Below are 72,089 nucleotides of genomic sequence, written 5' to 3' on the forward strand. Positions count from 1 at the left end.
GACGCTGCCTGTCTAGAGTTACGACGCGAGTCTCCTCGAGAGTCCACCGGTGAAATCTGAGCCTGTCCCATTTCTCGTAAGAAAAAGGAGGAGAGGCAACGCGCGGGCGGATTAAAAGGGGAAGAAAAGAAAGAAAGGAAGAAAAGTGGAGGGGAAAAATGGAAAAAAGGACTCTGAACGTGGAGGAGCTCGGGTGAGGAGGCTGTCTCGAGGGCTTCCTCGAGATATCAAACGGAAAGGGAAAGATGAATACTAGTTGGAAATTGTTGAAAAGGAAGAAAATGTTACGCGTTTTATTATTCAAAATGTATTAGACCTTGGTTATGAAACGTGAATTGTTGAGCTTGGCTAATTTTCTGTGATATTTATGACTAAGGCTGTGGTTAGAATGAATGTGTTCTACAGACCAAAAGCGAGTTCTAACAAGCATTTCAGAATAATGAAATATATAAGTCACAAGCCAAACTGATCAACTCCACTTATTGTCTTTATCTTCGCTTATTATTTCCATCTTCAATTATTATTTCTATCTCTACCTATTATCTAAATGTAATAAAAAAGAATAAGAAAAATAGAATTTGGTATAATAATTAAAGCGACTAACTGGTCAGATAATAAAGTTAAACATTACATCATCGAGAAGATATTCAACGAAAACGTATTCTGTGCATATTTCGTCTCTGACGAACGTCCATTATCTTCCAAACGATAAGTCAAATGAAATCGAGCGTGCCGTATAAGATGAAAGAGCAGAGTCATCTTTCATGGAAAACAAATTCGAAATATTCGAAGATAGATCCTGGAGGCCTTCGAATCGACTCCTTTATCTCAACGCCCGAATCTCCGTCGTCCTCATCGTTCCTAAAACAAATGAATCCACTCGAGGCGAACCGGACGAACAGGTAAGCGATGTCGAGAGCCTGTCGACCGCTCGAGGTCTGCCTCTCGATGCCAAGTTGCTTCGGCTTGCTAATAGTGCTTAATGGAATCGATAAGTTGTAGGACAAATCTGTGGCATAAAAGTCGCTCTGGTCGTAAATTCGAAAGGAGACGCAGGTTCGTCTCGAATCTCATCCTTTAGAATCCTTGCGTTATGTAAGGGCGGAAGAGATAGCGTCCTCCGCCTAGAGTAGACTCCCTTCTTGTTTTCTTCGTCGTTTTCTCATTTTCTTTTTTTTTTTTTTATTTTTACGGCTACCGTCTCGTTCTTTACGATCGCTTCAAACGTTGTTTTTATGGGTAATAAGATTATTTTCGTTCGAATGGGACCGTTTTTCGACACTAAAAGCACGAAAACGCGTTACGACATTGCCTCGTTTCGATTTGTGGTCGTTAAGCGTCGCTGTGATTTCTACTTATCCCGCTCGAGTAATCGAATGAAGTATTTCTGTTTAGTTTCACTTTCGAGGAATATCTTGAGTAACTAATTTTTTATAGTCCTACATCCATATTAACTGCCAATTCGAAACTTTTAGAAACATTCTTCCTTCTCTGAACTTTAACGAGAAACGAACAATTTCCTCGAAACTATTCAAAATCAAACCGTTTGCGTTTTTCTCCAAAATTGAAAAATTAAACGTAGAATCTTCGAAGCAAATGTTTGGTTGGCAATTAAGGATGTGTGACAGTATTTGCTGTAGCCATTGTATGTAATTCGAGACAATCGAGTTGATCGTACACACACAGAACAAAAATCCCATGAATCTCGCGAGATATGTTGGTTTCTTCTCAAATTCGTGTAGGTCGGTCGTGATTCCATTAGGGGTAGGTATCTTTGGTTGATCCGCCGGCATCCTGTCGGTCCTGGCGATTCCCTCCCGCACAAGATTCGCCAAACTCGGGAGCACTCTTTTAAGCGCCTCGTATTTCCCGTGGGAACACGACAGGCTACGACAAAAGCATGAAAAACGTTTAATAAATAAATTGATCGGGTTTCTCCTTTCTGTCTTTCTTTTATTCGTGTTCTTTCTCTGCTCCGTCCCCTTTGCTTTCGTAACCGCGTTCCCCGGGCTTCCGTCCGAAAGGTAGTCGTCCCCTCCCGTCTTCCGGAAACGCGACACCAGACGCTAGGCTCCAACTCACGTTTCATTAGCTCGCTAATACCCTGGCGACGTTTCTGCCTCCGGGAAATTATTTTTATTATATTGTTGTCGCATTGCACACAATGGAAAGCTACCGTTGGTAGCTCGGTTTACCCATATGGCTCGTTTCGAATGCCTGCAGCGCGTTGAATTTTCGAGTACCGCCGTTTCAACTCCCCGTTACTCGCTGCTGATTGTACTCCGGTTTTCGGGCACAGGATCTGGGTCGAGTCCCGGTCGAGTTTCGCCGTTTCGACCAGCGTGGCGATCGAAATCCGCATTGCGCGTGCAGAATTTTCTAAGCTGACCTGAAAACGAACAATTGCATATTTGTGTGTGAATAAGAGGAGACCCACTAAGGAAGATTGCAGTTGAAGTCGAATGAACGAAATATTCGGTTGTATGGTGAAAGAAAATCCATTAAAACGTTAGTTCTAAAGATAGAACATTTCTATGGTAAAATGAATCAGAATTTAGAAATGTATAGCACTCGTCGTCATTGGATTTTCCCCAAAATCAACCAAAACCAAATCAGTCCGTTTATACCATTGAACATTTTCCTTAGAAACTGTACTAAAATTCGCTTTATTCGATTCCACATTATACCATTCTGGATAAAGACAAACGCATCGATAGTCAGCGGGTAGGACTCGTTATTCCTGTTCGGTGGAATCGCGTTGAATAGCCGCGCGGGCAAAGCCTTCGGCCTATTGAAATGCGGAGGAACGTGTTCGCGGGGTTGCGGCGCATTCACGATTGCATAAGTGGCGCAACGGGCGCATAAAGCCTGTTGCACGGCCGCGTATCCCGCAGCGGGAGAGAGCGGAGATCGCAGAGTGCCTACTCGAGTTACTCGCCACTCGTTCACAATTGTGTCACCCCGCTGCCAGCTCTGTGTCGCGAGCAACGATTCGCAAACGGCCGTGTAATGAACGCGGCGACCGGCTATTTTTCTCTCTTTTTCTTTCTAATTTTTTTTTCTTTTCTTCGAAATCGACCGGCTGTACGGTACACCCTAATTTTCCCCGGCAGTTATTGTGCTCGATACGATTCGACTCTGTCGATCGCCGCGGGGAAACCGTGTGTACCCGGCGATGGTTTAGAATTTTTCAGCGCGACGAGTGGAGCGAGCATATGGCGTGTCGCTGTTCGAGAGGAGAATCGAATCGGTTAGTTTGCGAACTGGTCGCTGTGGTTTGTGAAACGCGACAGTCTGGAAGGTGCTTTGGTATATACGGAGAGGTATCGTGGAGAGGGAAAGGCTGCTGAGAGCGTCTGTTCCATTCTTTTAATCCTCTCGATATGGAACCATTGAAAAGATCTTTGATACGTCGGTTCAAATTGATTTTGTTGACATGGAAACATATGCGGAACAATATTTATATATTTCGTGCAATTAATTTATGACGTGATTCGTATGAATGCAAATGGAAATAATTCTGTGTTATAAAGAACATATGCACTATGCTTGTAGAAACATACTACTAGAAAATGACGACTCGATGTTTGATATCTATTATACTGTGTATGTATATTAGTAGAAATCGTAGAAGGTTCCTTGAATAAATTATTGTCCATCGTAGGTAATCTTCAGTAACTTTAAACGATTTTTAGTCATAGATCATTTAAAAATAAGGACAGATAGAAGAATCATACTATTCCACTTAAGAAAAACGTTCACCTTCGTGTCTCTTCTGTATCTCTACTTCTAAGAAAACCATTAATACTAGATCTTAAAATCCCACGAAACCAGAATACGTCAGCCTCGAAGCCAAAGAAGAGATATGGTCAATTCACTGATAAAAATTCGTAGAAATATGATTCGAACGAAGTAGGATTTATTTGGCTATCTACTTAGGAATTGCATTTAAAACCACTGGACGATTAGTAATAATATTTGACTCGTTGTTTGAATGTCTCTCGTGTTTAATATAAAACCTCATTCTCTATTTATAACAGTCTTAAGATATTCATCCCTTTGCGCTTCGACATTTACCGATATATTTTTTTCACTCTACTATGTATCCTTGGAAACACGAGATCCTAAGTGAGAATGAAAAAAGAGACGGTTCAGAGCCTAGAAAGAGACTAGTCGATTCTTCTGCTCCGAGGAGACAGCGGTTCGCCATTAGCGCAATCTAATCGGCAGGGTCCCTTAATAACAGGTTGCTTCTCGACGTTCTGACCGGGGGAAGAAAGAAAATGAGGAACGCGGTCGTGAAAGAGAGAGCTTGGTTCGGGGGTGAAAGAAAGAAGGGAATAGGCGGGGACACACTGCGGGCAGAAATTCATTCGGTTTCTCGGATATATACCATCTCTGTAGACGAAGGATTCTTTCTCTGTAATCTCACGGGCCGGGCTCAATTAATGCCTAACGACAAAACCGCGGATAGGAGAAGATGGGAAAGACCTTGAGGGGTTGCCGCGTGGGACCCAGGTCCGTAGCAAGAATGCGCTGCGCGCCATTCAGTAGATACCGCTAATTGTGAAGGCGTCCTCCAGCCGCAAAATTGCCGGGCACGCGCTCCGAGAATGCGCGTCGAATCGCCGCCACGACGTTTCCTTCCTTCCTTTCTTTTCTTCGTTCTGACTTGCGGCTGCTTGCCGCCAACTGTTCACTTTCCTGGCAGAGCTAGTCTTTCTTCTGAGAAGTCGAAAGCAACTCTTCTTCCTTCTCTTGACTCTTTCGACAGGGAAGAAAGGATTTCTTTTTTATTGCGGAGAGGGGGGGGGGAGATGGATTGGAGTTTTCAGTAGTTAGAGGACTCTGGTATTCCTTTTCCTCGTTCAGACGGAGTGTCTTCATCATCTTGGCTGTGATATCTGGATAGAGAGGAGGCTAGATATATGAGTTGTTCAGCAACCACATTGATCAACTATGTGGATTGAAAGGCAGAAAGAAGCGATGATGTTGCAAACACTATTTGTGAAATTTGCCGTTATTCTTCTTTTTGTAATAAAAGTAATTGTGACAAAATTGGAGTTGACGAATGAAATTGACAAAAAACCGGAGTTGATTAGTTTGTCATCCTGATAGATATAAAATCGTACGTGTCTCATTCTTTGACCGATCGTCGCAATAAACGTAATCTGTTTCCCGTTCCCGGAAACCCACGAAACTCTGTCATTATTTCGATAGTCAGAAGGACCTCCCTGCTAAACGAAGACACCAATATCCTCGGTGGAAATCGAGGAGAGAAACGTCTGGTTTCGGAATTACAAGCGCCGCAAAAGTGGCAGTGGGAAAAGGTGGAGTTCTAACTGTTCGTTCCATCGAATACCGTATACAGATTATGAGAAGATAGAAAGAGAAGGAACGAGAAGGATAATTCGCCTTCTAGGCGGGATGCAATCTGGCAGATTGTGGGGCACCAAAATTGCCGGGTTAGAGCAGTGCCTAGGTGGACTCGTCGCCTGCTTTCAGAAAACCAACGTGCCATTAGAGGTCGAAGAAGAGCGGCATGTTCTCCCTTCGCATCAATACTCGTCTCGACTGGATATAATATCGAGTCACCGGCGAATAATGCAGCGGCACACATCGCCAGGGTGTGCCCTCGTGAGACAAAGGGAAGGATACTGCCTCCTTTTGTTTCTATGGCCACTATGGAACGCGAACGCCATCATACTTCCTTGATCTTTGCCCGTACCCTCCTTTTCTCCTCTTCGTGTGTCACACAGGGACAACCTGTGTACGCTTTGAGGGATTAAAAGCGCAGCGAATGACGACGTCGCTTTGAGAGATTTAGTTGACCGATCTTGAGAACAGCTAGAGGATACTAATATTCCGAAAATAACCATTGGTTATAATAGATACACGTATAATGTATTATGTTCGCGTTGACTAGAATTGTTTACGAAAAATTCACGAGTTACCTTCGTACCGACTGCGAATGAATGTGCCATTGTATCTATCCTGAATATTAAGAATAACTCGCGAGTAGGAAAATAAGCAGGCTCACTGTGAATCGTTGACTTCATCCTAATTTTTTGTTTTGATCTTCATTTGATTTGTATTCCTATGTGTGAAACCTTGAGGCTTGGCTTTGTGGCATCGTCTGTGGCTTGAAATATTACCAACATAGATATATATGATAAAATTATGTGATCTCGATCGATCTATGTAATGAATAATTGAAATACAAGTGAATTGTTAACATTATGTGAAAGAAACGCTATTCCACGATGCTATAAACCAATCAAATCTGAATCGATCATTTCTTCAGCTAACTTTCTTCACCACTGCTTCATAAGCGAATAGTATTCGCCATTCGTTAACAATTTCATTGCTCATTACTCGGAAAAGTATCCGCACGATCTAAGAATACCCCGTGACCAATTTGTGATTTGCTTAAAAACGCCAATGTGAACGCAGCTTTACGATCTTCGACGAAATCCGCGATTTCTTCATTTCCTCAATAAAATACTTAACATTCTCTCGCGAGCCTGCGTTAACTGCCGCGCGTGTTGCGAAGACACGCATAAACACCTTTCGAGACAGTTACGTATGTTCTTACCGTGGCTGTTATAACCCGGACTCATCCCAAGAAATTTCCGAGCATAAAATGTGTCGAGGCGGCGATTGAATCGGTTTGGGGGCGCAAAATAAGAGGACACCCAGGTATGCGTCGTGTAGCACGCGTGTTCCACGTCCTGGCGACGCGTTATCTGCTCGTGAAGGGGCTGCAGTCGTAACTAACGAAACTCATTTAGCACGTTCCGCTCGTCGAACGGTCTCATCGGCCTGGTAATTAACATAATTAATATTCCGGCGACGAGTGGCTCCCATGGTCGAAAACAAGTCGCGTAACCTTTCGGCGGCGCAGCGTGTGGCTCTACCTGAAAAATACCTGCACGAACTGTACCGTGGAAAGAACGACGTTGAACGTGTCGTGGATACCCTCCCACTGCGAACAGTCGTGATCGATAACGGCCACAAAAGATCTGATTAATAGACAGATGGGGTTGCTTTCTCCATTTCGTTCTCGGCAAGATGCTTCCACGAGAGCGAAGAGATGAAGAAAGGATAGAAAAGCTGACGATGACCATTCAACTTTCTTGGCTTGCAAGCTTTCCGACATGACGCCCGTTGTTCCAATTTGGTAGGGTTTGGCAGAGATAGCTAGACTCGAAAGCGTAGAAAGATTGAACGATTCTCTTGATCTTAATGTTGATCTTAATCCAAGTACCGAATGGCTCGAATCTTTTCTTGGATAGCATGGTTTTAATTGTAATCTGGAGGATGAAAGGAAAGAAGGAAGAATTTTTATATCGTTTACGATTACGAAAATAAAGTCTCAATCTCCTACACCTTCTCAATTTTGAAGTGCGTATACCATGAAATAACTGGAAGATGTAAAAAACTAAAATAATACGGGTAATTTTTACTTCGTTCGAGTATCATGGAAACGAGGAATAAAAATCTACCAACGTTAAAAATTATACGCGTGTCGATGAAAGTTGATGAAACAAATTAAATTTCAGTTGTATCCAATTTACAACGAACGATACCAATAAACGAAAAACGAAGCAATGTATAGAAGTTACATCATCCAAACAATTTCATAATTTAAGACTACATATTCAAGATTGCATATAAATATCTTTGTTATACGATATTTTAAGCTTTTCAATATCCAATGCCTTTCTACATAAACTTGGGAGCCATTCACAAATCCATAGGTAGCGATGGACCGATACAAAGGAGGGTTTCAGGAGACGCCCATCGATACTGGATGTCCCTACGGCTCACCCACGGTTACAAGGGACGTGGCTGGACCTGTGTGTTCGTTCCACAGGTGCGGATTTCGTCGATTTCGCGCATCGGCGAAGACCGCTCTATCAGGCAGCTGCAGGCCACTGGACTCCCATGTTTCACCCTCTTCCTTTCTTCCACGAACGTCTCTGTCCCTCGTTCCTTGTCCTGTCCACCTTGACGTCTTCCACGATCCACACGGTCCAGAGTAACGAACGATTCCGTGCCACCGGTTTTTTACTTCTGTCCACTTCTTTTTTTCTGACTGGAGAGGGTCAGGGACTTGCTCTCTTGACAGCCTCGTGGTTTCTCGTGTATTAGAACGTAGGGCTATTGCACAATGCGTTCAACAACACCGGGCCCTTTGTGCAATACCGACGATAGCTTCCCTTTTTTTCTTCCTCCTCTTTTTCTTCAAAGACGTGTCCGTCTTCTCTTTCGCGCTTGTTTCCTTGCTCTCGTTTCGCAAGAGTGGAAAGATCTATCCGACCTTAATTCGTTCGCCAGTTCACAATGGCTGTCCGTTTTCCAGCTCGTCGGAGACGATGGAAAGCGTTGCTTTACGCCCGGATTTTCTTCTCGTCCGCCTTCTGTCATCGACCTTTTGTCTCTACTTTTCTTTTCTTCTCGAACCTTGTGCCATCCGTTTGCTTCTTGTTTGCGTGTCCCGTTTCTCGATTTACATTCGCAGTGGATTAGGTCTTTCTGCTTGGACTTTGAAATCTGATACTAACAGTGAGTTATTTCGGTTGTATCTTGCTTCTACATCTATCAAAGAGTCTCTAATGTATCTATTAGGGAAAAATGATACATCTGCAGAAATTGTGAATTAGAACAACAAATGCCGGCACCCTTAGATGTAATTACGTCGAGAACCAAATGTATTTTGAAAGGGTATTTTAGTATATAGAGATAATTAAACGAATTTAGAACCAACAAATTCATAAGTAAGTTATTTACTATCAAGGTAATATCGTCAATTCTTAACTCCAAATCGAATCGGAGTTTTTATTTCAATAGTAGACAATTTTAACAGCTTCGACGTTATAATAAATCTTATGAAACAAATTATAATTTCTCACAGTTTCATCTGCATGAAACATCGTCTAATAAACAGAATAGTTACATTAAACTAATTCTTAAAACACAGTGATTAGCGAAACTACACGTCTGTGGCAATATTAAAGTTACGAACATCTGTAGTTAAGGGTTAATGCTCGTTATCTCGGTACTAAATCCTGAATCATCATTAGAACTTGTCTTCTTCGATTTCAATTTGTCAGTGGTAAAAACTGTAAAGGAATCGAGAAACACGCATAGATACACTGTTAATCACTGGATTCCTACCTGACCGGTCGGAAGACATGGTGTTTGCGTTCGCCATCGGGCCATCCATCGCGGACGCCGAGATTCATGTAGCAAGAGAAGATTCCGCAAACACGGGGCAATTAATATCCAGCCGGAGGATCTTCTTGTTGCGGCTCATCTTTCATCGTGCGGCATGTACGAGAGACGGGTCACGATCAACCAGCACTTTTTCATCCATCAATTCTAATTGATGCCGCTCGATTTACCTCTCGACGAAGCGGTTTTTGCGCGCGGATGATCCTACGATATTCCCCATAATTCACCTTGCATCATCCCCCTTGCTAGTTGAAAATCTTGGCAATCATCGTAATGGATCCTCGCGCACGAGAAAAATCGAACGACATCTCACGAATCCGCCGTTTCTACTTAATTTGCCATCGAGTCTCGTCTATCTTCCTTCCATGAGTTGCTGACGAAACTCTATCTCAGTGAAATCCCGTTTCTCAGTGAAATATTAATTTCAATTCGTTCGGTATTCGTGGAACGTTGAATTGGAAACGTGATCGATTAAGTTTTGATATGTGTGTAAGCGTTGGATGTTTAAGCATTAAAACAGTGATCACACGGTTTAATTTGCACATGATTATTATGAATCGAGAAGGATAATTACGATAAAAAATTTTATTTTGCAGCTTTGGGTAGCATTCTTCGTAGAGGTTGCTCGAGGTAATAAATTAGTAACACGGAAACTTGATCGATATATTTTATATGGCGCAACTTGATTGACTCTTTTTCGATAGTCATTTTCAACTCACGTAGGAAATAAAATGGGTTAAGTTTAGAAACGTTACTATGAAATAAATTAAGATAGATAGATCTCGGAAAATAAAGCCAAGTGAAGGTAATATGTATCGGGAAAGATTGTTCGGATGTTGATCTTGACGACATGTTTGAAGGTCTCTGAAATCGGTGAGGTCGTCCGCTTTGTAAATAATTACCAATTTGTTTTACTAGCGAACTTGTTCTTGTCACAGAGAATTTATTTGCACTAGTAACTTACAACTTGCGATTTGTAATATTTATTCAGTAACATTAATTCAATTCTGCAAGAAGCCCTGATAGAAAGTTGATACAACCGGTAATAATTCTCGAATATACTAAGATAAAGTACGATATCAATTTTGAGAGAAAAAGTGCAGGAAACGACCCTCGTGATGCGGTGGAAGATGCGGCGTCGCGTGAAGACGTTGCGGGAAATTGAATCGAGCAAGCGTGATCCATGATAGTCATTATCGATCGTAGCCGCGGTCTCGGTCCTGATGAATGGAAACTGGTCACGTTAACGTTAACCGTAATTTCGCGATTGATGGCGGCTGCAGTTTCTGTTATATCGCGCAATGGAAGCCAATGATTCTTTCCAACTTTTTCGTTGTTAATGATCCCAACGATGAGTCTACGTTATATGCAACAAACACACGTACACACAGCAAAACACCAACACAATCAACCATAATGAAATTACTAAAATAACGAAGGAGATTGCACATTAATTACCATGCAGACATTACGTGCCGCGTTCGTTAATTCTCGCAAGTTACAATGTAACGTTCTAAGAGAAACTTTCTCGAATAAATCAACTAGAATAAATCGAAGACCTCGCTCGTGACACGACGATGAAAGAATAAAGAGAAAAACTCAACGCGATCATCGATAATTCGGTAACATCGATCGTCTCCGGATTTCACCTTATCCATGGTACATTGGACCAAAGACCAGCGGAGATACGCGGAATTAATGGAAGCCCGCCTGTGGAAAATTAATGATTTAATGGAATTTAATTGAACGTCCGGCTTTTCGTCGGGCGACACCCGGCTACGTTGATTTATTCGAAAGCGTGACGGTGTCGATCGTGACGTAATCGCTTATCTTAATCCGCGCCCGCGAGAGGATGCTTCTGCAGCGAAGGTAAATGACGTTTCTCCTTAATGACCGGGGAAACGATAATCGAGTCAGCCGCTCGACTTAACGTCGATCACTCTCTTCCTGCTATCCTTTCTTTCTTTCTTTTCGCGTACAATGGCTCACGAAAGTATTCGAACGCTTATACAAAACTTCTATGCATATATGTTATATTATGAATAAATTGTATCTTTACTTTCTACAGGAAAGCAGTTTTCAAATTCGAAACCAGTGCAATTTAAATAAAATTCTCTTTTTATTTGATATTGGAATTAAACGTAAGTTTCTTTGGATACTTCACAGATATCGATCAGAATAGTTAACATAATAGGTAAGTTATTTTATTCACGTTCTTGATTTTTCACGAAACATTGTGAATTAAGTACAAAATGTTTCAATTTACGGAGTCAGTATGGCTTTTCAAATCGGTTTCAAATTTTATCGATATAATCCTGATTGTTGTATCCCGATATAGCTTTAATAAAATTTTAAAAAGCTTCCTTGGTTTCACGCGATTTATTCATAGAAATTTTCTATGGTAAATACTTTCATGCGCTACTGTACACATCTTCCCTGTCCAATTTATCCATCTCTATCCCATATTCCGGCTCATTCAGCACCGATCTTGCTTTCTCGACACGCTTTTATTTTGAGAACGCTCTCAACTATAAATCAGATCATTTTTCTTTTTTTTACTCCATAGTGGGATTTTTTTTCGATGAAACGAGCGTGATCTCAGTCGCGCGCGCGCTCGCGCTAGCACACGTAGCCTGATTAAAACGGGTTATTAATTACGGCCTGGCGTCGACGTGAATGAATGCGATGCCATCGATAGCCACGAACACGGTGGATAGAGGTAGGACGAGGGGGTGGCTCTTTTATTTTCGTGAAAATTTCGCATCGGTACGTCGCTGAAATATGCATCGAACACACTCGCGTGCCTCGGAATCGCGGAAGGCTCCGTTGGATATCGGCGAAATTTGTGGCGTTTGAGCACTGTGTATTTAATTATCCAACGCCAACGTGTGTAATTAATATCGGCTTCTTCTTTTAAGCCGATCAATTTTAATTATAAGCACATAAAGAGCCAACGAGAGAGAGTAAGAGAGAGAGAGAGAGAGAGAGAAAAAGAGAGAGAGAAAGAGGGGGGAGGGAGAGAGAGAGAGAGAGAGAGAGAGAGAGGGATAGAGAGGCTGCCGAGAACGATGGGGATTAATGAAAAATTCATGCCGTGATCCACACTGATAATTCATGCGAATCCGCGATGTATCTCTCTGTTACGTTTATTTGGACAGAATTTTGGTTTCGCCGATCTCGGCAATATGCGTTACGTGATGTCGTATCAATGTCTCTAGAATTCATATAATTTTAAACACGATTTTAAAAAGGATCCTTGTATTAACTTTAGTAAATCGATTTTAAAAGACCTTCAAATAATTTTGTAATGATCTTTAATAGCTTTCATATCGCTTTGGAATAACCTTGACACGATACGAAACAGCCTTGGAAGATCTTTACGTGACGTTCAGTGAACCTTCGCACACCTTGACCTAACCTTAAGCATCCTCACGTGACTCTTGACAAGTACGTGTGGCTTTAACACTACCTTGAACGATCTCGACTAACCCTGAATGATCTTCAAATTTCCTTGAGAGATAGCTATGTCATGATTCCAATTTCAATGAGCCTTTGGTGTCTCTTACATGATCTACATCGATCTTCGGATCCTCTTACATAAGTTCGATTTAGTTTCAAATGATTGTACAGTAGTCTTGTTCCGCCATTCAAATAACATTTGTGGCATTAACAAAATCTAGCGTTCCAATGAATTTTCCCACATAGTAACAATATTTATCCAGCGATTCTTGGTCTAACTAATGGTTCCGAAGCATCCGTTTTATAAAAGTGGCACGGATTACTCTAGAAAACACGATTGTCCCAAGCAATCAGGGCACAGAGAAGAAGAGAAACGGTGCCTTGTCGATGAACAGAGAGACATTTTCAATAGAGAAACCGTCGTTTGAATGCTGTACAGTGACGTTTGTGTCGGGTGATGGAACGACTTCATTAATCCAAATCAGACGTCGTTGAGACCGATGTGGTTGGCCTGGCTTTATACTTATTTCGAGCTCTATAACTTCACTCGTTCCCGCTTATTACTGTTCGATCGACGGCAAAAGGTAGCACGAGCGGTTAATTGACTTTTTGAACTTTCCATCCGGTGAATGAGCCAAAGGGGACAGCTTTAAAGTTTCTGTGGAGTCGCGAAAGGGCGAAAGTCGCGATTGCACTGGTCTCCTTTTCCTCATTTCGAGAGACCACCACTCGACGTCCAAGGAGATACTCTTCTTTACGGACGAACAGAGACAAAGATACAGACGTTCATAGGTACACCGTGCTTCTATCGAGAGGCAATTAACCACAGACACTCTTGTATCAGTTTCATCCCGGCAAAGGAAATTGGCTGTTTGAAATGCGTTTTTTTATTTTGTATTGAACATTGAATGGTGATTTGCGTGTTTAATTTTTGGATAAATTATCGGCTTATGCGGAATTCTAGATGTTGAGGAGATGTTGCAGTATGGTCCAATGAGGTTATAGATTGAAAATGGATAGACTGTTCTATAAGTATTTTAAAAATTAATTGGTATGAAATTTTCCGTACAAATTCTACGTATAATAAAATAGTGTTTTAAGAACCAATGGCGATGTTAGTTGTAATATTGTTCAAATAAATACAATTTTAATAAGAAAATTTAATTTGAAGGTAATTTAATATAAATCCAGGTATTCGTTACCACTATCGAGGAATTTCACTCTCTTCGCATTTCAATCACCTTTTCACGTGCTTATCAACTTTAATGTACATTATTAACATTTTAGGAGTGGCTGGGATTTCAAAGTCTTCTTTAATCTTCACGGAAACTTCGATTACTTATTAAATCCGAATATTTTCCGCGTCTACCACTCTGGAAGATATAAGAACTCCTTTAATAACCCAGATTCGAAGTTCTCGAAACGAAATCTTCAATCCTGACCACACGGCAAGGCATAAAATATTCTATTCGATATATTTAAAATCCTCTTAAATCGCGAAACTTGCGGGGGCCGCGACGTCGATTTAAATGTCCTATCTCGATAGAACTTTTTCAAGTATCTCGCATAAAGAAATAAGAACATTTCACGATGAAAAGGAGCGACCAAGAAGTTATTCTTTTCTCGCGAGGAAATAAAGTTTCAGATCATAGCTATATATTTTCAATCAAAAAGATTCTGAACTTTTTTCCCAGAGTAATTTTACGAAGTTGCCAATCTTATTGTCCCCGATGGCAACAATCAACTCCTTCCTATCCAAGAAGCGTGCGCTCCAGCTTCGATAAATGCTTCCACAGAGGTGTTTCAACCATGTTATTGGGTCTCGATAGCACCGACCGCTCGCACGTGCAGAAACGAAACGATTCCGCGGCCGTATCACGACGTTTATGTAGTACGCCCGCGAAGTTACACTTAAGCACGTTTGTTCTGCGATGAAGTCGAGATACTACAAGTTCCTGCTACAAATCACTTGGTCTGCAAACGTATACAGGAAGTGCCGTGATAGAAAGTAGATAGGAAGCTTTGGAGAAATACTCTGAAAATTGATAACACGGAGAGGCTTCAGAATTTTTACGAGGTTTAGTTTCGTCGATAAGAGAAAAGTGAAAATTAATGATTCAATCTGTGGATGATCTAATTTTTCTATTTTTAACACAGCTGCTTATGTTCCTTCTATCTCGTTGTTGTTTCAAGAAACAGAAATACCATTAACGTTATAAGAAAGATTTTAATATAAAATTAACAGAAAAGATGCAACTTTGAAAGTTTTTAACGATAGGAAGATTCGTTCATAGATAATTAGGACCTTTTATTTCTTTTCTTTTTTTTGTTAGATAATGTTCGAATTTTTACGTTCCAATTTCACCCTTCTTTTGAACAAGAAGAAACTTTTAACATTTTTAAGAAAAACTTCAGCGTAGTATTGAAACGAGGGATGAAACTTAAGAAATTGTTTAATGTTTGTAGAAAAGCGTGATTGTGGATGAAAAATGGAGATTGTTTCGTTTGAAAGGAGTAGCGGAATTAATATTCGCCACTTATAGTAGTATTATGCAAATGTCTTGGAACTTCATAAATCAAAAGGGAGATTTCTAACCAACGATCTATTAGCAACTGATCCCGGATCTCCAGACTCGGAACTTGGTAAGCTTTTCGCATTACCTAAGGAATAAGGTATAAGGAAAGCCCGCGAAGCTCTGACAAAAGGGAGATATTCCAACAAAATAAATTAAATTTCCTTGAATTTTGTTCGTCGTTCAGCTAAGACACCTTTAATACAGATTCATCAGCAAACAACCGTAGTAGCCATTCAAACTTTCGGAGTTTCAGCTGGAAACGAGAATGGAGTACAGATATTTTTTCTTCGTGAACTAAACTGGCAGTTTCTAGAGAATAATAGCAGCCATTTCGCGTATAACCTTGCTGAGTCGATTCACTCGAGCGATCTTTCTCCCGAGAATCGCCTTCTCGTAGTTTAGATGGAATATGAACGAATAGAATGAATCAACGATACTGGAAGATTTCCTGATCGGTGAGTCACTTGTAGATAACCTTTAATCTTGAAGACCGACCTAATTGAAGTGGCTCTTCGTCGACTTTAGAACTGGAGTGAAAATGGGTTATTGATGATCTAAAAATACACATCTTATTGCATCAACTGGATGGACAGCATCCGCAGGGAAACGATAGTTCGTGGAACCTGATAACTTCTAAATAAGTCAACATAGACCACATCGAACCTCAGTTTAAATGTTGCTTCAATGAATTGTGCGAAATCTAATTTATTCAATTCTAGAGAAAGACAGTAAGAATTTCAATACAAAATTTATCGTCCTTTTGAATTACTGAACACGTAAAATTTCCACAGCTATTAAAATGTACAAAGAAACATATTTTACACTTTTTCTTCAATATAAATATAACTTTATTTAAATTAACTTTCACAACAACGTACATGATCTTCAGAACTTCAGATTTGTAACTTGTTCAAGCCTGACAAATATCACTTTGCCATGCAACAATAGTATTTCAACTATTGTAATTTCGACCTTGAACTTGACAAGTTTACAATTATTACTCCACCTAGAAAGTTCATAACAATAAAAAGACAGTTGTTGATTCCACTATATTCCGATACTACAGTGACTCATGGCGGATAACCTTTACCCTTTCGCGCATCTGGAGCAGTTCCACGTTTCCGTATCGCGACTGGAAGGTTGGAAGGTGGCGCGAAGGAGCGGCGGAATGGCGTGCAAAATCCGGCAAATTATCGTCGCACGGCTACTTACGTCTCGAGGCGTAGCTAGGAAACTGGAAACACGCGATAAAGAATTTTTCCACGTGCACGTAGGTCCAGGCACACGATGGGAAACACAAGTTTAGCGTAGCATGTGATTTCGTATCGGCTATGGAATATTGCGAAACCGGTTGCCCTCGTTGATAAAAGCGGAAAGAGAGAAAAGCAACCGATATTCCGTGCACGTTCGATTTCGAGGTATCGCACGTGCGATACTCGCCGATTGCGTAACGCGAGTCCTCGAGAAAACTCGAAAGAATCTTACGGACAAATCGCGGATCCGTTCCAATTTTGCATTTATTCAATCGTTTCGATTCCACGCGTCTATTCCACGAAGACTCGGCTCGATAAATTGTAATGGTCTCCTTGTAATCGGCATTTCAGGGCGCAACTTGGAATCCCGTCAACGATATTCCGTTTCCTCTTCGTTTCTTCTATTTTCTTTTTTCTTTTTCTTTTTTCTTTCTTTTCCCGGATGGGCTGGCTTCCAGTTGATTCCAAGTCGCGTTACAGCGCGCGTGCTTCGACTTCGTGGTGTTTTTCCTCGCGGCGAGGCATGCGCGACAGAAACTGGACGTCCTGCTTTTATTTACTGTGGACGAGGACCGCGGCTACGTCCAGTCAATTAACTCGTCCCCAGGAAAAACGACGGGCACAGGGCGCTATAGCGCGACCGCTCCCGCGGATTCCGCGCGAGATACGCGCGATTGTGGGAGGAATACGTAATAGGGACAACGAGCTTCGCGTGATGAAGATTCTTCCTGCTTGGTTACAATGAGGGAGTCTGTGATAATTAAACTGTGCATTTTTATGCAATTTCATATTTTCATTAATATAGCTAAGGAAATGAGACTTGCATAAAAATTTATTTCATTTGTTAAATATTATAACACGTAAATATCAAATAAAAGAATGGCGGATCAAATAAAGTTTATTTCATCTGTTGAATATTAGAAACAAGATCACTTTGGATGTTGTTTGTATCTTTTTATGTTATACGTATTTAATACATTTAAGCTCTATCATTTTCTTTGTACCGTCTTTGTTTTTCAGCCTGGCCTTTTCAAATTGATTTATAATATAACGAATAGTATTTTTAACAGAACCAAACGCAGCAGCTTTGATGTGAATCAGAGAACTGTGAGTGTAATTGAAATTGAAGAATTATTAAACATGGAGTTGATGTCATGCTAATGTATCTTAGGCTAAAATAAAAATGATCATTTAACAGGATTGTAACTGTTTCTATTATGAACTATCGCAGTTATTGATCATGAAGAATGAAGAGATCTTCATACGCGTACGCAACGATATAATTAAAAAAGATACTAATAATCGTATGTATTTCTTTGATTAAACACAAAAATGTAACCACGCGAATACAAGTTTTTTTATACAAATTCATTCAACGAATGACCGTGTAATCGGATAACCGCACAGATAAATCTCTTATTAGCCGCTTACTACTCGCCATCGTTATTCAAACATCACGATTCGAATCCGCCTAAAAATTCCATCCAAGTGATTACAGAAGAACACAGATGTAAACTTGTGCACAATACACGAAAGAATAGCCGTGTTCACTTAATGAAACTTGCACTAGCATATCGGAACCAGTGTATTCATAACTAAAACCCTTTGGATATTCATCAACGATCCATCAACACGCAGAATAGCCAACACGAAAAATAGAGCTCACGCAATTAAACGATTAACCCTAGGCAGGAACGGCGAATGAATCTCGTAATCGACACGAGTCCCATTGTACCGTTGCGTTCCATTCAACAAAAGCGGCTCTCGTATTCAACGACGAGCTAAAACGCGTCTAGCTGAACAAGGTCGGAAAAAGCCATGGAAGGCGAGGGATATTCGAATTCGTTATTGCGTTCCACGAACAGGACCGTAAGAGTAAAAAGGACGGAGAACTCGAATGATGAAGGAAAAACGAGAAAGGGTAGCACGAAGAGAGAAGAGCGTACACGCGAGAAAACCGGGGCGTCGTCGCGGTGCACGACGCCACGCACGACGGAGATACGTCGGAATTTTAATATTCCTTGGCGGGCTGGAAACAGGGCTGGATGTAATCCCCTTGACAAACGGCTGCCTGCTCCCTGATGCCTCTTGACAAACAGGGGCCATCGTTCTCGCGCCGCACAGCTTTCGAACGAAACAAGCGGACGAGGAAGGAAAGATGCGGAATATTTCGCCTTCCGCCGAGGGGGAACACAGATCTGCTGGATCGAATCCAAGCAGTTTCGCCGCGCTTTGTCGCCGAAACAAATTGCTCGTTCTTCCTCGTGGTGGTTTCGCCTCGCCCTCGCGATAATTGCATCGGTCGTGCTCGACGACTCCGCGAATGTCGTGGAAAAATACGCGGAAACATCGCCTTCATGGTGGGTACTACGTATGTATTAGGTTCGTGACTACGAAATGTCATTCCTGTGAAGTTTGAATTTGGCCGACGGATACCACCCATTGAATAAACTGACGTATAGCGTGCATTAAGATATTCAGCGAGTAAGGTTATATTTATTGTCTTCCAGTTTCCATTTGCGTTCATAAAAATATAAATTTGCATAAACGTCTGCAGTCTAATTATGAGTCACTGTTAACGACGAATGACAGCTATTTAGTAGTTCAAGGCTGACAGGAATGTCAAAGAACATTTAGCAAGTCCTGTTCGAAGAGCCTGTCGCGATGATTCACGGGGAGGTACAAAGGCCTTCAGCCTCGATTTTTCTTGGAATTTCGCTTTATTCATTTTCTAAGAATTACGAAAATAGCATTTCTGATATTTCCAGACCCTATAATATACAATTACTTGTTAAGCTGAGTCAGTGGACAGAAAGTATGTTTGCGAAACTTCATTAACCCGGTATGTAACATTTTCATCTCCGGGCTAACATTAACATCGTCGAATAGAGACGGTCGTGTGTCGAGATTCCGCGGCGATTCTATTTCTAACTCGTTCCTAAGCATCGTAAATCGTGGCTTCTTCGCGGTCCGCGGTTGTCCGAGGAACAGCTGCGTTTCTACGTGGAATCTAGGATTCCACGAGGAAGAAGAGCCACGTCGAGGATGGTACTTATTTATCTATGTGGGCAAGGATTATGCGTATCTCGTGAATCTCGGCGTGGATCTCAGCGTGAAACGCTCGACTAATCGACAATCGCGTACAATACGCGAAACGGACATCTTCGTCCGCGTGTCTAATGACAGAGAATGTTAAGTTTATTATCAGAGGAAGAGGTCAGGTAGAATCAGCAACCTCGATGAGGATGAAACGAGCAAACGGACGCGGCTTTGCTCGGGGAAAGCCACGCGCACCACGTCAAGACGATGGAAGAAAGATGGAAAAAATAGTGGACCAAGAGAGAAAAGGGGAGTGTAGACGCGAGGGACGCGAGCTGTACAATTAATTTCGAAGCGTCGCGACGAGGGAACGAGCCGGGGCGCGCCTTGTCGAGGATCTGCATGCAAGAACAATTAGCTACACCTCCTTGTGGCTCGACTCCGCGATAAATCAGCGAACCGCATTACCGCAACGACCAGCGTGCACAATGCCTGTAATTCTCGCCCACTCTGCCAGCCAGAAACGCAACACCGTCGACTGGCCAGTCTTGGACGCGCCGATCGTTCCGCGAGGACAGCCTCGAGAACGTGGTAATGAGAGGATGGACGTTCCTTCTTTCGTGAGATGTATACGTATTACGAGAAGAATCGGTCTGGTGATGATGGACGGAAAGATGACTCCGTTGATGTAACGAAGAAACATTTTTCTAACGAAGAAACGTACAATTACGAACAGATTGTGGGTAGAATGGAGTGAAACAGGTCTTGTTTGTATCGGAAGATTTAGAGATTTTAGACCTAGCGGATCTAAATTCTAGATCTTCTGTATATATCATTCTGCAATAGTTTCTTTAATGTTTTTTGATAGTTTTTAAGTACATACTTGTATGAAATATCTTCGACGTAATAGACAGTTGGGGTGGTTTTAATTTCTTGTATGAATGAAAGGATAAATAGGTAATATTTAAATATACGACTTGATGTAACATAGACAACAGAAATTCAACAAAACTTCCAGTCTCGACTTATTCCATCAACAACTACCCCGTGTATGCATCTTCAAATATTAAGAAGACATTTGCAGAATACATTCAATTACATCAAAAACCTTCGATGATTACCTTTCACAGCCTAATCTCAAATACTCAGTCCCTTGATCTCATCTTTGAAACTAGGCCACTCACGATAGACATTTACCTTAAACGTGTAACTTGATAAAAACTAAACTCGAGATCTATTTTAGCCCACTATATATAACTATATAGAACTTTTACTGCGACTGGGAGCTCGTAGTTAACGCAAAGAGGATAATTTAGAGAAAGTTTGGGAAGATAAGGACGATTCTGCCGAAACATTGGTTGTGATAAGCTAAAATGGTAAAATTTGGCCATCATACTTTCCTACATCTAAACGTCTTAATCGAGCCGCGTTCTCGGAATCTTTCGCAAAAGGGACGACCTATTTCTTCCACGTGAGGCGTCTCGTCAGAACCTGGATCTAAAATACTCGATGGATATTTAATAAATCGCCAGGGAAGCGCTACGAGGAACAATAGCTTGGAGCTCGTAAATGTGGCCGCTGGAAGGGACATCGACAGGGCGATAAAGCCTCGTGGAAAGAGTGTGGCGTGCACGCGCGCGTGTTCACGGCGGGAGAGCTATGCTACGACGTGGAAGCACTGTTATCGTGTATCGGTACATCGAGCACCCGCGCTTACGGCCGATCGAGCGGAAACCTTTACTGCCTCCGTCTCAGTAAATCGTCGTGGCACTTGCCGATTTTATTTACTGGCTCCGCGGTCGCGAAGGAATCCGCCTATGGGGGGTGGGCCTTAGGAAGGTGTATCTTGGCCGAACGTGGCGATTTATCGTCCATCCGATGAACGGACAACGAGAACAATGCCGTAGATAATGGACACGAGCGGTTTTCGTGGAAATGGGATCTCCATTCCGTTGCTATCGTTTTTCTTAAAAGCCTAGCAACTAGGGGTGGATTCCAGGTACTTAGGATTTGAAAATGCTAGTTTTATTGCTGTGGACTGTGTTTGCTTGTTTGGTAATTCTCGAGAATTTACGAGCATTTTCTAGATTTGAGAATTTTGTAGAGAAAGTGCAATTCATCCGTTGATTTTTATACTTCAGAATTACAATCAGTATAGTTTCTCGTATATGAAAACTGAATTATCGTGGAGTGTGTTCTTTATATGATCTCTTGGGGATTTATTTTTTTATGAAAATAATGGAAATAGATTCTTCAACCGTGTGAAGAAAAGAAGGGATGAAAAGAAATTCTTCAACCCTTGATAAATATCGTGGCGATTAATATGCAGAATTAATTCTAAAAGGAGATGGAGATCCTCTGTGTCGAAATTACTAATTTTATTATTATGGGATGTGATTGTTTGTTTCTCCATTTTTCGGGAATTTCCTTTCTGTAGAAAAGGTATTTCTTACAACGCCCATTAAAAAGATTCCTTAATTTCAATCCTTAATTTCCAAATCTATTAATAAGTAGATATCTACATATTTAGCACCAAAAAATTAATTCCGCAAAGATACACAAAAAATCATCGGTGCACCATTCACTTGTGAGAGCTCCCATATATTATTATCGACCCACCACGTGCAAATATACATGGTAAAGTAGACGAGAACAGGGAGAAACGAGCACAGACAACGAGGAGCGGTTTTCGACGGTGCACCGAGATTCCATCAGCGATCCATCAACGAGATAAAGGGTGGATCGATTTGGCCTGAGGCGGGGAACGGGTTAAGTCTTATATACCCGTGGCAAGAACCGTGCCGGACTAGATTCACTTGATCAATCATTCCGACAGTTGAAGGATGGATCGACTCGCGATGTTTACGGAGAACTATCCGCTTGAAATTCTTCTCGTTACCGGCTTTCCCTTTCTCTCTTTCCCTCTTTCCTTCTTTCTCTTCGTTGTACCACGAGGGATCAACCTCGCGGAAACGAACTTTTACCAACTTATTAGCATCTAGTCTTCGCTATATTTTTACTCAGCCACTCATTCACCGAGCGAAACTTAAAAGCGTTTTCACACGGAAGATATGAAAACTGTTCGAAGATTTTCAATTAGAGGCTCTGCTAAAAGTTATCAAATGAAATATCACCCTATGTAAATCTTGCTTTGGTATTTTATCAACTATACTTGTAACCATCTTAAATAATAATTGTTTTATTTTTCACGTAATATCGAATAGCAACGAAACATTCAATTGTTTTTTAATTTGATTTTATTGATATCTAAAATAAGGAATATATATGTAGTGAAATTTCATTTACCATACAATATATGTCATTTTCTTCGATAACAGTCTATATATCGTATAAGCAATTGATCCAGATTAAATCAGTTTAGATTAGAATTCAAAAAAGTAAAGCCAACTTTCCGGCTCGAAGAAAATTTATACAGATGTTCGCAATTTGAAAGATAGATTCTGGTCAACTATTGGCAATTCAAAAAGCATAAGGGGAAGGCAGGAAAACATTGACGATTCAAAAGACAGATTTCCGTTGACTATTACACTTCCTGCGTTCTATTCGTATACTCGTATTTCATACACGTATCTCCGCGTGTAAGAGGGCTAGAGGTCGAGCAAGAATGACGAACCGACCAGGGAACAAGAGCGACAGCCCGCGGGGGCGGTCAGACGCATTAAAACGCGCGCGAGGAGAGAAGCTGCCTTCCTCTTTCGTGGCAGAGAGGCAACAATTGGAGCGTAATTATGAGCCGGGACGACGGGTGACTCATATCCAGTGGTCGTTTCGTGGGCTTGCTCCTTCTTTCATCCATTCTGTTTCTTCTCCTTCTCCTCTTGCACCACGCCGCGCCGTGCCGGCACCCGAGGAAAAGAAGTGTTTCGTTGTCGGCGTTTATCCGCCTGGAGCTTGCGGTTTCTGACCACACGTTGCGACAACCACGGATCTAGGGTTTCGCTGGGGCCCCACATACGTCGATGATCTTGTCTGCTGGATGATGTTCAGATTATCGATATTGGTAATAGATACTTGGCAATCTGTGGGTGCCTGGTGGAATTATTGTATTATGAAAATGGTAATTATATATTTATGTTCATATAGTGGTGAGACAATGGAGACTGTGCATCGAAACTGGCGATTATGTGATTGTAAATTATTATTACTTAAAAAGCGTGTGGTTAGGAATATGCAAAATAACAATATTTTCTTTACAACACATAGTTTCTGGAGCGTAGTATATAATTAAGGCATGGGGGAATTAAATTCTGGTTAATTCCATTTCTTGAAAATTTCTGAATTTTGTCCGACTCGGTAGATCCGTAGTTCTATCGTTAATTCCCTAATTTGAATATTCAAAAATATATTCTATATTCTAATTCGGAGGATAAACACTACTGTTCCATCGGAACAGTACTTGAACGTGCCCTAAGGGCGAACACTTAAACGAATCGCGAATCCCCTATGATCCTCGGCTTCCTCTTACCCTTTCAATCATTTTACATACGCTAACTCATTCCTGCAAAGTGATTTGCTACCGGATGAGCGGAAAGTCTTTCTGGATTACAATCCGTCACCGACGTGCTGCCTGTCATCGAGTTCAGCCTCAAAGTCATCGCGTCAGTCGTGCCCCATAAAATCGTTGCAGGATTCATCTGTAAGCGTATGTACGTCCCTGACGTGCGAAGGCTGCGAAGCGTAACCTGCCCATTCATCCCACACCTCGTCGCCGGTGTCCGGGTTCCGGAGCAGGACGACCAAGCCATGGGAGCGCACTCGTCGGGATGCGACGACCACGCACACCAAATAATGTTTACACGTATTTTGTCGCGTGTTTGCGACTGGTGGCGCCGGCTATGCTCGACCAAGTTCCTTTGATTTGCATAATACTCGTAGTTCACTGTCTTGATGAAAATTTAGATGTTAGGTAGTCATTCGAAATTTGAATTTCGGTATGTTAGAACGACAGAGTTAAACTGACGTTTGAGGCAAAATTAGTATAACGATATTTCCACTATACGTTATAATTATAATTATTTAAATACACCTTAGGGTTTCATTGTTCTAATGTCATTCTCGTAAACAAAAAATTGATGTACATATGTATTACACTTAACACACAAGTGTATTATAGAGGTGTATTTTTCATCACAATTTCGTTTATTTCCGCTTCAGTGCTATAATCATGAGGTTCTCGACAAATTTCCCACGAATAGCAACGCGGCTGGTTCCCTGCCATATTCATATCCACGTCGATCGCGATTAATCCCAACGTTGCAAACAGCAACGGAAAGATAAATAAATAATCACGAATGGATAGGAGTGGGGCTGAAGACGAGACTCACACACGTGATTTACGCACAACAAATCTTCTATCCCATCGGAACGCGTAGGTCGTGGATCGGCTAAGCCAAAGGGAAGCGGTAATGGGCCAGTGGCCGACAGAGAATAACAAATCATAAATACGCATGGCTGGTGAGGTTAAAAGTGCGCTTAAATCTTGCCAGAATAATGGACTTCCCGTCGGTATTAATAACGATCCACGCCAAGCGTCTTCGTTGTTTCTAATGGATTTTTCAAAAAAAAAAAAAAAAAGAAAAAAAAAGAAAAGGAAGAAAAAAGCAACGTCGGACAGGAATCTACGAGAGATACGAGTCAGTTAACGGTGTGTCTCTCTCTTCTTCTAGTTAAATAGTATACTATCTTTCTTGAACTCTTGTCACGGCTACACGGCTTACCCACGATACTTGGAGCTAGAAGGAACACGTGGCTGGCGTCACTTTAAACAACTTCCTCGTCGCCCCTCGGCCGTGACGTGAGAGAAACGCATCTTCTTTGCGGCTTCTTAATGCTCTACCAGTCTCATAAAGGGTCTAATTGTTTCGGGGGTTCGTCGAAAAAGGAACGGAAACAGCGTCGGTCCCGCCGGTAAATTGCCTGGAGTATCGTTTTCGATTTGTCCATTTCCTGTATCGACTTTCTGAGACTGTAACGAACACAAGATATCGCCTCTCTACTGGATTTCTTAGTTGAAGGTAACAAACTTCGACTGAGTTCAACTGAATGACTGTTGACTGTGCTAATTGTGCGAAAAAGCTGGTTTATGACTACTGGCAAAATTTCTATAAATGATAAATGTATCTTTGGATTTCTTTATCCAGCCAGAGATTCGATTTCATAGAGATTTATTAGGCTGAAGTGTACTAAGCAATGTTAGGGTAATAAAGGGCGAGTACTTACGTTAGAAAAGTAGGATTGCTAGGGCGAGACTCTTCACCGAATAATAATTCAGAAGAGAATTTCCATAAAAAAAAGCTAATCGGTTCGCCTACGTGTTGTTCATCAGCATCCTGCTCGGTCCAATCTGCATCGAGTTGCCGTAATTTCGATCAATTATCTTCTCACTGCTCTTTCATAGGTCTACCTACACCTTTGGCTGCTTGCGACAACCTACACGTTCGTTGTCAGCCTTAAAACATCCCCGATAATTTTTTCACCACCCCCGAAAACGATCTGCCCACTAATCTGTCTCATCCCACTTCGTCGATGTCCTCGATGATTTATGACGGGTCGATCGTTATCAATCAGCTCAATGAATACCAAATTATGTTTCCATAGACGCTTGGTGGTTTATGAGACAATCTGAGCGGAAGAATAAATTCGAAGAATATTGTAGAGAGGGGCGGGCTGTTTGACGCGTATATATAAAGAATATCAATGCGGTGTTCTGTGCAGTTCTTGTAGCCACTAAAATTCCTATACTCATGCGAAGAATATTCCTCGTGAAATTCTTACTTTATTAAATAGTCAATATTTTTTTACGATATTAAGAAGATGAAGAAATTGAAAAAGAGGGAGATTTGAACGATACACAGAGATATACCTTTTAGTTATGGTAATTTTTTAATCTCTGTAATCCATGCAACCGTCAAGTGCCATAACTTAAAATGCATACTTTATCTCGTAGAGAAGCCTATAGTCTTTTTCTACGCAATTTATCCAATTATTCTAAGAAAAAGAAAAATGTAAAACAGTGTTTCTCCATCCAAACGAATATCCCGAGCATCCTTGTAGCTCGTTTAGAACGTGTCTCAAGTGGATCCGCAAACTTGCCAATGAATGAACTCATCGACGATGCTTTTAATGGAATTCACGCCGGTTTCTAAGCCCAACGCAAACTACACGCGGCAAATATTTGTTGCAGCAAAGAGTAAGGGGAACTAGACTTGTCTCGGTCGGTTACGAAGTTAAATAGTTTAATGCGAAACGATGGTCGCGGACACGAGAATGTGTTGAATACGAATCCCCTCTCTTACAAAGCTTTGAACCCGCTCGCTACCGGGGAATGAAACTGTAAAACGATTCAAAGAGCCACGAGCAAAGGAAACATTAAAGTTTTAAAGTGGCGACCGTGCACCGGAGTTGTTAAACGCCACGACGTCCCGTCGTCGTCGTCCTCGCGAATTTCATACGAGAAATCGTACGACTTTACACGAAACTTCCGCGAACCAATCCGTTCGGAGAAGGGTTTAATAATATTCAGATGGCTGGTAACTCACTGCTACAATCGATGAGCTGCTTTAATGTACTTCCGAGAGAGAAACTTGGTTGGCGACTTCGACTCTCGCCGAACTTTGACGTAATTCACTTATTGGATATAGTATAGGTATCTGCGATACGCGAATAAAATTAGTTCGCGATGGTTGAATAACATTTTGTTATAAGTAAATTTGAATTCTATATTTCATGTGTTACAACAATGTTAGGAAAGAAATTGCTGTATAGAAATTATAGGTCTCCTTGTACACTATACTTTTGGAACTTGTTATGAGATTATACCTTTTACAAGACTGTAACAAGTCGTACAACATTTCACATTTCCTTATTAATAATTAATTTCGTTATCGATATTGGAATTCAATTTATATATTTATATGTCGCATTTGCCATTCTTGTCTTTAAAGTTTGTAGGGCTCATTTCTCTCGGAGTAATTAAATTAAACGTGCAATCTGTCAGTCTCTCTCCATTTCATTTCATAATTCTAGGAAACGATATAGAATAATAAAATCAGTACTCAATAAATACATCAATAATAAAATCGATACATTACAAAACTTTCCTCAGTTTCCATCAACGCTTGACGAATATCGTATAATTTTCTATATAACGCGAGAAATATCGTTTAAAACATACAGCTACATATCATAACAATTTTCATCCTCATTCTGCAACAAGTTTCATAACTTCATTACATATCATTACACATACGTTACTCAACAATGAATATACGAAGTATGCAATAAAATTTTACTGGTTGCAATAATATATCACGCTAATTAACATCTCTCCGCAACTCCAACAAACTTCTCAATATCAGCGTGGACAATACTATTCTGTCGGTAAGCTTCCGCTGGCAGAGTAGAAATGGAAACAGCGAGCGGCTCTCAAGTGTGCCAGACGATCACACACAGTCTCGTAACCGGTGAACAGTGGCACTTTCGTCTGATGGGAAAGCGGGCACGTAGACGCCGTGCCGGTCAGGTGCGTATTTGCGCTACGTCTGAGAGGACAACGTGGCTTGTACCGTCAAAAGCCGCCTCGTTCAAACGCAGACGAATGTTTCCTCAGCCCGTTTCCGTTCCCTGGAGCTTTCCATTTCGCGGCCAGCGTTCAACGACGAGCCAGGGAAAACGCGTATGCTCGGTTTGCGTTACCACGACGACTCGCAAGACGACGTTGAAGGAGTCGAAACGCATCGTCTCGTTTGGCCGACCAACCGGGTCGAAACAGAAACGAATCGACGTCAGGTTTGGGGGAAGGGCCATGAAGCGTTGTGATAGGCTTTTCGATTAATGAGTTACGCGTGTTAGACGCGTGTAGACACGGCCAGGTACACGGAGACGGGGCGATGCTATAAATTGGTAAGCACTCGTCCGAGAGTTGGCTATGGGAGAACGAGGTTGCCTATCGAGAGTTGCGACACACGTCTGTCGAGTCTCCTCGCCACCGACAGGTGCACGCTCCCGCCATTATCGGACTCTGGGGTGCATAGGAGATTAGAGACGGTGGATGGCCATGTCAATCGACGCTAGCTGTTTTCGCGAGACTTTGTGTCGCGACTGCATGTAGGAAATTGATGTTGTGGCTCTTTTAAGCAGCAGATGGTCACGCGTTTCTTTGTTGCGGAAATTTTTACTCTCTAATCTGTCGCGATATTGCGTCAGAAATAGTACGAGAAATCGTTTCCTTGCGCTACGATAATTTATCGTTCTAATAGGCAAAACGGTATGGAATTATATATTATATTCAAGTTAGATGCGAGTCATGCAGAAAACACGTTGGACAGCTGCATAAATTGAAGAGCAGAAAAGTGTAGTGATATTGTAAATGGGATAAAATAAACCTTCGTTCAAATTTGAAATAGGATTAAGGATGTAACGAGCTGTGATAATAAAGAAGAACTTTAGACAGCAATTTGAAAATTGATCGAAGTCTACGCTAATCAATTCATATTCTTAGTTATCAAACCGCTGCATATTAGATAGCAAAGTTTTGCTTCCGAAATTGAATATTATTCACGGTTCTACCTGATAACTTGTAATTTTATTACGTTGTAGAACATTAACCGCGACGTTAATAGAAACGTCAGTCATAGAAAGAAAGAAACATTTCAATGATGAATTCAATTAGAGATTTGACTTTCCATCTAACCTGACAATCCTACATCGGTGAGACCGTTGGAAGTTCCAATGTAATTCAACATATGTCGGTGGAAACGAATAATTAGCCCGAAAGTGAATTACAAATCTCACCTCGATGGTAGACAAGCAGTGTTATACGAGATCTCATCGGAAATGTTTCCATTAGCGTGGCTTCCGCCAACGATCGTTCGTTCCCATTTTCATCACAGTCATGTATTTTAATCGATCCCATTTCTATCTCGAATTTGTGGATCGCGACGCGAGAAATCATCCTAACCAACTGAATTATAAGTCCAACGAGAGAGAAACGAGCGGAGAGATGCGTTTGGCAGAATGCCCAGCGTCGTCGTTGCACGAGCATGAATTCAGATAGAGAAACCACTAATTATTAACCGTCTTATCCTGGTAAAAGATTTTGGCAACGACACCACGGTTGCTCGCGAAGCGGATTAATGTCTCGCAATCAAAACTACAATCGCATTATTTAATCTTTACGGTAATGGAAATGCATTGTTCTCGACGCTTTCACGGGCGGTTCTTAATCTTGGCAACGAGGAGTTAGGAGACTTGGAATCGTGGAAATTGGAGCAAACAGTCGGTAAATTTATTTGGTATACTTGGGTTTAAAAATTATAAGGTCTTTGGATAAAGAATTTTTAAAACTTTGATACTTATTGGACTATTTATACCATTTGTATTATATGAAATTCGAACGAATTTGATGGTAAAAACGCTTCGATTAAGAATGGTGGAAAATCGTAGCGAATCGAGAAAGCAATCAAAGCGATTATTGTTAAGGACGGATAGTAGAACTTTATAGACTATAAGATACTTCGTTTCCCGTTGCTTTATTACCCTACTTTATCTTCCGCTGTTTTTCTATTCTACTTTATTTTTTTCTTCCCCTTCTTATTTTCCTCCGTACAGTACACCGTTCTTTACCGCTCTTATACTTTATTCTCTGTTCCTGTTTCGCCCAACCTCATTTTTCATTCCTTTACTGCTCCGCTTCCTCCGCTACTTAACTGCTCCAGTTTATTCTCTACTACGCGTTTTTACCTCGCCTCGTTCCTCATGACCGTTTTATTCTTGTCGTGCCATTTTTCTACGAAAACTCCTACGTTTACATATGCTCGTACAATACCGGGGCCCGTGTAATTCGTCATGGTTATACATTCAACGATCCCCCGATTAAGAAATCACAAATTGCAAACATAGATACGATCAGATAAAGATCACTGTTGGTCAAATTCAGTATCAATTATTTATTTTATACCATTGTCGCTTATCGAAGATGCCACGAATGTAATTTGATGACATATTCATGAAGTATCGTGCAAAAACTAAATACATGCCTAACACCTAAAGTATGATGACCAATAAATACATTTGAAATCAATATTTTGCAAGGAAAACTCCAACAAAATTTAATAAAAATGTAGTTTTAGTATAATGATATTGCTTTTATATAAAAAATGAAAAATGTAATTTATTATGTCGTTTTCTTTGTGTTCTTCATATGAAAGACTCAGAGAAAGTAGAAAAAATCAATGATCTTTTATTATACGAAATCCAATTACACATATAAACTATTTGTCTTCCAAGTTCATCTGTACGCAGTTCCATTGTAGTTAAATTGCATAAAACACATCACCAAGAAGAAATAATAACTACAGCAACTATAATGTAGCGACTTCTGGATTCGTTATCCGTTTTTACCATCCTACCTCCTTCTTATACTCCATTTTCCACATCGAATGCATCCGAATATAGTCAAAGAAATTCTAAAAATTGCCAGCAACGCGTCGTCTCTACATTCCTCGACAAATGATCTCGAACGCGCGACTAATTTCGAACGAAGGACAGCCAATAATCCGCAGCGAGAGTATAAATCAGAGAACCATGGTTGGCCTGTAAAAAGTTATAACATCGAGCAATGTCATTATCACTCAGTCGGCTCGCAACTCCACAGCATGAAATCGTTTCCTTCCATCGGGATCGAGGAACGTCTAGCAACGTCCAGCGCAGTGAAGCATGACAGGATCGGTCGACCAGATAAAACGAGTACCTGTTATCTCGGCCATTTCTAATCGTACCTCGCTCCTCCTCCTTCCCTTCTTCGGTCCAGCGACGCGTATAATTTACGCTAAGCTAATGTAATCATTAGAGAAGTAGCTATTCGCCGCGGGATGTCCGTTCGATGATCTTGAAAAGCTTTTGGTACCGGCCTCTTTCCGCTCGTTTCAGCCAGCTACCAATGGGCAACCGTAGCAACCCTCGGTAAACTGGTTTCAAGCATAATTGGACGCGACTCCGGGTGGCTTTTAGAACGACGTGCACGCTCGCGTGTCCGCGACGCCACGCTCCAACGAAAAGTGGCCTGTATGTCGGTGCTAAATTTATTTCGTCGTCCCTCTGCTCGTGGAACGCACGATCGTTCCATGCTGCTAACTAAATACCATCGTTTCTTGGTTTCTGAGTCTGAATCCGGCTTCTGCATTCGAAATTTTTAATTATAGATTTCGCTTCGTGGATTCTCAACTCTGAATTATACGTTTCCGGTTTTTGGATTCTGAGTTCTGGACTATGAATTCCGCTTTCCAGACGAGCTTCCGCTTCATTGACTTCTGAACCCCGGATTACAGATTTTTGTTTGTGGCTTTTGAATTCTGGTTCATGGATTCTCGTTCCTGCATTCTGGATTTTAAATTCCGGGCTATAGATTCTGGACTTTAGATCCCCGTTCGTGGATCCTGGATCCTGCATTCTGGTTTCTAAACTAAGAATTCTGCATTTTAGCTTGTGAATTCTGGATTCCATAAAAAGCGAAGATTCGAATTTCTAGCATTGACAAGTATTGAAGGCGTATCATGACCAAAATTTTTACAGCAGTGACTACTTATTTCAGCTTTATAGTGATGTTACAGGAAGTCTGAGTGGCAAGAATTTTTCAAGGATTCTCCAATGATCAAATTCGTAAGACAGTTGTTGGAGCAAAATCTGTCAAAGACGAGTTTGTCCGATTCGCAATGGAATGCCACGATAAAAAGGGAAGGTTGTATGAACCGTGGCGCGATGAAGCGTGGCAAAACTATCAAGAAACGATTTGAGGGCGATGCCCGATGCATCCTGACAGATTGCGCTCAATTTACGCAATTAGGGTAACGAAGAGTGGAACACGTGTCGACTGCAGAAACGCATTCGGACGAGGCCGGCCGTGAAGCCAGGCATTGTGTAGATCTTTATCACCTAACAATGCGGTAACGAGCACCATTAGCTTTTTGCTTTATTGCGTTACGAGGCTCCTGCAGCGCCAACTCGACACGAGGGATCAAATAACTCTCATTAAGACAAACGAGTTAAATAACTCACGGATCACGGGTGTGCGCCTCGTGACAGTCGCGCGACCGTTCCAAAAACAAGGAAACCAGAGAAAGAAATGAAAGAGGGGCACACTAATTTTTCCAGTATCCCGGGGAATAAGGTGACGCCTGTCTCAACACCCTATCGATCTTCATTTCTCGTAAAAATCACGGTTCGTTAATCCTAGAGTGAAATTCTCCGTCGATCTTCTAAAATGTTTCATTTGGAAACTCTAAGTAGATTTCTGTATCTCGTTAGATATTTTATCACTGTGGTCCTATTATTTAGTTGTCTTGAGATATTAAAATTGGTCAAACCACTTCAATTCATTTGCATTTAAATATTATAACTTAAGATCATTTTGTTACTGTGAAGCTATTAGTTTCTTATTCGACTTGAAATATTCTCGCAAGTGTAGTTAGCATTTTTTAAATTATTTCTTCGTTTCGAAGAAACGATAAATAATTAGGTAACGTAGTGTTATTTTTATTTCCATGCTTGCTTTTATCATCTCGTTCGATAGTTATCCATCTTTCATTAAATGTACAGATAAAGTCAAATTCAAACGACTACATAGTTCGGCTTGTGTGAATACAAAACTTGAAACCAAGTTACTTGGAATCTACCAACTTGACGAGCTGAACAACGAGGCCTTAGGATGTGTGTGTTGCACGTATCTTATTTCAAAGTTCGTAAATTTGTCTTTCGAAGTGCAAACTACATAGTAGAACTGATGATATTCTTCAGGATTGTTCTCTGACAGGGAATGAATGATGTTCCGGAAAGAAGAGGCGCGACGACGTAAACTCAATAGTACCACCCCATGTTTCGACTTTTTTATTAATGAGCATTGTTCCCCTCTATGAGAAAGGGAAGCATTCAGAAGTTCCTGTGATTCAAACCCCAAATCCCCAACGTTCTCCGATCTCTTCTGTATCTACTTCTTCCTCTATGCGCCTATTGACTCTCATCAGTAATCTTTCCAGGCTATCTCGACTCGTCAATCTTCGTTCTAAGAATGTACAGCGATGGTTGAAAGGAAGTTTAAAATTGATACACTATGAATTTTAGTAACTTTTGTATTAGAAATATAATACCACATTGATAGCTGTGCTATAATATTTATTCGTTGCTTGATAATTATCGATATCTCCGTTATTATCCACCTCGCTGATCTCAATGATTTTTGAATATGTTGTCAATGATATGATTATGAGCAACTTTTCCCTATATATGTGACAGACACTCGACCTTAATTTTCAAAATATTTGCAATAAATTATAAAGTAAAAGACAAATGTTAGGTTTGGGTTACGCGGCTGGCAGCCAATTCTCACGCATATACTCTCACGGACATATAATTGTAGGCAGAATTCACTGTAGTAGTACCGTCAGTTTTTTTGTGAATATCTCGCAAACTAAGATCGATCGGCGGATATATATATATATATATAGGGAAAAATTGCTCAAAATACTAATTTCTTCAAGATTCCAAAATTATGGGAATCGGTGAGATAGGTGGGATATCGATAATTACCCATTGCTCCTATTAAATATTGTATAATATATAATATATATAACTTCAATTTGTAGAATAACTTTGTCTTTTTATACTTCTTATTTTATCGATTTCCTTTTGTTCGTCACACTATACGTATCTGTAATTGAGATATTATTCTTTTTTTTTCTTCCTTGTTATTTATCAGTAAACACAGATGAATCTCGACGATGGTTACAACGGAAGTTTTCCACGAAAAAGGGAAAAGTTTATCAGTAATAAAAGCATCGTAAATGGCCTGGTAAGACAAGCAGTTGCACAGCGTCGCATCCGTCACCAATTAGTACAGAGAACTTATCTGTTGGTTATTTATGATCAGTATTCCGTTGCCAGTTCAATAAATAGCCTACCATCCGTCGAAACTATCGCGTTGCCGCGGCAATATCGTAATAGGGTTATCGGTGTCTAGTTGTGTGGAAGAAATAGGGTCAGATTCTTGAGCTGACATTTCCGAAGAAACGTTTCGATGCAACGCGTACTTTCCTCGAAACGTTATAGTCTTTTTCTTGAGATTTCCAAACCAAATGATCCATATGGTCAGCAATAAAGACCTTTAGATTTAGACAGCCTTCAAATTTAACAATTTGTCAAAACTATTAAAAACTAAACTTGGTTATCCTTTTTATTTTTTTTTTCATTTATTATCTTTTGCGTAAAATAACATTCAATTACAAATAGAGAAAAGTAATTAAATCTCATGCACAGACATCAGATGGTTACATATAGATGGACGAAATAATTTTTATAAAATAACAACATTCAACGAATAGTTAAAGGTATCGTGAAAGCTTATAAAGTTCCCAAAGAAAGTGGACCGAGCTTAAGAGCATCGATCACCATCCGTTATCACACACACGACCATCCAAAAACCAAGATCATCGATGCTCCTTTCTTCCTCAGCGTTGGAAGGCGTATTTTCAAAGAAGCAATGGGTAAAAACACGTGGAAAGAGAGCGAGGACGAGTTGACGGACTTGATGGTCCAAAATGCTGCAGGCTTTTTAGGACGTCAACGTAGCTACTGGCAGAGACGATCGTCGAAGGGAGGCAGTACAACTAACGACGTGGCAGGTCGAGTAAATCAGAGGAGGGAGAGTGACGATAAGTTTTTGCTCGTTACAACCGGGTCTGGGAAGCTCATTACTCGGCTCCATCTAACCCTGGATCCAGGGTGAGGAACGACAGAGATGAGAACGTCGAGGGAGGAGGCCAGGCTTCGACCTTTTCACCCTCGACCAGGAGGCCGTTCGTTCGTCCGTTCGACCAACCGGGGGTAGAAAAGTTTCACGCGGCGTTTTCCCTAGAAAGCAGACAGTTGCCGCGGCGACCAGCCGCCGGGATGCCGGCTTAACTCGTGTTTAAACAAAACGACGCTGCGGCTAATACGGAAATGGAAAAGTTTCGGTTGACGGAGCTGGGATAGAAAACTAGTCGGTCTTCCGATGAAATCAGTTGATTCGTGTTTTGGGGCATATAGTTATTGATTTTTTTCGATCTAAGAATTGTTTAGTTGTGATAGAAGATGGATCGCCTGTATTGGATTGTCCGCTCTGTGTATTAAATTATTTTATTCTTATTTTTTATTAGTATCTTTTTATTTTGATGTATCTCTTGTATCTTTGATGTATGTCTTGATGTATCTTTTTTTTAGTAGAATTAATTAATATCGTTGTTATCTGTGTTTTAGATATTTTAGTTAAAGAATTAACATTAGAAAGATCATGGCAGTAGATCGATAAAAGTTACTATTTCCATTAACAGTTATAGTTATCCATAAGCTTTTGTCTTGTTAGGTTTTAATCAAATAATAGAAGATTGCTTTTAGGATTCAAAAAAAGTATATTAAGAGGAATTTCCAATCGACGATTAGAGCGAGCATCGATCGTACGTGCAATTAGCCGGCCAATCGAATGGAAACATTCTCGACGTCTATTCCGTGGTCTGGCCAACGTTTTTCCGTATGTCCACTGTGGGCCACCGCGAATCCCACAATCAAATGCGTGAATAAACGGAACTTTATGCGTAATCGCCTGTTATGTAGTGGAATTCTGCAGTGTACCTCGACCTTGGGTGTTTTGCGTTTTGGATGGTTGGAGAGTGAGGTTTATGTGGTCGCAGTCGAATGGATAGGTAACATTAATTGTAGTATTAGTTGTTTCATGCGTACAAAATATTATATATGAGTATCGTATATACCCTTAATGGAAGTTTGCTTTATTCGCAATATCTAATTCATTCTTCATGTACAGATGATCAAAACTATCTTGAAGAATACAAAAATCATCAATCGACGAACCGAACTCGACACAGAGCAGATTCACCCCAGTGAATCACAGGATGACACACCAGGAAATACATAGAACAACAACATAAAGCGTGTCGTAGAAGCGACAGTCCGAAAACATTTGCCATGAATCTTCTCGCGCCCTAAATAAAAGGGGGTAACACGGTTCGGGGTTGGCGGGCGTTTACGTTACAGCTCGTTTCTGAAGTCCCACTTAACGCCGTCGAGGGCTCGTCGACATGCACACAGCCGCAATAAAAATCTCCAACTTCGCGAAACTAAAACGTTCCTCTGAGACTCGCGGCAATTTCCAAAAGTGACGTATAAACGCCGCACTGCGCGTTATCTTCGAGAGCGTCATAAACGCGGAAAGTGTTCATGGATGGCAATCGCGTTTTCATGAGAGAATTTCGTTTCGATATTATAGCATTTATCATAGAAAACTTTTGTTATATGAAACACTTTGAAACTTTATTATTACTGTAAGATGAAAGACTGTGATATTACATGGTGAAATATTATAACTAAGAAGAATATTTTTATATTATATTAGGGGATTATTAACACTTTGACGACCACCATCATATAAACGTGATTTCGCTCCGCTATTTGTTGTCGATCATCGTCATATTCACGTGACTTCAGTTTTTTTCTAATTGCAACTTATGTGCGAGACAAATGATTGCTGTATTTATATATAGTGTTTTATTAAAGTGAAACGATTTACAAGTGAACTGGAAAGACTGGAAAAATACTGGACTGTTTCTAAGTCTAATGATCCAGCAAAAGTGAATGGTCAGAAAATGATTATAATTCCGATTTCTGTAACTGTATGGGGCAATCATGAGTTAAATAAAAAAATTCATATAATGCATAAATGTACAAAATAAATTAGGATAATTGGATGAAGATCCAATAATGACGATGGATTTTCTCATAAAGTTTACCTATCATAATTATACGATACTAGACTGAGTAAAAACTGCAGGTTGGTAGTAATAGTACGCTAAAATGTACGGTCGTTGGAGTGTTAAAGAACCAGTAAACTGATAATTAAACAAAATTATTTCTACAAATGAAAAGAGATGGTGATTAACTATCTAATAACTGTCCCACTTACAATTATAAGTAATTCATTACTGACGTTAGTCGTAAGAACTGTTTATTGTTATTATAGTGTTCGCTTATCGTAGAATCGTTCGTTAGCACAGCCTATCGCACTTATGAATGGTAGTGTATACATTCCTGGTATATATATTTCTGGTGGATCGGTGAACGATCCACGCGTTGGAAATCCACGAGCCTCGGAGTACGAGACTAATTGACCGTGGCCGGAAAACTCATTAAAAGTGCACCCCAGAACTTGAGACGCTGGTGGTTCGAGTAACGAGTGTTGTAATTCGAGCTGGAGACCGTTGCGCCACGTAAACTCGCTGCTCCGATTGCTTGGCCTTTTTCGTCGTAGTTCCACTTTCGACAGTCCGAGTAATAAGGGATTTTCCAGCTCCAGGAGATCTTCTCTTGCTTCGTCGAGCGGAGATTGGCTTCCCACCCCGATCATTGTAGACGATCATTGTTTTCTACGTTCTTCTACTTGCCTGAAATGGAATTCTTGGAAATCGTTCTTGTAAATTCTTTAACGTGGAATTTGTAAAGGTAGCAATTTCAGTTTCGTTTAAATAAATGGTTAAAAAGTGTGTAGTTTTGACGTGGAAATGGTAATGAACTCTGTAATCAGTGTAGCAATCGTGTTACTTGGTAACTTTTTAACTTTGGAATTTCGTTAAATGTAGCAGTCTGGATGCAGCTTAATATTTGGAAGTCGGTCACGTACATCTACAGTTTCGCGTGCTATTCATTTAAGTATGGGTCACGTAGATTTACGTTTTTCTGTCCTAAATGCTTGCACAGAGTTTCTTTTTGCTCTTCTCCTGTGCATACACGCTTTCCATCTTTATTTCTAATATTAATGTGAAAAAGCTGTTTCCCTACCTTTTTCGCATTAATATTATAAACGATGATTGTGCATTTTAGTGAATAAATTTTATGTGGATATATTTCCCGATCGTTCTAATGGCGAAAATAACCTGTCTTTTAGTTTCAATTGATATTATTGAGTTAAGCGTGATACACAATAATTTGGATTAAATTTATTAATTGTAGAATAATTTATTTTGATTCTTATTCTATATCCTGTATCATAAAGATCATTGATGTTATGTGTTACACGAAATACCCTAAAGCCATATAACTCGAAATCTAACTCAAATCTAGTCGTGATTAAGTACAAACTTCTCACATATACCATAATTTACAATCCTCATATTTGTCGAATCTACAATCTCTATTACAAAAACTTGGAATTTACAGTAAAACAAATATAACAAATAAACAGGGAAATTAAGTTCCTAGAGTTAACGTTCGAGCCTTCATAACACGTATACGTACTCTTATTCGATTATTCGAGCACGGTCAATTAATTGATTTATTGAGTCCTCGCCTGGAGGAGAAGTTTATCGCGCGGCATGTAACGGATGTGTTTCCCCGGTCTAGTCAGCCGACGAAAATAATCCGCTTAACCGAGTGGCTTCGTTAGATTGGCGAAAAGTTCGTCCCCAGGCGAATTCTCGTTTCGAATTTTTTCTCCGTCGGGATCTACCTCCTCTCTAGGTCTACGAGATAAAATGACTCAGTGACGAACATGTGCACAGTGTATACCTACATACATACGTATAACGGTTCATGAAATTATGTGAATATTCATAGAAACATTTTATGTAGATATATCGTGTGTATTATACAAAAGATATTGAAATTTCGTTAGCGCCATAACAAGATAGATAGAATGGTATATCTATGGAAATATTGCATGGTAAATGTTGGAATACTTTCAGGAGTAATTCACTGTAATGGTGAACGAAGGAGAAAGTTGTGTCGTGGACTGGAAAACTATGGTTTCCATGGTAGTCGCGGTCGCATCGATTACGCAGCTGTCAGGGCTCCGTATGTAAAGATGACCTCCATAGCATCCCCGATACGTAATATTATCTCCCCGAGTTGTACGACTGTGTAGTAGTCGTGTTGTGTCAACGTCCCGTCGAGGGGCCAGACCTCCAGTTGTGAAAGACGATATTGGGTAATCGATTGCTCGCGGACCGTGCAAGTTTGCGCGCTGTAGGAATTTCTTGTGTCGGCGATCCATGAGTTACTCGAGTAATATCGAGCTTGTAATTAATTGAATTGATGAAGGTTTAAGGATTTCCGAGATCTCCAAGTTCGGTTTCGGTTTTATTAGAAATGTTTGGTTAAGGTTTCACGTATAGTATGTAATTTATGAATCGAGGAGTTCCATAACTGATAAGTAACAACATCTTTAATCTAAGGGAATTAAAGCTAAACTTTATTGCAAAAGAAATCTGTATACTTTTAAATGTTGAATCACATCATTACCAGTACTACTGCAAAGAATTGGAAATTAAATAATAAAATTTTGCAGTTAGATAGAGATGTTAAAAACGTATTGTTTTCTGCATTTATGCGGATTTTTACACACTCGTTAGATATTTTTTATTTGCGGGAAATGACTCGAGAATTCAATTTTTCATTTAAAAATTAGAAGAATCACACTTTAATTTCGTTAATTTATCAGAATGAGCAAACATAAAGTTTTCAATGACTTTATTATTCTCTTAAATTTCTGACCCATGTAGCTTAACGTTTCATCTCTATTTTCTTTAATCACAGTATACTTCAGTCTATTCACTTTCCTTTACAAAAACGATACAATTAACTTGACAATGACTGAAATACAAAATTAACAAAAGAAGAATCGTAGAACTGCGACATTGTAGTTCTTTGGTTAATTAGTGGAAGGAAATAAATCGTCGTTGGCGAAGGGAAGGCGAGGGCATTTGCTGGAAGTCGCAGGTGCTCGTACGCCATCCGGAAACCATTGTTTTCCCATAACCCGTTCGTAACTGCTGGCGCCTCGTATGTTTCTTTAGGATCGAACAGTGGTATTCCAAACGACGTCGGTATCGGGTCGCTCGCGTTTCATTCGGACTCGACCTAAGACAACAAACAGACAGCTTCCTGTCGTGAAAAGCGGCCGCTCTCCCGTTCGAGAGCCCACTCGATCCGCTATGGTGGCGAAATTTTTCTAGCAAACGTTACAGCCTGCTTTTATGTCTTTTTTCCCCAAATGTATAAATAAGTATCTAAAAATACACTCAACGACATTTCAGACGTTTAATAAAAAAAATAAACAAGGAATAATAAAATCCATAGAATCATATACGATAATGTATACCTTAGTGGAAAAACTGCTATAAAGAAAGTAAAGAAGAAGCTACAGTAAAATTCCACTCCACAGTAAACAATTAATAATTACTACTAAAAACGATTAATTATAAAGAATTATAAAATATACCACACAAAAGATAAAGACCAAAAAATCGGAAGATATTCAAACCCATATAGCCCACCTCAAACTTCCCTAACATCAATATTCAAAAAATACAGTACGTCCCCTACGAAACTCCAAGATGACTAGTTTCCAGTTTGAAAAATTCCCACACACCTCGCCAGGCTTATCTACCCCCAAAAATCTTTCTATATCCCCAAGCAATACATAATCCCGATTTCCAAACGGAAAACGTCGCTCATTATCACACCTCGTCGATGGAATGTTTGCAGGAAGAGACGCGGGACTCGAAGCCGGAAATCGCGGCCTTCTGGGCGCAGATAGCCGGAAGGAAGGACAGCGTGCACGCGTCTTAAGGACAGATTAACGCGGACATCGATCAAACTGCTGAGAGCCGGTGTCTCTCTCGGGGATACTTCTCGTTCTTGGTAAACAGCGGTTTACCACGGGGATCACGTTTCCCTGTTCGAGACCACACCCGGCAGCCTCTTCGTGTTTGCAGCGTACGTTAGCCAACCCCTAAGTGCACGTGGGCCACGCACGTGCGTGTTTGCCACGAACACGACGCTTCCTGGCGCGATAACCGTTGCAGATAGCCAATAGATGGACGCGGAATGCTTGACACAGAGATTTTCCCACTTTTCCTTGAACCACGTCAAGTGATACCTGTTATGGTTATTCTATGGAAGCACGTATTTGTATTCAACAGAGGCTGTTTTTTCTTGGAATCGTTTAGCGTGTCGGTTTTTCTCTGGCATTACCAGGGTATCGGATTTTTTTTTTTTTTTTTTTTTTTTGGAAATACAGCTGGTAGTGTTTGGTTGACGTGACGCTATGATTCATTAACTATGAAACTACTTTCTTTTGAATAGCTGGACGTGGATGGTAGTCGAATGGAGCTAGTCGTGTCACGTGTCTTTGGTATAATTTACCGGAGGAGTGGTGTGATTCGGATAGTTTTTAGAGTAATGGCTCTCGATATCTGACAGTTTGATGAATTTTCTGTAGCTTTCTTCTTCATAAATGAAACACGAATGAATGAAAAAGTTTGCATTATCAATTTGCAACTCTGAATGCAATTCTCAGGTCTAAAACGACGTATGAAATATTTACAAAAAGATGAAAATACTCGTCGAGAAGAAGAATATTTAAAAAATTGGTACAATATAATCATTCATTTCGTATGTCTCAACTACTAATGATCATTATAAAAATAAATCTCTAGAATCACTCATTCCGTCGGATTTCCTTATATTCTTCTATTAACAAATCTCTATAAATGGCCCAAGAGATAATTAAAAGAACCGCAACATCAACAAACCAGGAAGACAAAGCCGTAGTCAAAAGAGGTAGAAGTACATCCCTCTTCCTCTTACTACTCTCTTTATACCAATGTCCCATTGAACGCAACTTATGGAAGTCCCTTCCACGAAGTTGCCTCGCGGATTTTCGTGGGGACCGTAAGCCCGCACGTCGTCGACAATGGCCTTCCACCTCGGCTCTGGTTCCCTACCCAGAGACCGCAGCAGTTTCTCATTCCCTCCACCTTTCGCCGGACCCGAGGGAAAGGATCGTGAGTAGACAGCGACTGTGGGAGGGGAAAGGGGTGAGCCAGGCAACGGGGGGTGCGCTACTCATTCCGGCGGCAAGATTTAGAAGCCAATTTTCGCGAGCATTGACCAGACTCCCTCCGACTCTGTTCGATCCTCTTTCTTCTTTCACAGTTCCTCTCATCCTTTCCTTTCCTTTCACCATCGCTGTTCCTCTTCCGTACTACGTCGACGAAATTTTTTTTCCTGTCGCTCTCTTTTTCCACGTTCAAAGCACCATGGAAGTTGCGTGGTGAAAGGAAGCTTCGAAAATATAGGCGGCCGTTGACTGACCACCGAATCGCTTGTCGCAAGGGTTGAAATTGCGGAAGGAGGATTTCGCTTCCACGCAACCCTGGGATCCGCCTGATCTGAAAGTATAAGGACCGACCGCGACGGTTTACCAGCCACCACGGCGGAAACTGTCTTCACGGGATACGGAATATCGTCGTTCCACGCGGAATGGGAGAATAAAGGGGCCGAAAGGGTGGTGGGAATTCGTAATTGTTTCCCTTGAGGGATGATAGAAGTTGCAAGCTGTGTTAGAAACAAAACAGGAACATTTCATTCGTCCAAAAAGCTTCTTTCTTTCCTTAAGTAGTATATTTATTATATCAAACATAGTTATAGATACATTTACGTATATGAATTATTAAGCTTCATTTCCTTGTTCGCGGATTAACTTGTTATAATTGAACTGATATGACGAAAACAAATATGCATACATAATACTTTTTCCATCTCAATATTAATCTCAACTCAGTTTTACAATTAATTTTGTCGAAAGCACTTGCATCCTTCTACTAAATGCAAAAAAGAAAAATCGATCTTGTCATTTCGTCGAGTTTCCAGTGTTGCAGCATTTAGCTCTACGTATGCCAAAATTATCATAGAATCCAATTTAGACCAGAGTCATAAGAGGGGATGAGTTAAAATTCCAGCATCCATTTCAGGAGTCCGCGTCGTATCAGTAAACGTCTGTGACGTTCCATCGTCGATCGTGAACGTTAAATGCACCGGCTACGTCGCGTCCAGGAATTCCTAGGCGTCTGGGTAACGCGAACGAGGGATCAAACGGGGCGCGTGGTCGGTTCACGCTATCCGTCCATGGATGCCAAACGGTCCAACGATGAAATTAGAGCGGACGACGTTGTCGTCCGGAGGCCCATGTCAATGAGTCGGTCGGGAGATAGGCGAATAGACGTGGATGGATAGTATGAACGTCGTCAGAAAGACGTCGGTGCCAAGAAGGACGAGAGAACGTCCTCGCGTGTACTGGCAATTACTCTCCCTCGTCATATCCGACGCCGGTCTTTTCATTACCCTTCTAAATGGCGCATGAAGTGCCCTCCTCTTCTCTGTCTGTCCTTATCTGAGACTTTGTGTGAGTTGAAATACTATAGATAGGTGTGCTTTCTCTGTCGCACTTTCTTCGTATTTCTCTCGAAGTTCTGTGACTCGCGTAACGCGGCCACCGAGTCCAATAATTACTGGTACTCAGAGAACAATGGGTCGTGCCTGTCATAACTGTCATCCGCGGCAATGGTCTGGCGTTATTTAAGGCTTGGAGGCTTATTAACTGTAATGACTGGCCGTGCCGCGCTCACTTGTTTCGACGGCTGAGCCTTGCTGTACGTACAAGATGATTTCTCTAAGTTTGGTTTGGATTGATTTTTTGAAATGTTGGTTCTCGAAAACGTTGGAAGACAGAGAGACAGGGAGAAAGAGGATCTTGGTTTGATATTATAGATTATACATAAACAGATTAATTATAATGGGAGGTTTCTAATTGATCAATATTCAACACCTTTGGAATATAATATTAGGGAATGTGAAATTGGGTACCAAATTTGGAGGGAATCATCTGTAGATGTCGTACTTTTGAATCAACTGATCTCATATTAAGCCTTTCGCTTCTGAACTATTCTTACAATTAATTTTCTGCTCCTATCAGAAAAATATTCTTTCCGTGAAAAATCACGAATGAATTTAACGTTCAATTGTTGAAGAAGGCCGGTTGCTTTCGTCGAGCAAAGGACAATCTTTATCGAAACGCGCGAGAGCCTTTCGGTGCAGGATGATCGTTCGCATTTTATGAAGCTGTAACTGTTTGTCTATGTCCTCGTTGCTGTACGTATGCGTCCGAAGTTATGATAACGTATCTGCGGGCATTACAGCACTTTCGCGGAGGTATCTTTATTGGCCCTCTTACTTAATGGTTCGTGAGAAGGATAATATATTTCCGCTAATCGCCTCGCGGTAGCGAGCGAAGCGGTAAGAATGTCGGAACGTACTCGCCTCGCAACGTGGATATCCTACTTTGTGTCACTAACATTGCATACCGCAGCTCCAATCACTGAAACCACTTTAAAACTTGCCCTATCTTTATATTAATAAAATGTCCTTGTTCTAAATTCTCTGAAACCAGGTTTCTTGGTTTATTGTGACTCTACTATTTAAACGTTTTAGATCTTGTTTGTACGTATATCCATACCATTTTATAAACAGTATCATTCGCAAGTTACAAATTGTATCTTACGAACCCACATGGTTTTGTATATTCATTCCATTCTGTTAGCTGCATCACTTGAAAATTACAGATTATATCTTATAAACCCTGCTTGTCCCTAATCTACGTCTTCTCGCAAACTACACTGGGAATCTATCTCTGAACGATAAATCTAACTTTATTAATACATCAAGCATTTCATACAAGTTCAGATCCGTTATTAAATAAAGCAAAAAAATGTCAGATATTTCATAATATTCCAAGATTAAAATATTGATACCGACTTACCGTATCCTTTAATCTTCTCCTTCTATTCCGCCCTCGAATCCGAATTGTCATCAGTCCCAAGTTTCCCTATCCCAATGCCAAAGCATTCCAAACCTTGAAATTGCTCTGGAAATTCTAAGCTTCTCCCTAATCTAAAACCGATCGTAACCGGGTTCAGCTGCTTCGAACGAAACGACTCGGGAACTCGATGACCGGTCGACAGAATCCAACGAATGCGTCCGGTTGGCGGCGGCACAGCAGCGAGAATCCGCGGTGATCCACGTACACGCGTGGTACGCTCGTTCGCTCGCGCTTCCGGAGGCGGGCAGAAGCGGACGTTCCATCGGGCTGTGGAACTCTCGCCGCTCGTAGCGGATGCTATCGTATCTGCTGGTAGCCGGCGCATGCCTCGCGCTCGTCAGATTGCTCGACCGCATTCGAGGCAACCGCAAATCGATAAGCGGTTATCGGTGAGCTCTGTGGACGACGAGAGGGAACCGGCTTCTTCGAAGGGAACACGCGCGTTCCTGTAGCTCTTCTTTCGTCCACTTGGCCGGGATATCGCGACGATAACGCGCCAGGTACGTGGCTGTGCGTGCTCCAGACGCCGACCAAGAGAACGATAAACCGGGACGAGACGCGCTCTCGAGTGAACCGAGAGGAAGCCTGCACTTTGTTATTTTTCAAGCGGAGATTAGCGTGGGATGGATGCTCCGGCTGAAGTGGAGAACGTGGGACGGGGTGGAAGCTTCGGTTTTCTTTATGAACTGTAACGTGTGTTTCGTATGATGGTATTTTTAGGAAATGATGCGAAGGAATTTATATGGTGTTTGGATTACAGAGTGCTGCTTTGCATGGATTAAGGGTTGCATTCCTGCTATTGCTGGTTTTCTAGATGTATGTAGAAAGTAGGAACAATGTAGGTAAATGATGGATTGGCAACTAAGGATGTTGATGAACACTGTCGAATGTAAACAGCAAATGTAAACAAATAAATACATAGTGTAAACAAGCAAATGGGGAACATAAGCAAACAAACTAGAAACGTAGATAAGTAAATCAAGAAATGTTTGTTTAGTTTCTTTATTCTTAGTTTTGTGTTATAAGGCGACATCAGTTTCAATCTTCTGATAGGATTTGGTGTCTCATAGCAGAAACTACTCGTATCTCTATCAAGAAACTAACTCACAGTTAATCAAATATCCAAAATAGCATATTTCTTATATTCTATGGATATATAAGAATAGGAAAAAGACACATTGTTCTTTTACGTTAATAAAATTGCGCTTTAAATGTACCTATCACGAGCAAAATTGTCACAGAGGAGTAACTTTTCACGATGATGACGAAGGAAATATCATACTGTCCATCCATCGAACGAACTGTTCTGGCGGCTGTCGCGAGTTTTCCACACACGTGCCGTTAAAACGCTGACTGAAATAGCCTATTAAAATGCTGACTGAGCCGGTGCATTCGCCTTTAACATGGCGGCCAGCCGGCCCGCCACGAAACTTTTAATTCAATTCGTGCTAGAGCGGAACGACTGCGAGTTTCGCGTATCCGCTGTCGCCAGAACTCAAGTTACGCGACGGATGACCGGGAAGTTAATTCGATTGGTTACCATACTCTCTTGCTCGTAATACGTTTATCGTGCGGCTTAATGTTGCCCTAACCAACGGCTACGTAGATTCCTTTGTACAACCAGGGACGAAATCCTACCGCCTCTCTGACGATAATCGGGTCAAGAATTGATCTTGTTTGGTAGTTTCAAATTGTATTTCAAGCTGGATTCTTTATTTGACGTATTTATTCGGAAGCGATTATTCTAATTTGACGCAGATGATTATTTATACAAAAATATTAATTTTATTCCATGATATTATTATAACACGAATTAAATTTGCAGAATAGAATTCTTAAAGAGAGAGAGAAATACTTAGAAAGAGATTCTTGCCAAATCAAAGACTCTCTGTACACATAATATGTGAGTCATCTTTCAGGCGAAGGCGAACAAGACGGAAACAATTTCCGAATTCCGTGCACGCTTCCAAACACATAGTCCGCGAAATACAGCGGCCGTTATCCCAGGTTTCCGGCGGATAACCGAGCGCTGCTCGTTAATCGGCCGCGTTTCGGTGAAAGCGTTGCCGCGGCCAAGCGACGAGGAAACACGCGCCGTCGGGATAATGGCGTTATTATATTCGAGAAATAGATCGTATCGTACGGGACGAGAAGCAGACTCGCGGAAGGTACATCCTTGACTATCGCCTCGGCAACGTTTGCTCGATCCTTACAACGTGTTGTGAACAGCGGCTGTTGTTCGCAGCGAGTGTCGCCAGACTCTTCCGTTTCTCTGTGATTTACGCTTTAAACTATAACAAAGAACCTCCACAAGTCGAGGTGAACGTACCTTTAATCCCGCACAGCTGCGTTTTTCTTTGCTCATGAGAGAAAGAAATGTTGAAGTTTCTTAGGAGTTTAAGAAAATGAAAAACAATCACTGATATAAATAGATTGTTTGATAGTAAAACAATGATACAGTGATAAGATAAAATGAATAATAATATAAATGAAACTTTTAAAGTCGCATGGCATTATAAACGATTATATCATCATCGAAACAATATTTTTGGGAATTGTGGATGGTACAAGTCAATGGGTGGTGAAAGATCGAATCCTGGCAATGAATTATTGGCTGACCTTTGAGGGGAGTCCTCGAAGGAAATCGTACGAGTAATGTGTTACTAGAGATGCGGTTAATGGAAAGGAGATGGGAACTGTCATGAGAGATACGTCTTCTCGAATGGACTCAATAAGGTTCGTGTTGTCCGCCTTCTTTCGATCAAATTCCTATCTTCTCCAAATATATCAAGACGATGCAAGAGAAGATCAATCTATTAAGGACACATTTTTCACGTTTCTACTCTTTATTTCTACATGGAGATTTATTTACATTGGACCTATTATTATACTACATTCATTATACCGTACATTACATCTACTTACACCAGAATATTTAATTCCTTAAAATAAGAGCCTTTCTCGTCAGACACTTTTCCACAATCTTACTATGACTCATCCCGTAGCTTCGTAATTATGATTCCACATGCTGTTCCGCGAGTATTGCGGTATCAAACTCCAATTTGCAAGCCCTCGCCAACAAAACCACCCCTTCTAACAATCTACACCGGAGTATCTCCCAAATATCGCTTCATCAAATCGACCACCACACATTACGTACTCACACCTACGCACACACGCGTATGATTCACACAATAAACAGACCCTAGGAGCAGCCCTAGAAGCCGCTCTCGAACGCAAGAACATTCACCGGAGAAGATTAAGTTTCTATCCGGAGGGCACGCAGTCCAGTCGCGGCTCCCCGTTCGACTAAATTCGCGCAAGAACTCGCAGCGTCGAGAAGAAAAGAAGAGAAAAAAGGGTTGAATTGGCCGATGGAAGTGGCACCAGGCAGTAAGCACGCGTCCAAGGTTCGCAGACCAGCTGGCGCGGGTCGTGATAATAGTGGCGGGTTGCATGCATTAACTTTAATTAACAGTTTCGCGTGGCTCTTCGCGTCGTTGTATTAAGCGTAAACGCTGTTGGCCACGCGACACTTTCTACTGGATTAACCCTTGAATGCCGGAGCCTGGGTCGATTCTGAAACGTGCGAGATATTTCACCTTTATTAGTTTCTCCGTTGCATTTGCATACGTGTTATTATTTTAGAGAACTATATGAAGAATTTTACTGTCTTAGTGAATTTTATTAAAAGATAGTCGTAAAGGTTTGGGTTTGGTCTTTTTGCTTGTTTCCTTGCTTCATTGATATTATAAAATATACTAAATATAAATATAACTATTGAACCTAAGGATATTTCCTTCTAGAAGTCTGTATCAAGTTTATGGATAATTATACACAGTTATTCATCTCTGTAACTGAAATACCTTCGATCGAATCGCAATATATATTTTCAAAATATCCATAATTTTTCATCATTCGTGGAACGACAACATTTTTATTTCGCCCACGAAAAATTCATAGAACTCGTCATCGTGTGCCAAGCAAAAATAAACTGGACGAGTAAAGCTTGGAGCTTTTACCCGGAGGTAGAAAGTTAGTTAGTCCGTTTAGTTAGTCCGTCACTCGTTGTCGAGCTTCAATTCCAGCTGGTTTAAATTTTGGCAGGTTTTAATACGCTTCCCAAGAATGTTAGAACGTGACTGCATGTTACCTGGATGCGAGTTCCTCCGAGAAACCGTGGCCCGTTTCATTTATTCCGGACCTGATTTACGGCGGTCGTCGGATAAGTGGCTTGCCCGATGAACCAGTTCGTTTCTCCTTCTCCCACGTGATACACATTGTCTCGAGCATGGCCTCCCTCCTCCACCCTCGCGTGCCAGCTCATTTGATTAACGATCCGTCCGGCGTTTATTGCTAGACGCGAAGATGCAAATTGGACTCGTTTCGAGCATGTTTCCGGAGAGCTCGTTTGCGCAGAAAGAGCTAGTCCTACGAAGCCTTCGCTGACTAATTGAGCTGTCCGGAATTGGACTAAGAGTCTTTTTGTTTCTTCGTCGGCCTCGCGGAATGGTAAGAATGAATTCGTAGCACGGGGATATAAATTATGTTGGTGGTAAAGGGGAAATTTTCGAGGTTTCAGGATTTTCCTTCTTGTCAAGCAATAATCTTGATCCGTATAAATCTGTCTTTTTATACTTTGAGTAAACGCTGAAGGAGCGTTTTTTTGAAAAGTTTCTTGTACGAATAGATTCTTTGAAAATATAGCAGCAAATAATATTGGACTACGTAGAAACGCTAATAAAATACTCGGCCGAAAGCTTTATTAGACTGTAACTATTCCTAATTCTCTTAAAATCCAGCACACGTATTTCTCTTGTTCTGTATTTCTTTACTTCCTTTATTTGTTGTAGCCATTGTTAAAAGATATTCAGTCACGTTCACCTTAAACCTAAGTAACTGCGCACCGCTCATTCACACCATAATCTCAAGTATATACATACTCGGTCTAAACACTCTTCGTTCGAACTACGAGCACTTAAAGTCTAGAGTTTAGACTTCAGGCCAAGTACTTTTCACTCGCACATCTATTACTCTTGACTCGCTTCACATAGATTCTATCATTCCTGTAAAGTTAGTAAAGATCATTAACGAAATTATATGTTTAAGAAGTATGGCGAAAGAATAGACACGTATCTATATACCGCAGTAGAATCAGACGACATTTGACAGGCTTCTTAGCTGAAGCTACTATTCGACGTTTCAACCAAACTAGCCACAGTCTAAAAGTTATCGAATATTTAATTTATAAGGGCAGAGACTCTTATTCTATAGCCTCTCGTGGCAATTAATTCGACAGGGCTAGCGTTATCGAGGCTCATGTTGAAACTACCTTAAACGAATCTTGTAAGACATCCGGCTGGAGACATCGGTGCCGCGATAGGGCTTCACGGTTCCGCTTTCTTCGACGGCTGCTTGTCGAAGATCGTGCAAGAAGAGAACGACGACCCGACTCCTCGTACCCAACCCCGTGTGCTAAGGTATAATAAGATGTCGGCCATAAATGTCTTAGCACTTTGCGGGATGCGCTTAATTGATCGTCGCCTCGGTGTTCGCCCGACGACAATGCTTCCTTCGTGCGTGGCATCGCGGCTCTTTTCCAGGATAAAGTTGCTCGTTTACGGGTTCCCTCTGGGACCATGAAATCCCGCGGCGTGGAATTCCTCGAATCAAACTGTCTGACGCACTTCGTCGAAACTTTCTACCTCGCCACCAGTTTTGGTCTTGGCGTTTTTAATTAGGCGACATCGTCAGAGCGACGAACGTTTCGTGTAATGATATAATAATTGGATAAAAGGACTAGTCGGAGGATTTAACTCGGAGAAGTTCGAGGGGGGGGGGTGACGAAATGCTCAGTTACGAAATGTTGGGAATATTGCGCAAGTTTCGTTGCATTCATTGCGTAACGACGGTGAATAGAAAGTGATTCAATGTTGACGAAGTGAAGCTCCTGGTTAGGATCAGGCTACTTGAGTTTCTATACTATACGGTGTGTGTCGTAAGTATTCGCTGTTTGATGAATGAACTATTGGTTCGAGTCATTCACATTTTTATTCGCTGTGAAGAATGTCTCTTGCATATCCTTTAACGTCTGATCAGTTTCTGAACGTTCTAGCAATCCAATGGTTCTGTTGGATATATATTTTCGTTGTGAAATTATCCAACTGTATGATACCTATTTTGCTGGTGTATTGTATTAGATATATTAGATGAAACGAACAGATTAACGATGATTGATCGCGTCGTGTATAATATTTAATCGACGACTAAGCAGAGAATGCAAGCTGTGTAATGCTAAATTGCACCAGAACGGGTCAAAGCAATCGCTGTCACGTTTCTTTTCAATTCGCCACGGTTGATGAGAAAAAAAACCTCGTACAACTTTCACTTATATAATAAAATATCGTGACTGTTTAATAATATCTTATATCTATGAAAGCGTCTCGTACATTTCATATCAAAAAAGCTGCTAACTTATATACTACAGGTAAAGAAATTTTTTGGTACATATATCAGGTGCAAATAGTTAAACATTTGTCGATAATTAGTCACTAAAGTTCAATGAAATTAAAGTGAAATTTATCTGATAGACTTTTTTACGTAGCTAGCTTCATTCGCTTACATTATATATTTTTCTATTCCACTTTTATAAAACTACAACCCCGATGAGTCTCATTGTTTGGAATCTGGCTTTCAGAAATTCTGTACTACTTATAAAAAATAACACACGTTTCAATTACTTCAAAACACAATGTGTTCGTTTTACGCAGTCCAAAATATAAAACACACATTGCAAACTTTCCATCGAGGAAAGTATAGGACCCAATTCCTCCAAAACACAAAATACAGGTTCGAATTACTTAAAAAAAGAGAAGTACACGTTCCAGTTACTTTGAAGAAGAAAATTGCACGTCCCAATTACTTTAAAATGGATAGCACACATGCCATATATTCCAAAAAATAAAGAACACGCTCCAATTACTCCAGAATGCGAAACGTACGTGCCAAATATCAGGAAACAGGAAAGTACAGATTTCAATTACTTCAAGAACGAAATTATAGATCCCCAATTATTCAAAACACAAACTATACATCTGGAAGGCAAAACACACGTCTCGACTGCTCCAAAAAGTAAAGAACTTCTTCCTGAAACTTTCAACGATCGCTTTTATCGGCATCACTTCCGTCCATCATCCTCTAACCTCTTCCTTCGTCGATTTATCCTCTGCATACCGTGATCTACCATTCGCAAAGATTCCCCAGAATCATTCGCAACGAGTATGAAGAATGGCCATCATCCTCTGCAAGTCTATACAGTATCCACAGTGCACCTTTCCAAGAACGATCGAATACCACGAATCGAAGGCCACGCCGCGACAACTCGCGGAGGACGACGATTAACTCGGCCGGAACAGAAAAACGCAGTTAGCACGGCTCCCGAAGATTAAAGGGACCCGCTCCTCTGACCCGTGAGCAATACCGCGAGCATTAAACGCCATGTGTTTGACAACGTAACGCGCCGCGTCGAGATCTGAGGAGAAAGGCCGGCCTCGAATATGCAACACGTGTAGGTTCGCAACTCCGATGGTTGCGCCTTGCGCCTGTGTATTTCATCTCTCTCTTCCTCTTCGTATCTCCGTTAAACTTTCGAGGCTACCGACGAGTGGATACTTGTGTGTCGGATGCAGCCGAAAATAAAGCTGACTAAAATTAGGCTGGCGCATCGCAATAAAACGGCCAGCAGACCGGTTTAGTAACGATGTAGGCCTGTTCTCTCTTCTTCTCGTGTATACGCCTAATAATTGGACACCTTGAGTGGATGTTCGGATGAAGATACCGGGAATTCGTTGTTGCCTGCTCGTTCGAGAACGAAAGGCTGGCCTTGCATGTTCGTGCAGCGACAGACTGAAAGAGGAGGATGTAGACACTTGAACTTGCTCTTGACATGTTTTACTGGAACGATTTGGTAGAGTGTTAAATGGGAAGTTGGATTTTGATCACGGTTTTTGAGCACGATGATCGGGTATTCTGAATGGGAGTATAGAGGAGGGTATGATGGAAATGTGTGGCTGAGAGTATATTTTATTTTTGAGAGGTCAAGAATCTCGGTGGTTTATGGTCACATGTGTCACAAGCTTCGAGAGCTATAAAACGGGCAATGTTTCACTTTCAGTGGCGGAAGAAGTCTCTCGGTCATGGGTCAGATATGTTATAACTTATCCATATGTGTCTTCCGATTTCTCAGGATTCAGATAATCGTAAGGAGCTTCCGCAGCTTAAACTTAAAGTGATCAATGGATTATTCTTGACAATTTGGTTAAGTGGAGATCCGAAATTGTTCTCCTCGATATTTTTATACAGTACATGCATTTTAGACACTTTTACGTATTTATATTTCCCGAATGTATATAATAAATTCACTGTTTATATACTTTTGTGATCTCTATGAAATAGATAGTAGTACTAAATATTTTCTAATTTCCATATGTTTCATCAGGTTTGTCTGGAATTTTGTTAGTATAATCACGACAGTCGAGTCTCGTAACAATGTTAGTGAAATTTAAAGATGTATCGTATAACACGAATAATATATCCCCAAAAAATGTTTATAAATGTTCAAATACTTTCGTGAGCCTGTATATGCGAAATATAATATGTGAAAAAGATAAAAAAAATATTGCAAAACTAATAAAACAGCTAGGCGTGAATATTTCGCAGTTATTTCTTTGTGGTTTATACATATTTGACAAATAAACAGAGCGGCGGGACGCTTACTCCTCTTTCGCTCGGAAACCGTGAAAATCATGAAACGTCATTTGTAGAGGCTCTGGAATTGTTCCGTTTTAATACGAGCAGATTGAATTCCAACGTGTCGAGCTACGCTGACGAGCGAAATCAATAACATTTCTCCAATTTGCACCGAGTCGAGTACGAGGTTCTTTATTTACCTTCGATCACGCGCGCGTGGTCCCGCGAATGTTAAAAATCGCTTATACGATGAAATTTTATTCGGTAATTCGCTCATTGTGAGAGGCTCGGCCGCGATAAATGTTTGCCAGGCAGGCTATGGATTTTCTGCCAAATATTTGCCCGCGACGTGTCATTGGGAGGCAGGCACACGCCGCGCCGAGCGGATTTTTCACGAACGAGAAACGCCTCCATCCTGTAATTGCTGTCTGCATTGACGGTCCAGCGGCGCGACATAATCGAATGTTTGCCGCGTGAACGTCGAACAGCGATGCGTTGGATATTTTATCATGTCATGCTTCATCGACGCGTCTAATTTCACATGAAATGTTATATTTCCTTGTCCGGAGATCGGATAATTTTATTACGCTTATAATGGAGGCACTTGCTGACTGTCGAATATATTGTTGATGGAACGTTCTATAGAGATTATTGTTAGGTAATTTATTGTTTTGTTTCAGTACGGTTTATAATATTCAGGGACTGAAACAAATTTCTTTTCGGACTCTATCTTTACTAGATAAAGTTCTACGTCCAATATATTATAATTTTTTTACATAACGAATATGAAAATAATCATTGAAAGAGAAAAATATTGAACTCACGCATTTCACATTATTCAGATACGTAATTAATATTAAACATTCATATTTCTCATTCATAATTCTCAATGAAAAATATCTTATTTTCATAAATTTATGTGTTACATAGAGACTGCGTGAATAATCAGAAATTCCAGGTAAATTTTATAAAAGAGCGTTTGTAATTGTTATTTTTCTCTGCATTATCATGTTCTAAAGTTAATCAACGTCGCTTCTGAGCAGCTCATATTTACGTATAATTACGTATCGTTTTCTGATAAATTTTCGTATGAAACATGGTCCAAGAGGGTACGAAATATTTATCAAGATGAAAATCCAGAAGAAGTATCGACGAGATTCAATTATCATAGCGATTTATCAAAACGGTTTCCACCGAACCCGCACTATCTTCCTCCCATCTACTTTGGAAACAGACTGTCCACCAGCACCTGCCTTTCGGAGTCAGGTGCGGCCTCGTCCCAGCGTAAATCAGAAGATATAGCCAGCCATGGGAAACTGACCTTCGAGGAAATCAATATTCTCCCGCAGGCACGATGGGACAACGGCGTCGACGACGACGTAGACTTCCGTTGGGAAAACGTAGATATGTAACCACAGTCTATGAAGTTACCACCATGCATCGTTTCATACTCCCAATTAGAATCATCAAATGGGAATAACTCACTTACCGTTAAATTGTACATATTTGTTTAGAAATACCTAGCTTCTACATTTCTACCAAATCATGTCGTTTAATCTTGTAGGAAGTTTTATCAGCATTTTTATTCGCCTATACTCGAGAGCCAGCTAGCTGATTTTATTAGGTTGGTGGATATGAAACATTGCTTTTTCTTATGAAATTTAAGTAGCTTGTAGTTTCTATGAAATATTAAATATTTTATTTCCACGCGATTCAATACGCTTTTTCAATGAGTAACAATTATAGCTTCGTTATTCCAGATTTATAAGAATTATCAGAATTAAAAAATTCTTAGAACAGCGCAGTCACATTTACCTAGTTCGGATTTTTTCTTTAAATAATATATGTATTGAAAAATAGCCAATGGGTGGAATAAATTAAATGTTACGTTTCTATTTTTAACACCTTTAACAGTTCTCTGTGTTTTAATACAGTCGACAATTAGCAACAGAAGAAGATCTAAGTGGTATTAGCCTATCAGACTGAATTTTCATTGAAGTTTAACATTCTAAATGCAACATCCTAATACCAACTCGGTAATTCTACTCCCTAATTTTACAATGAACATTCATTTGCTTGTACATCAAACCTCACAAACTTACCCCAACAAATTACATGTATCAATACCTTCGTCATTCGACACCACGAAATTCTCAATAAGCTGAAATTGAAGTCTCGTACACACGGAATACTCTACACTAATACTCCATAGACTGTGCAGAAAACACACAGAGACACAAGAGGGTAGGTATTCGGTGCTCGTTTCATCCCTTCTATCGTTGTCGGGGGTGGGATGAGTTGATCTATGACTCAGTCAGGAAGTACGCCTCGACGATGGCTCACAAAGTGGCGGTGAAGTGAACCTGCCGCCCCCGTTCGAGGAAACCTATGTGCCACCCCTTCCTTTTTTTTCCTTCGACCCCCTATCGACTTTGTTTCGGAGAAACGGAGCAGCCCGTGCCGGAAGTACGATCCACGGAGGCCACGTGCCCTTCCATGGCAACTCGCGGAATCGTACAAGTGACTGATGGCAATGGGATGCGATCGATGGGGATGATACACGGGCTGTCACGCAGAAGTTGCACGGTCGAGCAGTCGACGAAATAAAGTATCCATTAAGGGCGCGTTTTTCTGTAAGATTCTATGGCCTGTTCGATGAAAGATAGGAAATTACGCCTCCCTTCAAGGTTCTGAAAGATCGATGCTGTTGCGGTTGACCGACGAATTGCTCGCTTTTTAGGAAGTCGATGAAATTGGGGGTTGATAGAACAATTAGAACTTGTACGATTGAACGTATAAAGACTTATTCTAGTTATAGTTGAGAAACTGAGCTTTATTATACACTTTGGTATTATCGACAGTATATAACAATTTATATTGCAATTTACGTATTATAATAAAACCTATTCGTTACGATTGTATAATATTTCCCTTCCTTGTGGTGAAATATATTTCCACTGATTAGTTATTGTTTACGGAAAATTTATGGTAGATTAATCGACAGAAATCTAACAGAGAAATTGCACAACTTTCGATCCACTTTAAAAGAGCAATCTCCATTTCCCTCGTTTCATCCAGAAGCAACACTTTGCCAATTAAATAGTCCACTCAGGAATATTGGATTTCTTCTTCCAACCTGATGTAATTTGGCCAGATATTCAATCATATTTACAGAAACCATTCACGAATTGTTTCGACAATAAAAATAAAAAGACTGCGAACAGGGTGGGTTTCACGGCTGGAGATTTTCCGGGGACGGTGAATCGCGTGCGGCGAAATTATTTTCTATCTTTTCACGGCATCTGAGGCGTCGGCAACAAAAAATAAAAAACAGGGAGGAAAGCGAAACGGCGAAAGGGCGAGAGTGACTGACGAGCGTGGAGAAGCCAATTTAACTTCTTTCAAGCCAAGGCCGCGAGGGAAGGAGAGGTGAGCGCGTTCGCGACACGCGAAACACCAGATCCCAGATAACCGTAATTGAATAACTGTCAAATTAAACTAGCATCCCTTTAAATCAACGATATTCGAGAAAAACCGATTCAGACCCGGTAGTAACTTCGTTCCACCGTAATTTATCAATACCTGCTTGGTTTCGTGTGTTCCTGATTATAAAATCAACCACGAAGACAGGTATTAATCGCAAGTAAGTCGGATGATTGGCATGAAAAAACAGCAGATGATTAATTCCTCGGAAGTGTCCATCTTATAAAAATCGTGGAAGAATTCTTCTGGAATAGAATGTAGATATTTTAACTTTAATATTCTTTTATTTATTTTTCTTCGTGATGATTCTTCGCGTTCTTGGTGAACTAAATAGAAAGATTTTAAGACATTTATAGCAGGTGTCTGTAATGATGATATACACGATGAAAATGGACACTTGTTGACACCATATTTTGTAACCTATATTACATCTTCAGATTGGTATTAAATTTTACTAATATGATATCAATATGATACGTCGTATCTCATGCAGATCTAATCTTCAAATTGATTTATACAACACACGCGATATATACATAAAGATTGTCTGTAATAAATATTCAAACAAATTAACGAGTCACGATACCAATGGTTTTTTGTAAAAGTCACCCTCATCGATTTCGTTTCTTTCACTTTGCCATTACTTTCATTACTGTCGTTCGTTTCGCGAAAACCAATAAGAATTTACGGCTTGTACGACCTTTAAAGACCAACGAATCATCGTTCGAGATACGAGTCGACCGCGTGAACGTCCTCGTTGACAGGGTAGCTGTGGGTTTACTGAGTCAGAACCGAGGGTTGGAGACGGAATCGGTGCCACTTTGCATCGTTGACATTCCACGGCGACAATCTATACGCTGATACACATTATATTATCGCTTATTGCCCTTTCTCGCGACGGCGAGGGTGTTCACTGTTCCATTGAGAGACCAAATTGAAAAGCTCTGACGATCTCTCGCGATGTTGTTTGATGAAATTGCAGTCGACTACCGTCGACGCTAAATTACGCGACGATTAATTAAAATGAACAGGGAAGTGCGAATATTAACCTTCGTATGGCTTCGCGAAAATTTGATATTCGTTTATGGCGCCGCGACAGTGTTTTAATAAGAATATTGAAGAACGAAACCTGTCACATCTATTTAATTTCGAGTTCCTCACTTTGTACCTATTTGATATCAAAAGGGGAATGTATATATTGAAAATAGTTATTACATCGACAATTAATTCTCTTCCTACGAGTGGAAATTCAATATACAATAAAAATAGAGGAAGAAGTAATATCATCATTTATTGTAAATATGGTATATTTGATTTGATCAGACAAGTACAACTGCGGCATATTTATGCAAACTCATACTTTCATAAACAGAGTTAAAGTAATGAAAACCTGATAGAAATTTGTTCTGATGTATCGAAAATTTATGTGAAAATTATTGGACCATTCATTAACGATCTTGTATAAAGAACGAAGGTCTGTTGAAACGCGACAAAAATTTGATGTTAATTTTTGAGTAAAGTAACGTTGAATATTTCGTCATTAAAAATTTTGAATGAAATTGAAATCAAATTGAGAATCAAATTGAAGAAAGAAAGTTTTATATATTAAATAATAGAGGCGAATATTTTAAATAATTTCATTAAACATAGTATCCATCCACTTTATCAAAATTCTAAAGGCATAGAGCGCAGATCCGCACGTGCAGAGAGCTCGGGGGCAAAAATTATTCAATTTACTCGTACAGGCTTGTGGTACGGCGTCTAATAAACCCGGTGATCCCCTAATGTCGTCGTCATTACCGTCCAGCTGGCGTGGGCTTAACGTGGATCCTTCCCGTGGCGCGAGCAAACTAGCCGTGGCGGCGGAAGTGAGAGGACAATTTCTGACCAAGGCGCGTTAGTCGCCCTTCCGCCACCAGGAATCAATCCTTCTGTTCTGCATTCATTACCCCTCGCTTAATGACCCTTTCTCTTCCCTTAATGACCACACGCTATACGAAGGTGTAGCAAGAATAGCCTGAAACGTGATTTATTATTATAAAGAAAAAAGTGAAAGAGGAAGAAAAAGAAGCGAAACAGCAAGTCGGATGACAGGGCGAAAAACATGGGGGTGGAACGACAGAATTTTTCGAGACGTGACGACGCGAAGTTTCGAGGAGGAAACGGGGGATTTGCAGCCCCTCGAAAATCTGCCGACTAGGACGACGACTGTTAGAGGGTGGCGAAGGGGGTGGAAGGTGGAGAAAACTCCCTACGGGGGTCTGTAAACGCGACATTAAAATCAGCTTACAAATCGTTTCGACGTCTCCTGGTCCGCTCGCGGAGCCGATTGAAATCCGCGAGAGCTGGTGGACGGACGAGTGCTGGTTCCGTCTCTCTTTCCCTCGATCGATTCGTCATAGTCCTTCTGATTTCTTCCCTGAAGCCTACACCAGCGAAGAGAAACCGAAGATTCTTCTTCTGTAAGAGTAGTGGGAAGAGGGTAGGTTTTCTGCAACCGTAGCGTTTCTTCTTTGCGAATCGACTCTTGGAAAATTCCGGCCCCGAACACTGCCTCTTTTGTGCATATAATGATCCCCCGACTGCTTCGCTAGGCTTATTTCGACGACCTCCTTTGACGACCCTCCCGCGCGCCCTCGATTCTTTTCGATTGATCCTCGCGGCGTCGGCCTCATTGTCCTCCGCTTTCAGCTGTTTGTACTCTCCTCGATTTTGTTGTGGAGCACCGGGCCTTGGGAAATCGCTATATTGAATCGGCCAGAAGCAGGTCTTAGGGGTCGCGGGCTCGAGGATCGATTTACTCAAACGCGATAGTGTGGTTAAATTTTTCATCTATACTTTGCCATATTGTGAACATTGATATTTTAGAGATTGCAATTTTTCTTTTTCATTGTTGTAGGTCTGTAGAGAATTCTGATATGAAAATCACACAATTCCTTTTGATACTTCTTTTAGTTTTCCAATGTGGAAGCATTAAAGCAGCTTTCGCTTGATCTTCATTTCGTATTAGAATTTATAAACACGAAAATGAAATGAAATAAAACGTACGTATTATAATTCTTCTTATATTAAATAACCTACTCGATTGAGAAATTCTAGACCAGCTCTCAGTATTGCATGCGCATATACACATACACACATTCTGCATCAAAAAATTAAATCAGTTCAATATTTCGAAAAACTTGCCTCTTATAGAAAGTCCCTCCAGACACCGAATCATCCGAGGGTCCACTCATCTCGATTACAATCTCTGTAACAGTCGGCGTTGCCTTTAACAGACACGGGGGCGCTATTCGTGCAAGACGCCTAGCTGCGGGTAGTGTTTCGCAGCCTTCGTTCAGAGAAAAGAAAAAGATCCCCATTGAAAGGCGCAGCAAGGAGGCGGGTGTTCGTGTTCGCAGTACGCTGAGTGCCGGGGAATCGAGATAAGTAACACAGTACGTAATTCTCGGTTACGTGATCCGGCGTGCGTCTTCCATTCACCGTTCGCCCATCCGCGGCTCCTTTTCATTGCAGCTTTTCGACGCGTAGTTTCTACTCTCGGCGAGGTTACGTTGAATACCAAAGTAACCAGCCCTCGCTATTGACCGTTCTCGAAGGCATACGCGTGGCCACGGATCGAGATACTTATCGAGCCAAGAGCTAACGGAAACACATCGTACATCAGACAAGTCTCCAGCAACGGATAGAAACAGAGAGATACAGGAACAGAGAGTTGGAATCGGAAGATCCACGATTTCCAGGATGCTGCTAGGCTGGTAAACACGCGGGCTACACGGGGTGAATGCATGTGACTCGTCGGCAAAGCGATCTCTTGTGTTTCTTTTGGCCGTTTCTTTTCTTTTCCTCTATTTTTCGGTCGGACAGCATCGTCTAGAGAGTTTCGAGTGGAACGTGAGGAAGCGCTAGGCGGCGAAAGAGGAGCCAACAGACACAAAGGAGAAGGAAGCAGGAACAGGAGAGCCGCAATCCTCTCGAGAGACGGTCGAGCTTCACGAGTACGCATCTACGAAAAAGGATCACGGACGAACACGCGACGCTCTTAATACCACGCGCGTAAGGAAGCTTAAGAGCTGAGCCGTAAGCCAAACAAACAATCGACCAACGCCGCGTGTATGACAGATCTGGTTGGCGAACGGTATATGTATACGTGGCGTTGGATTCGGAGGAGCTACCCTGTGAAGTCAAGTAACGCTGATGCGATTTGTAGTTTCGCTTGGATTGCCTGTGTTTCTACTAGTGAAACGGAAGTTTCGTGGATACGAGCATGGTATCGGGAAATGAGGATGCGTCGATGAATTGAATTTTGGGATCGTTAGCTTGGACGAGAATTTAGAGATTTTGGTCTCGCACGACACAGAGAAGATATAGTAGAAGTAACGCACTCGCAGTTCACGCAACCCATAAACCTTCTTTTGCAATTTTTCTTTCGTTTTTCGGTGATTTATATTCAAGTCTAATTTCTCGAGAATTCTGGGCTTTCATAAAATCTAAGAAATTTTGACCTCTCCTGCATCATAAGTATTTTAAGATTTTTATCTTAGGCAAGAATTTTCGGATTTTTTATAATCAAACTGGTGAGATTTGGAATATGTAAGGTGTTTTAGTAAAATCTAATTACATAATTGAATATCTCTTCTGTCGTTAAAAGATATTTAAAAAGCAGTTTTAATGAGTCGAAAATAGAAACTCCGCGAGCTATCCAAATCAGCGACGTCGATTTATCATCGAATGATTAAATTAGAATTCATCCAACAAGCAGCGGGAAACGGTTCTACGGTTCGTTATCTCGAGCATTCCCGGTTCGGTCCCACACGGACGTCGAACAAGAGGATCGAGAAGAGAAGACCTTAGAGTCGAGCCGATTCGTTTCTTTCCCGACGTAATAAGTTAGTTTCCCCGAGGTTATCCCGGCTTCCATTTAGCCCGGGTCTTTGCTCTTCCGTGGCGCTCACGGAGGTCGACTCGAAACGAAGGCAATTACGCGGCATGGCACTCGACATTATCGCCTCTCGGGGGTCGCTCGATTTCCTGCCCAGCTTCTCCACCCCCTTGTCCACCCTTCTTCGAAACGCCACCCTACATTCTTCGCTGCTTTCGCTTTCGCAACAGTCGATACAGACTTGATAGTGTTTCTCTCTCTTTCTCTCTCTCTCTCTCTCTCCCTCGTTCATTAAAGTGTCAATCCAGTCTCGAAGGGGTGAACCACCCTCTTCCACCCTGTCGCGATCGAGAAGACGGCCGTGAAATAAAGCGAAAACTCTACGGCTACGTCTCAAATGTTCACCCCCTCCCCCTTTCGCTCTCTTGTTCTTTAGCCAACCTGGAACTTTGTATCGGCGAATAAAGTACTACGGGTGGCGTCTTAATTCGTGCTTATCGCGAGCGGAATTGATGTTCTCGTGCTACGGTGAACCGTGAAGCAGACGACTTCGTAGGGGTCGTACCTGATGGAAGCGGAAATTTGGAGGAAGTTTTAAGTAGAGGTAGATTGTGTTGCGTGGAATTAGGCGGTTGACAGGGTGGAAGGGAATTGGTAGCTTCAGTGGGTATATATGCCTATGCAAGTTGTAGCAATTTGTCGTAGTTCGAGTTTGTGTTATACGGTATGGTGCTATGCAAATAATTCTATTATTTTATTATTCTATAATTAATAATACTACTTGATTACAGTTCATACAACTCATGTGCGATATCTTCTTTTATAATTTTCATTTTGTTTTTAATTCTTCATAAGCAAACGTATATTTGCACACTTCATAGGCACAGTAGGTGGTTTATATTTGAGCCTACCTCCCCACAATTCTCGACCTTCAAAAAATCGAAAAGGTGGAAAAAATCCTGGAATACTTATTAATGTCTCTACTACATTATACTATCATTCGTTAATTTAAATATTTTAAACTTTCTTCAGTGAAAGTTAAAATTCGAAGGAAAGAAATTCTCGAGAGAAATTTCACGGTTTATTTTCAAAGTTTCTTTATTTTCGTATCACCGTATATAAGAACACTGAAGCTGATTTAATTAATATTCTTTCTCATGTCAATGATCGGCTAGAAGAAAATTACGCGAAGCGGTCGTCAACCGTGGTTGATTCGAGCAAATGGCACCGGACGTACTCGACGTCTTACCGGCATAAAAATCGACCTAATCGGAAGTCCGCCGTTTAACGTGGGATTGCGCGGAGGCCGTGTAGCTGGAATTGTCATTCGAGTCACGGGTCACGCGCGTACTCGACGCTGTCTACAATACGCGCCGCTTTATTGCGTAATTGCCTGGCGCTACCTTCTCTCCTTCCTGCAAACGTGTACAGTCTGTCACCGTAGTAAGCGGCAATACTTTGTCAGAGCAGCAATCGTGTGAGTAAGGAAATACTTCCTTGTCGAACCATAATTGTTCATGGATTAATATAATGTGAATAGCAATTCAGAGAAGAAGAGTTTCGATAATAAATTTGAATTTTAAATGTACGATTGTATACTGCGTCATCCCTGAATGCATAATTATGTAAACTTAGAGTTGAGTGAACCTACAAGACAAACTTATAGTACAATCAGCCACGAAAGTTTACATTTGGAAGGATTGTTAATTCCAAAAATATTCGTGGCATCAAATCTTATATTAATTGAACCTGGTATATGTCTGAAAAAATAACACAAATTTACGACATGAAAAGCATGCAAATGTACATACAATTGATCATTTCCATGAGACCATAGGAACAGACTCTATGGGAATTAATTAATACTCTACAATCATATTGCTTGTTGATAAAATCTCTATTATAACTACGAAAAACGTCTCTAATGTCTTATCAGCTAGTCGAGAAGCATTCGTTACAGCCTACGCAGAATCCCGAGGCTTTTTCTTTTTTCCCAGCCCCAGCTTCTTCCCGCGTCTATTATAGTCGCTAGCTCGTAGAAACGGAACTTGCCCGCGAAGTTTGATAAAGTTGGTCGATTAAGCGCGTTGCACGCGTCGCACCGTTTCCGTATCTACTCGACGGACGCGTGCGCGTCGTCGTCGTGGTCGTCGTTCGTCGTTTCCTTCGGGGCTCGAAAGCCGCGCGCGGGAGACAAGACGACGAGCTCGCGCGGTTCGCACCCTGTTCATTATAACTTGGCCGTAGGACGTGCGAGAGGCCTCGTTGTTTTGACGGCGTTGGCGCCCCAATTATACACGCGTTGCCGCTAACTAACCTTATTTGCAAGCCCCGAGGGTGCTACCTGGCTGCGCGCCCACCCCAACGCCCACGTCACGCGGAAGGGAAGCCCGCCGATTTAATTGCAACTTGACCGAGCCACCCAACCGTGCCCTTCGCTTCTCTCTCTTTCTCTCACTCTCTCGCTGGTTGTCGCTTCCTTCGGCTTGAAAATGAAAGACCGAACTGTGTTCCGTCCCGAGACGAACCCACTTCCGTCAGGAAATTCGAAGATGCGCGGATGCTTCCATGGGATGCAGGTATTTGAAACGAAAGAACAGAATTTCCATAGAAATAAATGAGTTTTTCTAAGATATAATGGTGAACGTAGTGTGAGGATGAGTTTGGGACGGTAGGAGCTGTTGATTGTTGGAAAACATTTGTGTAACTCTCATCTGTGAGAAGTAATTAAATTTAGAGTTACTCTCATGATCTACGCATATCATGGGAGGAGTTTTTCTATTTTCCAGTTTTAAGCTCTGTTCGTGAAATGAATGGATCGTTTAGAAACCATATTGGAAAGTATATAGAGAATCGTAACGATGTTAAAAATATGTAAAATCTTAAAAACTCACTTGGAATTTATGGTTATTCTATAGCATTTTGTTATTCAGGTAAATCATGTTTTTTTAGAAGGAAGGGAGGAAGTTCAACATTATGCAGTTGAAAAATTAAGATAAAGTAAAGTTAATTATTTCGTAACATAGTTTTTGGAAAATCGTAAACTCCATACGTGTCTTCTGAGTAACAAAAGAATTAAGAGCCGGAGTCTGTTACATTGTAGTTGATATGTACATTCGTAATTAGGTAAAAGAGACTGTCAATTACAAAAATATAACAATTATTCCCACTGAATATATCATCCCCCCTCACTGTAACGTAACACAGTTTGCCATCTCTCACCATGAGTGCGTCTGAAACGTCACGATCCATTTTCCATCACTCGTTGCCCAATTAATTTCGTCAATCTTCTCTCCAAATAATTGAGAGACGCCAGATTTCGACCGCAAATATATCTTGACGCTGTCAACTTGACATTCATTTTGCAGAGGAAACGAATGGCGTTCCCTTTAATTACCATTATAAATCTATTATAAAATACAATATATCTCCATAAAAACGACCATATGTCGGTGTCGCTAATAAATCTTCACCCGGCCTGACCTTCCTAAAACCAGCGAAATATCGCGATAGGCATATCGAAAGTAATTCAGGCATCGAGCTTTGCTCCGATCCGAGGGTTAATAACAGAACGATAACGATATTCGTCGCTACTAAAGGGAACTAATGACTTCTGCGCTCGCCGGGCCGAGGCTTGCAAATTTAAATGCAATTTGAGCGAACTACCCAGTGGGGTCGCGGCTGGTGTAACCCTGCTCGTTCAGGCCGAGTCGAGGTCCCCCGGCGGACGTCATATTTCGCCGTCGGAATGGCCGCATTACGGCCAACTTCGGGGAGCATCGAAGCTCCCTGGACCACGAGTAACCGTCCAACCAAGGGAGGGGTGGGTTTCTCGCGCGGAAATTTTATCGTTGCCGTTCGAAACTTGAACGTTACTCTCTTTCGAAACGCCTCCAGTCGAATCGAAAGGTTTCGACTGGCCATTGCTGCGGAAGTAAGAAAGTTTTGAGTATCAATGTTGAGAGAGTTATGCAGTGGCTCGAAGTTTGTGTGCAGAGTGCTTAGGTTGGTTTAGTACCTCGACGATAGTTGTCGAATATAACGTTAGAATCTAACGGATGAATAGAGTATCTCACTTGTTGTAAAAATAAATCAAATAATGTCCGTATTAAGGTTTAAATTAGTAAGAGAAACTAGTATTAACATTATATAATAAGGTATATAACGAGGAACAAGGCGATATCAGAGGGACGCCAGTCTTGCGATATTAGAAACGAGATTGAAAATCAAGCAGCAGTTTTATATTTATACATACGTTTCATTTCATGCAAATTATCAAAAGCACCTCGTTATGAGTCTATATAAATCACTGTATACACTCCTGTAAAGAAATCACGGGTTGGTTATTTTGATAGCTCTGGTAGTTGTAGTATTACAGTAAACTTTGATTGATACACATTTTACATAAGTACAATAATGTCTATGTTAATTAATTCTTAGTCTCAATTGGAAAATAGGCAAATATATCAGATATAACTTTTTGATAAGCGGTCAAACAAGGACTCCATATTTACCTAGTTAACATACTTACGACTGTAATATTCAGTAGAATAAATAAAGAAAAGGAATGACATGTAGTTACAAGAAAAACGGATAAAGTGTCTACTTCTATTTAAAAGCCTTTCTGAAAGCCCCATTTCGAAGAACCTCTACGATCATACATATATTCAATTTTAATAAAATTCAAGAATAACGATTCTAAAACCTTCCATGGTTAATGCGTTTCTATCGATGGATCTGCGAATTGGTTCTGAATTTTGCATTAGATCCAGCGCAGCCTGCAAATGCACCATTAACCACGCTTCAATTTGCAGTTGGGTGACGATGAAAATTGTTGATTCCAGCGAGTACCAGCCATTCTTTCACCTCCATCTTTCTCCACCTCCATTTCTTTTTTTCTCCTCCCCTTTCTCTTTCTCTCTCGCTGCTCGACATCCGGAATAGCGACGGAGGTTAATATTTCATGTGCTCGACGGTTCCGGCGGCGCTGAGAAAATGGGAAGGGCAAGGTCGCAGGTTTCGAGGTAAAAAGGGGTGCCGGAGAAAGGGTGGCTAGCTGCGTGAAGTTATGAGGCCCCTTCCGGTCGGGACAACCGGGACTACCCGCGGCGTGATTTAGCGGCAGAAAGTGTTCTTTCTCATTCAATAAAACCGTCGCTTTTCCCCCGGACCCACGGCGTGTCCTCCCACGGACACCTCTGGCTCCCGAGTTCGCTGGACAGGGAAACGAAAGAGAACGCCGACGCGGTAATTGCACGAGCTGCACTCCTTGGACACGCTATTTGTCACGCGCGCTGGATATCCTCGTAATAGAATATCTATTATCGTTTCCATTCTATTAGCATATAACAGCTATTACCTAGCTCGTTACACGGGGTGAGAATGAATGTTTTCATGGTCTTCTGTACGTGAATAGAAAGTTAAATGGGCAACTGATTGATGAAAGAGTTGGGAGATGTTAGCGTTGTTTTAAATAAAAGATACTGATGTAGGTAGAATGTCAGATGTTAGGAGGAAAATTATGGTCATTCGTTTTGGTATTTTTTTTTAATGTAGGTTACTTGTTACTATGCGGAGAAATATTAATTTATGGGTTTTCATTTCTACATTAACATTGGAAAACAACTTCTATCTTATCCTAATAATCCATTCCTATAATCCGTTAATTTATCGTATGTCTACGATTCTTAAAAAATTACTTTTCCAAATTTTTATTACACGTATTAAATTACTTTCTCGTATGTATACAAGCTTGTAACCAATTTTTAGTCATCTCTCTAATAATTTGTCTCAACTTATTACATTTTATACGAGACCACCAGGTGTCCGAATATTTATGAGCGAAGCTGTACACACATAACCGTACCAGTTCTTTACGAGTAAACAGACTCATAAACGCTATAATCATCCGCCTGACATACCCAACTGCCTAACATACCGAATAAAGAACAAGAATTCAAACCTCTACCTCACGATATAACTTGTGAAGCTGTTCGACACATTTCTCCTCGAATCTCGAATCTCATCGAATCACCCCACTTTCTGTTAGACCTTCGATCCTCGCGATCATCAACAGCAATTCGTTCCTGAAGAGACCAGAGTACGCTTTTCATCTTGCGCAATCGAGACGCGTGGTATTTCTATTCGACTCGTCGAGTGCCGGCCTGTAAAAGCTCGACGATGGGAGCGCGTCGGTTTGCAAGCCCCTTGAAAGAATAATGCCGCTATGTACGAAAGACCGGTTCCTCCCACCTTTCGTGTCTTCTTCAGACGGTAAAAGCTTCTGCTACGATCGCGTTTCCGAATCGTTCTCACTCCAACCCGTTCTTGGTGGCTGTTTCTCGTTCCACCTCTCGAGGATGTGCACTTCGCGACAAGGATAGACGTGTGCCCCTCCAGGGCGGTTTTAACGGGCCCCCATTGTCGGTCAACCGTTGCAGCGAACCATTAGAGGAAGTTTCCACGACTCGACAGCCTTCGACAACGATTATCGTCGCAATTACGAGCGACGTGACGAACAACGTCCGCATGGCTGACTTCTCGAGGATCACTGTCGTGCCAATGGCTCCAGAGAAACGTTTCAATCTCGTGGTTTTCATGCATAACGTATTTATGCAAATTTGCATTTTTATGAATGCAATAAAGAGCTAAGAGCTAGGTAGAAGTATAATAATATTTCGTATAATGATACTTCTTACAATAATAGTTATTATGTGAAACAATAGATAGCGTGCGTGACTTGAGGATTATCTACTACTACAAACTGTTCTTTACAACAGTCCGCTTGCTCTCAACACTCTTTTCAACGCATTGGTACTGCCACATTTGAAACATGCGAATGTCATATGGAATCCCTGTATCGATCAATTTCTCGTCTGTATGGATGTTTAACGCATATGCCAAATCACAATTACAATCACGTTCTTCTTAACGAGAGAATGCCAACACTGGAAAATAAGAGAAGAGTTGCAGATCTTCTTCTTCTCTTCAGAATTTTGAATAATGTTACTGATAATCTTCCCCTGCTGCAGCTAGTTAATCCTAACGCGTGTTCTCGTTTTGTATGTAGTCGTCCGAGTTTTCGTATTGACTTCTGATTGAAACCATCCGAAGTTTTGCGACCCCATTACTAGAACATGCGATAAATCTCACTTTTTCTCGGGTCTTGTCAATATGTTCAAAAAATCTGTTGTTGCCTCTGGCTTTTAAGATGCGTCTCTCTCGTTATTTGTTGAGAAACTTTTCAACAACTGTCCTGCTTTCATTCCGTTATTGTATTATCTTTAATTTTAATTTTCGTTCGTAATATTGTTATAAAGAATTTGTGCTCTGCAGTGAACAAATATATATCCGTCTATTAAAATAATCACAACAATAATATTTATAATTAAGTAAAACAAATTTCTGTCTAGCACTTAATTTTTTGTTTTATTTCTAAAAATACAAAATTGCATAAATGCGTATAATAAATAAATATTACTATATTCATCTACTCCGACCCTTGAAATTTTAATTCGTAGCCGATTTTACAACGTCCCTCATACGCCAGGATGAACGATAGTTATACAGAATTATCACACGTTTCTCGAATATCAACTCTGATTCGAACGGATGTAAACCACGCGCGAATTGCACGTGAATTCGGTTCGTTTGGCGATTTGGTTGAAAGAGGGTGAGTTGGTTATGTCGGTGTATTCAGCTTGTGGATTGATTGGAAGTTTAATACGGGCCAACGGGATTGTTTTTTCCGGCAGTAAAGTTTCATCCAGTTCTGTACACTTTAATTCACATAGCAATTAAACACAATAGAAAACTATCGAGACTTGAAAACACGTTTTGAACTTCTGCTCCATTTAAGCTTACGTAGGAATACTTTCTATACCATGCATTGCCAATCCCTTTTTACAACAAGCATATCCAAATCTCAATTATTTTAACAAACATACTCACAATAGTCTAAACTATAATTACTCGAAACCTCATAATCGCGTCTAAACGAGCGGGTCAATGGGAACCTTGAATTCACAAGCGTTTCACGCAACAATCAACCTCGTGTTCTCCCCCATGCGTATCCATCCAGAATTCTCATATCGGAAACATTACACCCTTGTTGTGTTTAACAACGTCGCCCCTTGAACAGCCATTTCTACTATTGTGTGTGGTATGCTACCGCTCAAATGTACCTGCACACTTATTTTTAATAAGATATTTTTCTAAACATAAAGTTACACGAGAAATCTATACGTAAGTCTAAGAGACCCTTCATAATCTGTCTCGTAATTAATGATGAAAAATTCCGTGTGGTACTAAAGGCTTGTCAAGTGATAAAACAGTTCTATAACAATAGTGAGAATTAAAAATATCGCTTTTATTATTACATAAATTATAATTACTTTTAAATAGTCAGAAATTAATAATTAAGGAAATAGTAATAGATAATAATAGTAAATAATAATAGTGAAAAACTGAAAATTATTTTAAAAAATCAATATAATAGGCCTGTAATAAGCTTACTATCGTAAGTTACTATGGAGTGATTCTAAAGAATAAAATCATTGGAATTTGATTTTTCCATAATCTTATATTATAGTTGACGTATAGCTTGATAAGGATGAGTGTGCGGATACCTTTCAACTTTAGTGCATTTCAATAATCATGGAAAAGAACCTGGTCGTTTCAAGAAATTTCGTCAAGGTTCCAATTAAAAGCGTCCGGATCTCGTTTCGATCCCTCTATCGTTGCTTTAAATGTATCTACCAGTCGAAGACGCGACTCAGAGCAATTTCAAAAGTCATTGTATACAAAATGAACGTCGGTAGCCGTGATATATCCTCGGTCCGGCATTAAGAAAGTTGGCGATTCGTAGCAGCGCGCAATATAAGGTGGCCCTCTTAAATTTAATCGAAATCTCATTCGTGGCCGTGTTTGTCTTGCCGCTACCACTCGCGGCTTCCGCCGCTTCCACTCTGATTATGAGTTTCTTAACGTTCAAACTTCGTTCGCTCGGTCCTCCTCGACGAGGCGGCCACGACTTTATGTCCCGGAGCATAATAAACCCATTTCCCTCAGATTATCTGTCCCTTTCTCTCATCTCCTCGTTTCTCTTAGCTCGCTTCCTGCTTGGACTTTACGCGAAAATTGCAGCTAAGAAACTTGCGTCTGAGAGTGGAACGATTCAATGGAGACTGACCACAGGAATTTTCTTCGCGGACAGCTTTATCGTTTTATTGTTTCCGCGCGTGTGAAATGAAGCTGGGAAGATAGATGTCCTTGGCACGGGGAATTCTTCTCGATTGGATATTCAGGATACTACAGGGTGTGGCATGAAGAGAAATAGGGGTGAAGCAAGAAGGAAACCGTGTTTAGTATTTATTTCCCTGAAGACTTCGGGCTTCTTTTCGAATCGTGTGTCTTTGAATGGTTTCCGAACGCTGGAACATCTTTGTGATAATATGTGGAGAGCGGAAGCATCGGCTCGTTTTATTCATCTATTCCTTAAATTTATTAAAATTCATGTATAGTGTAATTATTATAGTTGTAGACCACGCATAAACGTAGTAAATGCACTCCTATTGATTTTCTGATTTTAATACTGTTTGGTATTTAACAAAGAATATTGTAATATGAAGGAGAAAACA

General features: G+C 40.9%; 1 protein-coding gene and 1 long non-coding RNA gene across 3 annotated transcripts; both read right to left on the reverse strand.

The window, feature by feature from the left end:
* Positions 1–291: 291 nt before the first annotated feature.
* On the reverse strand, positions 292–45,627 carry LOC126928983 (uncharacterized). 2 transcript variants are annotated; one of them, XR_007717027.1, is made up of 3 exons: positions 45,279–45,623; positions 2,196–2,389; positions 292–2,116 (listed from the first exon to the last, which is right to left on the reverse strand). It is a non-coding gene; the product is annotated as an uncharacterized LOC126928983 (long non-coding RNA). The 2 variants fall into 2 exon arrangements; XR_007717026.1 differs by having other exon boundaries at positions 292–2,389; positions 45,279–45,627.
* A 13,268-nt stretch (positions 45,628–58,895) lies between these two features.
* On the reverse strand, positions 58,896–60,438 carry LOC126928960 (uncharacterized). The gene is made up of 2 exons (XM_050744918.1): positions 59,860–60,438; positions 58,896–59,586 (listed from the first exon to the last, which is right to left on the reverse strand). The coding sequence occupies exons 1-2, from the start codon at positions 60,399–60,401 to the stop codon at positions 59,547–59,549; spliced, it is 582 nt and encodes a 193-aa protein (XP_050600875.1). The 5' UTR covers positions 60,402–60,438; the 3' UTR covers positions 58,896–59,546.
* Between the last annotated feature and the right edge of the window lie 11,651 nt (positions 60,439–72,089).

This window comes from Bombus affinis, chromosome 2 (assembly GCF_024516045.1).
Source record: "Bombus affinis isolate iyBomAffi1 chromosome 2, iyBomAffi1.2, whole genome shotgun sequence".
Classification (NCBI taxonomy): domain Eukaryota; kingdom Metazoa; phylum Arthropoda; class Insecta; order Hymenoptera; family Apidae; genus Bombus; species Bombus affinis.

Excerpts from the sequence above, each read along its gene's own strand:
- LOC126928960 (XM_050744918.1), bottom strand. The coding sequence starts at position 60,401 with ATGAAAAATTTAACCACACTATCGCGTTTGAGTAAATCGATCCTCGAG. Across the intron at positions 59,587-59,859 it reads AGGAGACGTCGAAACGATTT|GCTATTCTTGCTACACCTTC; the intron begins GTAAGCTGATTT and ends ATCACGTTTCAG.